The sequence below is a fragment of the Lolium rigidum genome, chromosome 3 (assembly GCF_022539505.1).
Source record: "Lolium rigidum isolate FL_2022 chromosome 3, APGP_CSIRO_Lrig_0.1, whole genome shotgun sequence".
Lineage (NCBI taxonomy): Eukaryota > Viridiplantae > Streptophyta > Magnoliopsida > Poales > Poaceae > Lolium > Lolium rigidum.
Window position 1 is genome coordinate 359,068,596 of NC_061510.1, and position 62,342 is coordinate 359,130,937.

Below are 62,342 nucleotides of genomic sequence, written 5' to 3' on the forward strand. Positions count from 1 at the left end.
CCTTGCAAAGACCCTAGTGAAAGGATATGGATGTCGTCTACGGAAGGTGAATAGGCGGTTAAATTTTTTTACCATAAAAACTTAAACAAATGCAGAATAAAATTAGCGTTTAATTTCTCATGCACAAAACCTATATACCTAGCGTTCACTTATGTGCACCAACAAGTTATGCTAAGAAAAGCAAAAAACTATGTACAAGATATATAATTTCAAGCATGAATGATATCACAAAGTAAATTGCATAAGTAAAGAGTTTGGGTATAAAAATAACCGAACCACATGGAGACGATGATGTATCCCTGTCAACAATGAAAGGTAAAACTTGCTAGAAAGGTTAGGGAACCATTAAAGAAGACGGCCCCCTTAATTAGGTGCCCCAAAGTTCAACCGTTGCAACCCAAAAACACGCATCCGGGTAGCACCGAACTTTTTTTCGGGTACTACCGGAGTTCCAGGGTGATCCTCGGCGCCCAAACGCATTCTTTTATGGTCTTTCCAGTACCAAATATGGTACCGGGTCTGGTACTACCGGGCGCAAACCCGGTACTACTTCTACTACATGACAGGCTGCATGACAACGGCAACAATTTTTGCATCTAGATTCCGATTTTGATGATCTTGAGCTTGTTTCGAAGCTAGCAACGAGCTCTACAAAATCGTGTAGAGAACTATCATAGTCCAGCAAGGTAGGATAAAATCAAACAACGAAAGGTTTGACCTCTCTATAAAACACTAGCCGATAAAATCTCCAACATAAAAAAACGCAACAAGATTTTCGTTCAAAATCCATTTTTGATGAACTAGAGCTTGTAATAAAAATAGGCACAAGCTCTAAATCCTCACATGGATAAGAAACAAGAAGATAAGAAACAAGAATCTCAGATGATGCTAAGTATGCAAATGTTTGAGCTTTCTCCAAACGATATGATTAAGTTACTCACTTGAGACTCTTGATAATACGTCTATCTATCATATAAATCGTTCTCCCAACTAGCACAACGAGACCGATAAGAAATAAACTCTATGAAGAACAAACATTATTCTTGTGCATTTCACTTGAGCTAGATGATGCTGATCTTGACCGTACCAATATGGAACCCTTTTCTTGATTGTGCTTGCTTGAAGAAGACATGTGAATTGATCTCACATACTCCATTATGGGAGAACAACACTTTACGCATGTCTTCACATATCCATGATCACCAATTAAGTAGCAAGCTTCAAGCATATGATCTATCGTAGATAGTTCATCTCGAACTTGCACTTCATTTCTTCTTTCTTTATTTTCTCTATATCCTGGAGATACACATGAGGACCCACTCAATCTTCTTCTTAAAGACATACTTGCCAGGGGTGCGTGAGGGTGACCCGCTCTCACCTATCCTATTTGACTTCATGGTGGATAGGCTGGTTGCGATGCTCGCCAAGACTAATGCGGCGGTCCATATTTTGGGGTGGTGTCGCATCTCATTCCAGTGGGTGTGACACACCTGCAGTATGCAAATAACACCATGTATCTGATCCAACTATGATATGGGAATCACTAACCTCAAGTTTCTCCTACTTTGCTTGAGAACATGTCGGGTTTGAAGATAAACTTTGACAAGAGTTAGGTTTTCGTCATAGGGGTCGACGCTGGGGAGCAACGCACAATAGCAACGATGCTTAATTTCAAATTGGGTAAGTTCTGATCCCCATTAAATACTTGGGACTTCAGGTTAGCAACAAGCCTCTACATGTCGCGCACGGGGACTTTCTCTCTAAAAAGCAATGTTCAAAAAATCGGTCGAGTAGCCGATTAATCCACCATTTAATCACTACTCGCGCTGGTGGCCGTGTAGATTAGGTTGAATCGGCTAAATTAATCGCTGAACCGTTTACTCGGCCCGACAAGGCGATTAAAAGGGTATTTCTGATTAAAAGGTCCAGCCCAAGTGAAATTTTGGCTCGCTGCCCCGACCCAGCCGCATCCCGCAGTTCTTCTCCGGCCTCAACGGTATGTCTGCTCCCACATTGTATCAGAATTTAGGGTTGGGGTTGGCGGTCTGAGTGTCTGCACACATGCTCGCATTCATCCGCAGGGACAGCTGTCGATTCAACTCGCTGCCACCCATATGCTCGCCTCCGGCGGTCGTATCTAGCACATTCGAAGGTTGCCCGGTGGTGTGTGGCTCTCCTCGTCGCTATTCCAAGTGCAAAGACTGAATAATCTTGCCATATCAATTCTATATGGTATTACTCATGTCCACACAATTTTAGGATTGAGAAGTATCCAAAGGACATTGCTCCACCAAAATGAAATAGTTAATTAATCTCTCAAACGAGCCAACTACAATATAAACAAGATGCAATATATGCTGAAACACTAACACACATACACGATGTGCAAACAAACATACAAAAACTTGTTTTTTGAAGATAAAGCAAGTAGGTATCACAACATACATAAACACATGTAATTTACAAAACAAACACATCTAAAGGGGTGAGTAACTTTCAATGTAAATAAGTTGATTAAATGTTACTACAAGGAGGAGCAATGGATATATGATAGAGACATTATAATCCCAAAGAATTGGCTTGAGAAAATATAAATGATGAGGATCCCTTAATTCTTTATGAGATAATCTAGTTTCCAATGCCATCCAACAACATCTATTGATCAAGTTAAGCTTGTTGGTCCCCCACGAAGTTGGTCCTAAGAAGTTAGACACAATAGTCTTGGCAACCCAAATGGTTCTTTTCATGACACCACTTTGAGAACCAACATATTTGCCAAACAAATTGCCAACCTCATCCTGACAAAAAGAATATAAATCATCAATTATGATAGGGATGTATGAGGTACCAATAGTGAAGTGGAGGATATGTGTCTCTTATCATGACATATGTAGCAAGTTCTTCCCTTCCCTTTTTCATCATTCGATTTCTCCAAATTTGGAGAATTTGCTTGATTCTTCTTTGGAAGTGATCTTTCTTCAACTTAACGTCGAGCATGAGCTTGAACTTGATGTTGTTTCCCTTTTTGTTTCTGTTATCACCAGAATTTGACCGAGTCAGAGGTGGGCCACGATCAAGATGGACTTGAAGAATATACATGGAAGAAATACGTGAATCGGCCTTTTATACCAAGTTGGGCTTAATTGCCCGTGTATACGTAACATATTAGATCGCATCTTAGTTTAGAAGTTAGAATCTTACTCGTGCACGGTTTGGTGCACGCCCACATTAGAAAGTCCGCCTGGACTATAAATATGTATCTAGGGTTTATGGAATAAACAACAACCAACGTTCAACCACAAATAAATCTCGGCGCATCGCCAACTCCTTCGTCTCGAGGGTTTCTCCGGTAAGCACCATGCTGCCTAGATCGCATCTTGCGATCTAGGCAGCACTAAGCCTACCCACGTTGTTCATGCGTTGCTCGTATCGAAGCCTTTTTGATGGCGAGCAACGTAGTTATCTTAGATGTGTTAGGGTTAGCATTGTTCTTCGAATTACATGCTTTCGTTATGCGACCCTTGCACATCTAGCCGCCCTTACACCTATCTTAGGTGTAGGGGCGGCACCCGCTTGATCATAATTTAGTAGATCTGATCCGTTACGGTTGCTCCTTGTTTCATCAAGGATTAGTTTAACATCCGCAATAGTTAGGTCTTACAAAGGGTTGGAGGATCCAGCGGCGTGTAGGGTGGCGTTTGCTAGCCCTAGAGAGGATGTTCCGGGGATCAACCTCGTGTTGGTTTTTAGGCCCTATCTCGGATCGGCTTACGGTCACCGTGCGCGAGCGCGAGGCCCAATCGTGAGTAGGATGATCCGATTATGCGGTGAAAACCCTAAATCGTCGTAGATCTAATCAGCTTTATCTTGATCAAGCAGGTCCACCATATATTCGGACACCTTGTCCGGATCATGGGTGGATCGGCTCTTTGAGCCGATTCACGGGATAACTCGAGAGCCGATCGAGGCTCGTATTTAATGTTTACGTGTATGCCATGCAGGAAACTAAGCGAGGCATCATCCACACCTTCCCGACCAGGTATAGGTCGGGTGGCACGCCCTTGCGATTGGCATCGGCGCGTGCGACCGGGAGGCTTTGCGGGCCGTCGCTCTGAGGGACTGGGGCCAGCCGCAGCCCTAGTTGTTCCCGGCTCTACCGTGTTGACCATCTCTGCCCGCCAGGGGGTTTCTGACGTCAACACATTCTGGCACGCCCGGTGGGACGACCTTCGACATCCACCACATCGCCGTCTGCATCCGAGATGGCGGAAGGCACTCCGGTCAAGTACGAGGATCTGCCTGATGAGCTCAAGAAGAAGCATGACGAAATCAAGGCCGTCCTCGAAGCCGAACTCATCGGCTCTTTCCACCGAACCCGCTCCCATGGCGTCGGGTGGAAGGGTTTCACACTGAAGGCGCACTCGATGGAGTGGATCTGTCCGCCCGTCGGAAGAACGCACCCGGTCGCTCGCGGCGGGAGATCAACTACATGGTGGCTCATTCGCTGCACCACCACTCGAGAGCCCGGTGAACACTTTGGAGCGTGTCACTCGCGCGTCGTCCGAGGAAATCATGAGCCACCGGTATTCTCCGTCGGGGCCAGCTGCGGGGACTTTCAAGGGAGAGATGCCACTCCGGCCCCGGCCGTTCGCATGGGCAGCACCGGAACTGCCGAACTCATCGGCATACGTCGTCTACAAGATTGGTGGTGATCCTGGTGACTACCAATTCCTACCCGAGGCACCCAAGGAGATCCCGCACGGATACGCGTGCGCATACGTACTCGGACCGCAACGCACGGGCACTCTCGAACCAGGCTGCAATATCAGCGGCCTCTGGAACGGCAGGAGGAACGTCAGGAGCCGATCCTGAGAAGAAACCGTGGCTAGCTAAGTACGCCACTCCGACAAACCTCCAAAGCCCAGCTCCTGCAGTTGGCTTAGAACCGGAAAAGCAAGCATGGCTGGTTAAGTATGCCACACCGGCGAATCTTCAGGGTTCGACACCTTCAGCCATCACAGCGGATCAGATTTGTGCAATTCGAAAGATCGGTTCGGCATGATGCCGAAAAGGAAGACGTTCGGCTACACCAAGCCGTACCCCAACGACTACGAACCGATCCCGCTACCACCCAAACATCGGCTCCCGGACTTCACGAAGTTTAGTGGATCGGATGGTTCCAGCTCCATCGAGCATGTGAGCCGGTATTTGGCACAGCTGGGCACGATCTCAGCATCGGACGAGTTGCGCGTGAGGTTCTTCGCACGGTCCCTCACGGGATCGGCTTTCGGGTGGTACACATCGCTACCACCGAACTCCATCCGGACTTGGAAGCGATTGGAAGAGCGGTTCCATGAGCGGTATCACTCGGAGGCTTCGATGTTGGTATTGCCGATCTAGCGCAAGTACGACGAAGCGCGGGGAAACGGTGTCCGAATACGTCCAACGCTTCGAGGACCATTAGGAACCGATGCTTTTCGGCTCATATAAGCGAAAAGAAGCGATCGAGTTGGCGGTGGTGGGTCTCTCATCATCAATCAAGGACGTGGCCTCCCAAGCGAGACTACCCTTCGTTGGCGCACATGGTGCGAAGGCTGTCGGCATATGAACGAGCGCCACCCGGATGTTTACCGAGGACAAATTCAAGCGTGCGGTGACCTTGGTTGAGGCGGACGAAGATGAAGGTGCTATGGGAGATCGGGGAGGTAGCGAGTGGCTGAATGGACTCGAGCGACGAGCCCCGTGACCTGCAAATGGGTGAAGCCACAAGGCCCTCCAAAAGGGTTCGACTTCGACGTGACCAAGACTGAACAGATTTTTGATCTCTTACTCACGGAGAAGCATATAAAGGTACCCGAAGGCCACAAGATCCCCACGGCGCAGGAGCTGAATGGAAAGCCATACTGCAAATGGCATAACACGTTCTCCCACACCACCAACGACTGGCAGGGTGTGGCGGCGACGATCCAAATGGCGATAGAAAATGGACGGTTGATTTTTAACCGAGTACGCCATGAAGGTCGACACACACCCTTTCCCCGCCGTTAACATGGTGGAGTATACTTACCACGAAGGTTGCCAGCCGGGGTCTTCGTTCAGTATCAACATGGTAGGATCTGGATACCACGGCGGCAAGGATGGAGATGAGGGCAGCTGCTCTCATAGCAAAGATGCAGAGGAAGCCGCTCCGTGCGATCGGCTCCGCCAAGACGGCAAGCGCTACGTCACAGAGGGAGAAGTGAAGAACATCGGATATCGGCGACCTCTCTCCGATCACCTCCTCAACAAGTATGTCAGTCAGTACGACCAACGCCGACGGTCCAGCGATGATGATGAAAGAGATCGTCTGACTAGAGAAGCCAGAAGACATCGTCGGCATAATCGCGATGAGGAGGAGCACGAGCGTTGTGCCAAGGAAAAGGCAAGGGAGCGAGACGACGAGGACGAGCACCGGGATTGTCCCTTCTTCGAGAGCACTTCGCTGGGATTCAGGAATGAGCCGATTGCCAACAATCGGCAATTGCCCCGAATGCAACCGGAAGAAGAAGGAGGCAGCCAACGTGTTCGTGTTCGAGCGCTTAGGACCTCTCCCGCCACAGCAAACGAGCTGAGTCCCCTCGGTTGAAAGATCTCGAAGATTCAGAAGACGAGGGAGAAGAAGAAGACAGGTATCACCGGCCAAGGTGGTGCCCTGATGGACTCAGCCGTTCCCAGAAACGCGGGGTTCAACGATTGCGCGGCCTGGAAGAAGCCGAGAGGTTATACTTGCATACATTGAGGAAGGCAAGGCCTGATGCGGCTGCGAAGGTTCAGCGAACCCTGGATGAAGAGGGTCGTCCACGGAAAATGGAGTGGCGCCCCAAGCAAGGAAAGCCGATGATGAAACATCGGCTGGCACAAACATGGTGTTCGTTCTTCCGACGAAGCTTAGTGCTCCACGATTACACGATGCACTCAAGGTGGGCGACGGCAAGCGCACCAACATGATGAAGTCGAGAGTTGGGCTGGTTTTATCTACCGGCCTGAACGAGTAGCAAGAGCACGTCAATGAGCAAACGTGGCGAGGCTGATCCTTGTGATCGGCCCCAAAAATTTATGAAGGGACATTACAAAACCTTCACCGAGCAAGCAACGTGCAGGCCGATTCCAGCAATCGGCCAAAAAATTATCCTCACCATCCATTTTGCCTGGGTTCAACATGTTATCCAACGGAGCCGATACCATCAATTCTCTTGACGGAATCGGCTCGGGGGGCACCCAGGTGGATAAAACACGAGGATATGCAATGGAAGCGTCTCATCCTTTGGTGATGGGTATTGGAGTATGGGGGCCGATGCACAAGTCGGCCGTAAAAAATTCTGAAAATTCGAAAAAAATTTAGCACAGCCGATGCAGCAGACATCGACTTAAGGATATAAAAGCCGATGCATGGCCATCGACTCGAGAGGAATAACTGTTACGATCAGAGGGTCAATGGAGCACGAAGGGAGATTTTAATGGAAGAACTCCTCAATGGAGTAGTTTAAGGGCTCGGATCCTCTCTTCAAGAACAATGCCAAGAGCAGCACTGGACGTGCGGATCAGGTCAAGGATGGATTGCATTAGATCCACCAAAGGAAGGGAGCCGATCTAGCCGGCAAGGTGCGGGAAGAAGCTGAAGAAGCTCGGGGGGCAGCTCACCTTGAAGGCTCTACTGCTTCGGGAAGCCGATTTATGTTCAAATCGGCTGGTTCTGCATAAGAAGCTCCCTCAGACATAATCAAGCCCAGGTCCATACAGCTAATTTGCGTATCCTCGTCTCTGTTTTGCCTTGGCTGAGACTCGGGGGGCAACAGGCCTGGTAGATGCTCTATTGAGGAACCGATTGGGGTACCATCGGCTGACCTTCGTCGCAACCTTCTTCACAAAATAATGAGCGCTCGCTAAAAAGGATCGCTGAAACCGGTGGAAGAAATTTAAAGGCTCTCTTGGAAATCCCACAGTATCTACCGGAAAGAGAATCATCAGTTGAAGAATGGAAGGGTAAATGTCGAGGGACCGATGCGTTGCTATCGGCTCGTTACGCATTGGCAAAGGGGACGAATCGGCAAGATCAGTATGAGAGGAAATCGGCTAAGATAAGCTAAAAGGAATCGGCAAAATTAGATTGGGGAAAGTTCTTCATTGATAGATTTCTTACATAAGGAGCTGATTTCTCTCAAAAGGAAGTACTAGGGGATACATGGCCCCATCTACTGCTACTGGTCCTATGCTAGATGTCCTATCTACGGGCCATCGCTGCCCTCGCCGTCGCCGTCGTCGCCGCTGTCGGCGCTACTCCCGGCAGGCTCGTCGTCGCTCCAATGGCCGCCGACCGGGCCCTCATTGTCCTCGTATTCTTCGTCAGCCTCGTCATCGTCACTGTCGAAGTCGCTGAGGTTTCCCGGCCAAGGGCAGAACCGCTTGGCCGGAGGCTCGTCGGAGGAGGTGTCGTCCTCCTCCTCCTCCTCTTCTTCCTCCTCCTCCTCCTCCTCCTCGGGAGAGGGGAAGTCACAGGAGAAGCAATCGTCGTCGCTCTCCTCCTCCGTTGTCCCATCGGTGAGGAAGCGGAGGTCGCTTTCTCCGTCGGTCAAGGACTTGTCGTCCTCTGACCAAAGGAAGAAGTCATGGCTAGACTCCTCCCCGGCCGCAATGGCGCGGCGGGTGTTGGCTGCGTGGACCTCCGCCGGGTTCGGCTCCGGCGTCGGCTCGCGAGACGAAGAGGACTGGGTGGAAAGATCCGATGAAGCAGAGGAGGAAGAGGACATGGTGGCGCAGGGAGGGCTTTTGGAGTGCTAATGCGAAGAAGATGCGGGAGTAAACTGTGCGGAGCGGTTAAATAAAAGGGGATATAGTGGAAGTTCAATGCCACGGCGGTTTCCGAGGAAGTGGTGCCTAAAAAAAGCTGCCGAGGTCACGCGGAGAAGTTGAGAAGGCAGGGCATCATGATGACGGATGCTGCAACGGTTCTGCCACGACATGGCCCGACGAAAGAAGAGCATAATGATTTTGGAAATGTCATTTCCAAAACCAGGGGAGCATGTGTTATCACCGAGAATTTGACCGAGTCGAGAGGTGGGCCGCGATCAAGATGGACTTGAAGAATATACATGGAAGAAATACGTGAATCGGCCTTTTATACCAAGTTGGGCTTAATTGCCCGTGTATACGTAACATATTAGATCGCATCTTAGTTTAGAAGTTAGAATCTTACTCGTGCACGGTTTGGTGCACGCCCACATTAGAAAGTCCGCTGGACTATAAATATGTATCTAGGGTTTATGAAATAAACAACAACCAACGTTCAACCACAAACAAATCTCGGCGCATCGCCAACTCCTTCGTCTCGAGGGTTTCTCCGGTAAGCACCATGCTGCCTAGATCGCATCTTGCGATCTAGGCAGCACAAGCCTACCCACGTTGTTCATGCGTTGCTCGTACTGAAGCCTTTTTGATGGCGAGCAACGTAGTTATCTTAGATGTGTTAGGGTTAGCATTGTTCTTCGAATTACATGCTTTCGTTATGCGACCCTTGCACATCTAGCCGCCCTTACACCTATCTTAGGTGTAGGGGCGGCACCCGCTTGATCATAATTTAGTAGATCTGATCCGTTACGGTTGCTCCTTGTTTCATCAAGGATTAGTTTAACATCCGCAATAGTTAGGCCTTACAAAGGGTTGGAGGATCCAGCGGCGTGTAGGGTGGCGTTTGCTAGCCCTAGAGAGGATGTTCCGGGGATCAACCTCGTGTTGGTTTTTAGGCCCTATCTAGGATCGGCTTACGGTCACCGTGCGCGAGCGCGAGGCCCAATCGTGAGTAGGATGATCCGATTATGCGGTGAAAACCCTAAATCGTCGTAGATCTAATCAGCTTTATCTTGATCAAGCAGGTCCACCATATATTCGGACACCTTGTCCGGATCATGGGTGGATCAGCTCTTTGAGCCGATTCACAGGATAACCTGAGAGCCGATCGAGGCTCGTATTTAATGTTTACGTGTATGCCATGCAGGAAACTAAGCGAGGCATCATCCACACCTTCCTGACCAGGTATAGGTCAGGTGGCACGCCCTTGCGATTGGCATCGGCGCGTGCGACCAGGAGGCTTTGCGGGCCGTCGCTCTGAGGGACTGGGGCCAGCCGCAGCCCTAGTTGTTCCCGGCTCTACCGTGTTGACCATCTCTGCCCGCCAGGGGGTTTCTGACGTCAACAGTTTCTCGCTAAGAGTCTTCTTCTTCAAAGGGCAATATCTAAATTGGTGCCCTTCAATTTTGCACATGAAGTAAAAAATCTTGGCCCTTGCTCTTTTTGTTGACCTTAGAGTTATTCTTGTTGTCGAAGATAAATCCAAGTCCACTCATGTCATTGGGGGATTGTTGCATACTCAACATATTATCAATTTTGGACTCCCTTCATGACTCTTGACCAAGTCTTTCTTCAATGAATTGACTTGGGCCTTGATATTTTTGATTTACTCTACATGGTTAGTAATAACACGAGAACTAGAGAAAGTAGAAACTTCATTGTTAGAGAAACAAGGCATATAAGTAATTCATCACAAGTTGTAGCACTTACATTACTGGATGAATTACTAGGACTAGCACATGGTAATATGGCATTTTGATAAGTGGTACTAATGCCCACATTAGCCTCACTAGATTTTGCCTTTGATAACATAGTCCAATGAGTTAACTCTAGACTATAATGGGAGATTAGAAGATCCTCATGGAAGCTAGAGATATTTCCATAACTTTCTTCCAAAATCCCATAATTGCTAATTAGCAAGTGAAGTTGAGCCCTTAGTTTCGGGGTTATGCCGAATAGAGTATACCATGGTAGGGTCTTGGATTAGCAAGCATGGGTGGTATATTAGGGTTGCTAAGACATAGGTCTAGGAGGGCGACCAAGTTGCAAAGAAAATGGAGGCCCAACCTACTAACGAGGCCCAATCCGGATTCCAGGAGACTCATGAAGACATAGACTTGAAGTACGTACAAGACACGACATACTTGCTGACATAGATTAGGATCTGTAGTTGGCTAGGTATTTACTCCATCAAACCCTAGGTTATGGCGTCTTTGTAAGCTGGCCAGGGAACAAACTTTAGGGCAACACAAAATACACCATTGTAACCTGTATTATGTCCATCATACTGAATTTCTAGCAGGGCGTAGCATTCCTCCATCGAGGGGATGTGACCTGGTAAATCGCTAACTCACAAAGACTTGTACATCCCCTCGTCTAGATCCACTACTAACCCTTGCCTTGAGGACCCCCTCATGGCACTATCGTTGACAAGGCAATGACAGTTGGTGCCTACCGTGGGGCTAGCAACATTTGGAGTCGAGATTCAGGTGGAAGATCTTGGAGGCATGGGTGATACCATGGCCGTCGACCAAATCGTCTAGTTCGGCAAAAATCTATTCGTCGTAGCGGAAACCTACGTGCTAGCTGCCGGCCACATTGTTTCCTACACGATCCTTCCGAGTGGTGGCATAAACATCTTTGGCAGCTTCACCTTGGTGTTGGCGGCACTTGAAGCTCTACGCCCCACCCAACCCACCCTAGATGCAGAAACCGCGGTGGAGTTTGTATCTCGATCGACGCTGTCAACTTATGCAAGTGAGTTCTAGATCGGATCGAATCCTAACCAGACGTTATACACCCTTGCGGATGAGATCATGTTCGAAAGTGGATCTACGACCGTCCTCCCAGCCGAGGGTCTTAACTACCATCAACACCACTTCGTGGATCACATCGACATCACCTCAGGATCGCCTGAAGACAACAGTGATAATGATTCCATGTTCCATGCCATAAACGAGGAATGCGAGGATAGTTATTCGGACGTAAGCATCGGTAGTGCCCCTATCCATCAAGAAAAAAGTGACCAAGAAGGCGAATCTCGAAATTCTGATGAAGATTATGATTATCCAGATTACTTTGAGCACAAGATCCAGCAACCCTTTTCAGGCAAGCCGGGCATTCCCTCGGAGACAATATCGGTCGTGTTCACGCAAACCGCCACAGGAACGGAGGAAATCCGCCTATGACTACCAAAACCTCCGGTGAAACACTCCGAGAACCTCCTATTCCTAGCACCCAAGAGATCACGGATAAGCGATATTGACCATCTTGAGTTTCTCTCTCATCCGATTATGTCTGATCCGACCAAGCTGGAGGCAATAAGGAAGTTCTTGGCGCAGCAAGCTAAATAACTTACTGAGAAGACCATCTGACCTGACAAAACGCTTGACTAGTTCTATTAGTTACTGAGTAGAAAGGGGGTCAGCAGGAAGAGGATTGTACCATGAGAGAAGCATGGAGGTCAACCCGCTTCAAATATCGAACATGGATTCTGGCAATGCAATGGAGTTGGGTCCTCGTATCGATCTGATCCGAATGAATCAATCTTTCTATAGAGGTGTGTCCTGCCGTTCTTCAAGCTGGTGAATTCAAAGGGGCCCATTGAGTGGACTCCCAAGGCGCAAAGATCTTTGCAGGATTTGAAGAAGTACTTGGCCTCACCTTCCGTGTTGGCCGCCCCCGAGCGAGGAAAACCACTCTTGCTATACGTCGCCAGCACCAATCAGATGGCATAATGACACGACCATTCACAAACACATATGGGTTCCAACATGATTAATAACATGTATACAAAGGTGTAGAGCAATATAAAAAGGAAACATACTTGAACAATAGCAGATAGATAGAGACAGTTATGTCTAGTTTCGAATCAACCAGATAGATATAATAGTGGTGTCACTTGAAGTATAAAAAGTGCAAACCAACATGTTCAGTAACTTTAAATTTTTCATGAACTAGATAATAGCAGGATGTTATTTTCGTAACGAAAGAATGAATCGATAGAAGTTATAATGACAACATCTTTAGCGGACTATACTGATTTCAAGTGACACCTGATTATGATTAATATGAAGACTATTAAATTCTAAATCTCAGTTTTGTTATCCAACAGGTGGTGGGTAAAGTATTAAATTCCAAATCTTAGTTTGGTTGTTTATCAGGTTCTATTCATACAAGTAGGTCTCACAAGTGTGTTTTATACAGATTTCTTCCTCTACTAATCACCTAATCGCATATTTTGAAAGACATGCATATTTCTCTAGAGAGAGAAAAAATCACTGACTTTTAGAAGCGATAGAGTATCACTAAATGAGCATATAATGTTTATAAATAATTAATTAAATTCTAGCATCTACAAATAATGTTGCCATTGCAACGGCACCGCCTTTGTGCTAGTATTGACTAAGAGATAACAACCCACAAAAAGGGGAAAAAAGACTAAGAGATAGCAACTTCTAAATCTACCGAGAAATGGTTACTCTCTACAAGATAATCATTTATCTCATATGATTTTACATATAAATAAATGATTTTTTCTAGGAGTAGCACAATCTAGAAGGATGCATGATTGAACCCACCTTTTTGTTTACGAAACAGGGCTGCACGGGTTAGTTACAAGAAGACAATAGCATGTTCGAACGGGTATCTGCTGGCCAGTGGCGAGCTAGCAATTGGAGTATGGTGTGCTTACGTCATCCCTTACGGCGACACGTACGGGCAGCAAACGAGACCTTCCGCGCACGCATCTGCTGGCCACTGAGAACTCGAAATCTGGCATGGCACCACCACCAGAATTGGTACGATATCGTCAGAGAGTAAGTAAGCAAGCCGTACTAGCCTTCTACCAGTAGTATTAAGCGAGCTTTCGGGCCCTGCCCATGCAATGAACCCGACGAAGCTCATGTGCTTCATCACCAAGTACATACTGTAGGAGTTCAGGATCAAGCAATGGGGCCAACACAGCAACACTTGACGACCCCAATCCTCAGCGTCCTCGAGACTACGCTCGTAGCACCCTCGCCGAGTGCCGGCGCCGCCCTGCCGGAGTCTTCCCTCCCGCTCACCTTCTTCGACATCTTGTGGCTCACCTCCCCACCCGTCGAGCGACGGCGTGTCTTCTTCTACCGCCTCACCGCCGACGCTGACGTCGCCACCATCCTCTCCAACCTCCAGGCCTCGCTCTCCCAGGCTCTCCACGCCTACTACCCGCTCGCCGGCCGCCTCCGCCTCAAGCCTGGGACGGCTGACCGCTACGAGCTCCACTACCGGCCGGGCGACGGCGTCACCTTCACCGTCGCCGAGTACTCCAACGATGGTGCTGACTTCGACGAGCTAGCCACCGACGAGCCAAAGAAGGTCGCGAAGATAGCCCCGCTCGCACCCACTCTGCCGGAAGGCGGCGCGCTGCTCGCGCTGCAGGCCACCGTGCTGCGCGGCGGCCTCGCCATCGGCGTGGCCGTGCACCACGCCGCCTGCGACGGCGCCAGCTCGACGCGCTTCCTGCACGCCTGGTCAGCAGCCGGCACCGGCGCCGCCAACGGTCCTCCACCCCCCATCACTGACAGAGCTGTTGTAAACGACCCAAACGGTCGTCTCTACGACTTCTTCGTCAAAGCCATGCCGACCGCCGACCAGATGGAGCGCGTCAAGTTGTCGGACGACCAACTCTTCGCCACCTTCACGCTGTCCAAGGAAGACATACAGCGCGTCAAGGAAGTGGTCGCCGCCGAGGCGGCGCGGCGTGGCGCGGCGCCGCCGCGATGCTCCTCGCTGGTCGCCACCTTCGGCTTCATCTGGTCGTGCTACCAGCGCGCCAAAGATGATGCGGGAAGCAACAACGGCGACCGGCCGACATACTTGTGCTTCCCCGTCGACCACCGCTCGCGGATGAAGCCCCCCGTCCCGAACGAGTACCTCGGCAACTGCGTCGGCGCCGCCTTGCACGCCGCGCCCGAGGACCAGCTCGCGGAGGCCGGCGCCGGTGGGATCTTCGTCGCGTGCACGGCGGTGGCTGCGGCGATCCAGGAGGCGGTGGGCGGCGTCAGGTCGCCCGAGACGATAGAGTCGTGGACTGAGCGCTTCAAGGAGGCTGCCGTGGCTGGGGCGGGGATGCTGACTGTGGCCGGGTCGCCCAGGTTCCGTGTGTACGAGGTGGACTTGGGGTTCGGCCGGCCGGCCAAGGTGGACATCGTGTCCGTTGCGAGAACCGGCGCGATGGCGGTGGCGGACGACCGGAGCAGCGGCGGCGGCATGGAGGTGGGCATCTCTCTGCGGGCTGCTGGCATGCAGAGGTTCCAGAAGTGCTTCGAGGACGCCATTCCGTTTCTTCACCATTGAACAATTGATACACTCATTACTAATGTTTTTCTTTTGGCAAAAACATTAATCAAGTGATATATGTCCTGTGGCGCGCTTCACCATACTTCGATGTCTCTCAGTCTATGCACGTATCATACATACGTGCATGTGCATGCCTAGTGATGCTGGCATTTGAATTTTGGAACAATTTTATATTTGTGATACAGAATCCAAGTTTCTCATGTGTGGACCAGTGAACGTTCTCCGCCAGCCAGTTCCGGTCATAGAATTTTGTTTCTTGTAGCTAGGTCGAAAGAATTTCATTTTTTGTATTCGTGGACAACAATGGAGAACGTCCTGTACAGAGCTCTCATGAAAGCTACAACTTACATCTACATGTGGAAGAGAACCGTCGCTGCATTTGCTACCCCGAAATTCTAGAAGGACGACTTCCGTTTGCTTGTTTTCTAACTTGCGTCGCTCCCCTTCCGTGCAAAAGAGCATTAGCCTTCTTTCTTCCCACAAGCCCACGCAAGAACATCCTATTTCGAAGCGTTTAATCAGGGTACATTTTAGATATGCACTAAAATACTTTAATGTCTTAGATAACCGTATAGATTAGCATTTTGACATAGGCATATTTCAGATATTCTAGATTAGCATTTTTCCCCAAGTTCGATTTGGCGCAGTTCCTTGAGAGGTTCGTCTTCTTCGGCTATGTTGGAGTGTCCCGTGTCTGCTCCTCTCATAGTAGGCTCGGCGTCTTCTCTCCGGCTTGGTTGGGAGGCAAGGTTGTCTTGGCGAGTGTGTCGTCCGCTTGTATCAGTGGTGGGTTAGAGTGAGCTTGTCCTCGTGGCGCGGTGAGTGTGGGCTTGGCCCGTGGTGTCTTGTATGGTTTTCGTCCGGTTTTCTCCTAAAAACTGTGCACTTTCTGCTTAATTAATGGATGAGGCAAAGCTTTTGCCTCCGTTTCAAAAAAAAGTGCTTTAATTTAAGGCACATTTATATGTATAAGTTGTTTTTTTTCTTTTTCGAAATGGGGAAAAAATCCCAGCTTCTGCATCCAAGGATGCACACGCCTTTTTTTTATTAGATTATTCGTAGCGTCTTACAAGAGCAATACAAAAGATCAAACTCGAAGCCACCTTGCTAAACCTATAGAGGGATGAAGGGGGTGATAATACACCAACTCACATCATCCAAACAACCAAATGCCCTCCAACAACACCTATCTCATAAATGTTACTACAAGGAGGAGCAATGGATATATGATAGAGACAATATAATCCCAAAGAATTGGCTTGAGAAAATATAAATGATGAGGATCCCTTAATTATTTATGAGATAATGTAGTTTCCAATGCCCCCCAACAACACCTATTGATCAAGTTGAGCTTGTTGGTCCCCCACCAAGTTGGTCCTAAGAAGTTAGATACAATAGTCTTGGCAACCCAAATGGTTCTTTTCATGACACCACTTTGAGAACCAACATATTTGCCAAACAAATTGCCAACCTCATCCTGACAAAGAGAATATAAATCATCAATTATGATAGGGATGTATGAGGTACCAATAGTGAAGTGGAGGATATGTGTCTCTTATCATGACATGTGTAGCAAGTTCTTCCCTTCCCTTTTTCATCATTCAATTTCTCCAAATTTGGAGAATTTGCTTGATTCTTCTTTGGAAGTGGTATTTCTTCAACTTAATGTCGAGCATGAGCTTGAACTTGATGTCGTTCCCCTTTTTGCTTCTTGCTAAGAGTATTCTTCTTCAAAGGGCAATATCTAAATTGGTGCCCTTCAATTTTGCACATGAAGTAACAATCTTGTCCCTTGTTCTTTTTGTTGACCTTGGAGTTATTCTTGTTGTCGGAGATAAACCAAGTCCACTCATGTCATTGGGGGATAGTTGCATACTCAACATATTATCAATTTTGGACTTCCCTTCATGACTCTTGACCAAGTCTTTCTTCAATGAATTGACTTGGGCCTTGAGATTTTTGATTTACTCTACATCGTTAGTAATAACATGAGAACTAGAGAAAGTAGAAGCTTCATTGCTAGAGAAACAAGGCATATAAGCAATTCATCACAAGTTGTAGCACTTACATTAGTGGATGAATTACTAGGACTAGCACATGGTAATATGGCATTTTGATAAGTGGTACTAATGCCCACATTAGCCTCACTATATCTTGCCTTTGATAACATAGTCCTATGAGTTAACTCTAGACTATAATGGGAGATTAGAAGATCCTCATGGAAGCTAGAGAGATTTCCATAACCTTCTTCCCAAATCCCATAATTGATAATTAGCAATTGAAGTTGAGCCCTTAGTGTCGGGGTTATACCGAATAGGGTATACCATGGTAGGGTCTTGGATTAGCAAGCATGGGTGGTACATTAGGGTTGCTAAGACATAGGTCTAGGAGGGCGACCAAGTTGCAAAGAAAATGGAGGCCCAACCTACTAACGATGCCCAATCCGGATTCCAGGAGACTCAGGGAGACATAGACTTGAAGTACAAGACACAACATACTTGCTGACATAGATTAGGATATGTAGTTGGCTAGGTATTTACTCCATCAAACCCTAGGTTATGGCGTCTTTGTAAGCCGGCCATGGAACAAACTTTAGGGCAACACAAAACACACCATTGTAACCTGTATTATGTCCATCATACTGAATTTCTAGCAGGACGTAGCATTCCTCCATCGAGGGGATGTGACCTGGTAAATCGCTAACTCACAAAGACTTGTACATCTCCTCGTCTAGATCCACTACTAACCCTTGCCTTGAGGACCCCCTCATGGCACTATCGTTGACAAGGCAATGACAGTTGGTGCCTACCGTGGGGCTAGCAAAATTTGGAGTCGAGATTCAGGCGTAATATCTTGGAGGCATGGGTGATACCGACCAAATCGTCTACTTCGGCAAAAATCAGTTCGTCGTAGCGGAAACCTACGTGCTAGCTGCCAGCCACATTGTTTCCTACACTATCCTTCCGAATGGTGGCATCAACATCTTTGGCGGCTTCACCGTGGTGTTGGCGGCACTTGAAGCTCTACGCCCCACCCAACCCACCCTAGATGTAGAAACTGCTGTGGAGTTCGTATCTCGATCTACGCTGTCAACTGATGCAAGTGAGTTCTAGATCGGATCGAATCCTAACCAGACATTCTCCACCCTTGCGGATGAGATCATGTTCGAAAGTGGATCTGCGCCCGTCCTCCCAGCCGAGGGTCTTAACTACCATCAACACCAATTCGTGGGTCACATCGACATCATCTCAGGATTGCCTGAAGGCAACAATGATAATGATTCCATGCTCCATGCCATAAACGAGGAATGCGAGGATAGTTATTCGGACGTAAGCATCGGTACTGCCCCTGTCCATCAAGAAAAAAAGTGACCAAGAAGGCCAATCTGGAAATCCTGATGAAGATTATGATTATCCAGATTACTTTGAGCACAAGATCCAGCAACCCTTTTCAGGCAAGCCGGGCGTTCCCTCGGAGACAATATCGGTCGTCTTCATGCAAACCGCCACAGGAACGGAGGAAATCCGCCTGTGACTACCAAAACCTCCGGTGAAACACTCCGAGCACCTCCTATTCCTAGCACCCAAGAGAAGCGATATTGACCATCTTGAGTTTCTCTCTCACCCGATTATGTATGATCCGACCAAGCTGGAGGCAATAAGGAAGTTCTTGGCGCAGAAAGCTAAATAACTTACTGAGAAGATCATCTGACCTGACAAAACGCTTGACTAGATCTATTAGTTACTGAGTAGAAAGGGGGGTCAGCAGGAAGAGGATTGTACCATGAGAGAAGCATGGAGGTCAACCCGCTTCAAATATCGAACATGGATTCTGGCAATGCAATGGAGTTGGGTCCTCGTATCGATCTGATCCGAATGAATCGGTCTTTCTATAGAGGTGTGTCCTGCCGTTCTTCAATATGTTGAATTCAAAGGGGCCCATTGAGTGGACTCCCAAGACGGAAAGATCTTTGTAGGATTTGAAGAAGTACTTAGCCTCACCTTCTGTGTTGGCCGCCCCCGAGCGAGGAGAACTACTCTTGCTATACGCCGCCACCACCAATCAGATGGCATAATGACACGACCATTCACAAACACATATGGGTTCCAACATGATTAATAACATGTTTACAAAGGTGTAGAGCAATATAAAAACGAAACATACTTGAACAATAGCAGATAGAGACAGTTATGTCTAGCATCGAATCAACCAGATAGATATAATAGTGGTTTCACTTGTAGTGTAGAAAATGCAAACCAACATGTTCGTTAACTTTAATTTTTTCATGAACTAGATAATAGCATGATGTTATTTTCGTAACGAAAGAATGAATCGATAGAAGTTATAATGACAACATCTTTAGCGGACTATACTGATTTCAAGTGACACCTGATTATGATTAACATGAAGACTATTAAATTCTAAATCTCACTTTTGTTATCCAACATGTGGTGGGTAAAGTATTAAATTTCAAATCTTAGTTTGGTTGTTCATCAGGTTCTATTCATACAAGTAGGTCTCACAATTGTGTTTTATACAGATTTCTTCCTCTGCTAATCACCTAATCACATATTTTAAAAGACATGCATATTTCTCTAGAAAGAGAAAAAATCACCGACTTTTAGAAGCGATACAGTATCACTAAATGAGCATATAATGTTTATAAATAATTAATTAAATTCTAGCATCTGCAAATAATGTTGCCGTTGCAACGGCACCGCCTTTGTGCTAGTATTGACTAAGAGATAACAACCCACAAAAATGAAAAAAAAAAAGACTAAGAGATAGCAACTTCTAAATCTACCGAGAAATGGTTACTTTCTACAAAATAATCATTTATCTTATATGATTTTACATATTAGTAAATGATTTTTCTAGGAGTTGCACAATCTAGAAGGATGCATGATTCTTTTGACCCACCTTTTTGTCTACAAAATAAACATGGCTGCACGAGTTAGTTACAAGAAGTCAATAGCATGTTCGAACGGGTATCTGCTGGCCAGTGGCTAGCTAGCAATTGGAGTATAGTTTGCTTACGTCACCCCTTACGGCGACACGTACGGGCAACAAACGAGACCTTCCGCGCACGCATCTGCTGGCCACTGAGAACTCGAAATCTGCCACCACCAGAGAGTAAGTAAGCAAGCCGTACTAGCCTTCTACCAGTAGTATTAAGCGAGCCCTGCCCATGCAATGAACCCGACGACGAAGCTGAGGTCCTTCATACTGTAGGAGTTCAGGATCAAGCAATGGCGCCAACACAGCAACACTTGCCGCCCACAATCCTCAGCGTTCCGCCCCCAATCCTCAATGTCCTCGAGACCACGCTCGTAGCACCCTCGCTGAGTGCCGGCGCCGCCCTGCCGGAGTCTTCCCTCCCGCTCACCTTCTTCGACGTCCTGTGGCTGACTACCCCACCCGTCGAGCGTGTCTTCTTCTACAGCCTCGCCGCCGACGCCGGCGTCGCCACCATCCTCTCCAACCTCAAGGCCTCGCTCTCCCAGGCTCTCCACGCCTACTACCCGCTCGCCGGCCGCCTCCGCCTCAAGCCTGGGACGGCTGACCGCTACGAGCTCCACTACCAGCCGGGCGACGGCGTCACCTTCACGGTCGCCGAGTACTCCAACGATGGTGCTGACTTCGACGAGCTAGCCACCGACGAGCCAAAGAAGGTCGCAAAGATAGCCCCGCTCGCACCCACTCTGCCGGAAGGCGGCGCGCTGCTCGCGCTGCAGGCCACCGTGCTGCGCGGCGGCCTCGCCATCGGCATGGCCGTGCACCACGCCGCCTGCGACGGCGCAAGCTCCACGCGATTCCTGCACGCCTGGTCGGCGGCCAGCACCGGCGCCGCCGACGGTCCTCCACCCCCCGTCACTGACAGAGCTCTTGTAAACGACCCAGGGAGCCGTCTCTACGACTTCTTCGTCAAAGCCATGCCGACCGCCGACCAGATGGAGCGCGTCAAGCTGTCGGACGACCAATTCTTCGCCACCTTCACGCTGTCCAAGGAAGACATACAGCGGGTCAAGGACGTGGTCGCCGCCGAGGCGGGGCGGCGTGGCGCGGCGCCGCCGCGGTGCTCCTCGCTGGTCGCCACCTTCGGCTTCATCTGGTCATGCTACCAGCGCGCCAAAGATGATGCGGGAAGCAACATCGGCGACCGGCCGACGTACCTGTGCTTCCCCATCGACCACCGATCGCGGATGAAGCCTCCCGTCCCGGACGAGTACCTCGGCAACTGCGTCGGCGCCGCCATGCACGCCGCGCCAGAGGACCAGCTCGCGGCAGCCGGCGCCGGCGGCCTCTTCATCGCGTGCACGGCGGTGGCTGCGGCGATCGAGGAGGGGGTGGGTGGCGTCAGATCGCCTGAGACGATAGAGTCCTGGATTGTGCGCTTCAAGGAGGCTGCCGTGGCTGGGACGGGGATGCTGACTGTGGCCGGGTCGCCCAGGTTCCGTGTGTACGAGGTGGACATGGGGTTCGGCCGGCCGGCCAAGGTGGACATCGTGTCCGTTGCGAGAACCGGCGCGATGGCGGTGGCGGACGACCGGAGCAGCTGCGGCGGCATGGAGGTGGGCATCTCTCTGCAGGCTGCTGGCATGCAGAGGTTTCAGAAGAGCTTCGAGGACGCCATTGCGTTTCTTCACCCACTGGTGGAAAAACAGGCTTTGGTCGCGGTTGGCAACTGCCATTAGTCGCGGTGGCCCAACCGCGACCAAAGTAGCGCGACTAAAGGCCCCCCCTTTAGTCGCGGTTCCTTACGAACCGCGACTAAAGGCCCATCCACGTGGGCCTCGAGCGAGCGCCAGGGGCGGAGGACCTTTAGTCGCGGTTCTTCCGGCCAACCGCGACTAAAGGCCTCCGCAGGGTTTAGGGTTTAGCCCCCCTCCCCCTAAATCTGGTTTCTTTTTAATTTGTATTATTTTATTTCTTTTGGGTTTTAATTTTGAAGGAGTTTCACATATTCTACGGTACTCGTATACATACATGCATATGAATGTACAATTTCAAACAAATTTGAAATTAGAATCAAAAAGAATTCAAGAGTAATATACAATATATATTCAATATCGGATGACCATATACAATATATATTCAATATCGGATGACCATATACAATTTTGAACAAGTTAGTTACAAATTCCGGTGCCTATAAAGATCTACGTCATCGTAATAGTGTTCTCCTCTAGGATCGATGACTTCCCTCGCCAACCATCCAGCTAGTTCCTCTTGAAGTGGTCGGAAGCGAGCTTCTAGACTAAGCGTCTTCCGGAGGTTATTCCTCAGGATGTTGTTCTCACACGTCTGGTCCCGCTCATTGCAGTATCTCCGGATCCTCTCACAAACATAGTATCCACATAGATTGGTCCCCGGTGGCTGAGTATCCCCAGTCGTCGGCAATCGCCATTTTAAAATGTAGCTCTTTTTTGAATTCACCGACCTTGGTATCTACGAACCGTCTCCAAACCCTACGAGGCAAAGAAAATTAAATAAACAAGAGAGTTATTAATTAGTTACTTGATATTAGGAAATGATGAACGAAATAGGCCGATCGATATAGAGCGCAAATGAATGAAAATAATTACTTTTGCATCATTTTTCTCATGTCGCCCCAAAGCGCCGGATCCATATTCGAGAGTCGTGGACGAGAACCGAGGAGGTCTGAACTTTAATTACCATAAGAATCCAGTGGAACCTCGCGGACACGATACATGCACAGATCATGCATAACTCATCGATTAGCCACATACCATGCATGGAGTAAACAAAAGAGAATGTGCTCAAGACAGAAACACTCACCCAAAATGGTAAGGAAATAGAATATCACTTTTCTGTTGCTGTTTTCTAATAAACCGCCACAGGTCTTCCTCCACGTCGGCGGGGTGGTGTTCTAACACATATGAATTAACGATGTGTGGGTCAATGAACCCAACATCATGGATGTTCCTTATTCGCATTTCCCGCTTCTTCATTCTGCATAATATATAGCGTATACAACAAGATAGTTAGGACAATATATATATATATATATATATATAGTGCAGGCAATGAACGAGATGGGGTAGAAATTAATAAATCACTTACAGAACGTAGCAACTGATGATAGATTTGTCGAGGTCGCGCAGATTGAACAGCTGGAACAATTCACTCGGAGGAATTTGTACCCGTAACGTTTGAAGTGATGCTCATATTTAACTTCCGCATAGATATAGTCTTTGGCGTTTTCATGTTTTATGTAAGCCTTGTACCAATTTAGCGGACCTTTCATTTGTCGAGGTAGATCCTCTTCCTGCGCAGGCTCGATGAGAGGGCCATTCTTCACATATGTAAATACTACGTCCTTCATTGGCGCCTCATCAAGGCCTAACACTGCACGAAGAGTGATACCTAAGTCGGCCGCTTGTTTTCTGGCACTTTCTACAGTCAATCCATGTGCTGCCGCAGCTGCTATGATATCGGGGGCCTCCCGACCGGCGGCTTGCACTATGAGCGGGGCGATCGATTGTTTACTTTGTTCCCCGAGCTGGGCAACTTCTTTCCCCCTTTCTAATTTTGTCTCGGCCTTGTCCTCCAAGGCTTTCTTCTCCGCGTACTCTTTGTTCCTCTTGAACGCGACCGCTTGCCTACGAAGTTCACGTAAATAGTCGTCAGTGCAGATTCTTCGCGGCTTGGGACGGTGTGTTCAAAAATGACTTAGCCCACTCGCTTTTCCTTGTCGAATATACTCGGCTTGGGCTCGCCCTCTATTTTCTTCTTGACGCTCGCCTTCCATTTCTCTAAATCAGCAGCCGCGCCCGCCTCGACTTCCTCGGCACTACTTTCCCAAGGCCTCGTGGGGAGAGGCTTCAGTGATACCTCCGGTACCTTTGTTTTCTTAGGTACGTAAGGGTCCGGGTTAATAACCCAGGACTGCTTCTGCTTCTTCGCCGGAGGTGGATTGGGGGGCGGTACCGGTGTCTGATCACCCGCCGGACGAGGACCGGGGGCGGCGTCCGCCGACGTGAATGAGGTGTATTAGGTGAAGCACCACCGCCACCGTCACCGCCACCGCCACCGTCACCGCCACCGCCACCGTCACCGCCACCGCCACCACCACCACCGTACGGGGGTGGACTTGTTGGCGCCTCGCCCGGAAACTTGATAAATTTCTTCTGCCATAGAATGAACCGGCGCTTGACATCTCCAAGTCTTTTCACCCCTTCAGGTGTAGCAATGTCAATGTCCAGGTCCTCAAACCCTTGGACTATCTCCTCCACCGTGACACGAGCATAGCCATCTTGAATGGGGTTGTTGTGGTGGAGTGTGATACGTCTCCAACGTATCGATAATTTCTTGTGTTCCATGCCACATTATTGATGTTATCTACATGTTTTATGCACACTTTATGTCATATTCGTGCATTTTCTGGAACTAACCTATTAACAAGATGCCGAAGTGCCAGTTCTCGTTTTCTACCGTTTTTGGTTTCAGAAATCCTAGTAACGAAATATTCTCGGAATCGGACGAAATCAACGCCAAAGTTCCTATTTTCATCGGAAGCATCCAGAACACCCGGGAAGGACCGGAGGGGGGCCACGAGGCCACCAAACCCTAGGCCGGCGCGCCAGTGGGGGGGCCGCGCCGCCCTATGGTGTGGCCCCCCTGTCAGCCCTCCTGCGCCGCCTCTTCGCCTATATAAAGCCCCTGGATCAGAAAACCCGATACCAATTGACGAAACTCCAGAAAAGTTACTGTGGCGCCGCCGCCATCGCGAAACTCCAATCCGGGGACGGAACTCTGTTCCGGCACCTCGCCGGAGCGGGGAAGTGCCCCCGGAAGGCTTCTCCATCGACACCGCTGCCATCTCCACCGCCATCTTCATCACCGCCGCTGCTCCCATGAGGAGGGAGTAGTTCTCCATCGAGGCTCGGGGCTGTACCGGTAGCTATGTGGTTCATCTCTCTCCTATGTGTTTCAATACAATAATCTCATGAGCTGCCCTACATGATTGAGATTCATATGATGATGCTTGTAATCTAGATGTCATTATGCTAGTCAAGTGAGTTTTACTTATGTGATCTCCGGAGACTCCTCGTCCCACGTGTGTAAAGGTGACAGTGTATGCACCGTGTGGGTCTCTTAGGCTAGATTTCACAGAATACTTACTCATTGAATGGCATAGTGAGGTGCTTATTTATATCTCTTTAAGATTGCAGCATGTTGTATCACAATTTATCCATGTGCTACTCTAGCAATGTGTTATTAAAGTAGTTTATTCCTCCTGCATGTGTGCAAAGGTGACAGTGCGTGCACCGTGTTAGTACTTGGTTTATGCTATGATCATGATCTCTTGTAGATTATGGAGTTAACTATTGCTATGATAATATTGATGTGATCTATTCCTCCTACATATGCATGAAGGTGACAGTGTGCATGCTATGCTAGAACTTGGTTTAGTAGCGTTGATCTATCTTACACTAAAGGTTACTTAAACATGAGCATTATTGTGGAGCTTGTTAACTCCGGCATTGAGGGTTCGTGTAATCCTACGCAATGTGTTCATCATCCAACAAAAGTGTAGAGTATGCATTTATCCGTTCTGTTATGTGATCGATGTTGAGAGTGTCCACTAGTGAAAGTGTAATCCCTAGGCCTTGTTCCTAAATACTGTCGAGTTACTACTGCTTGTTTCTTGTTTCTATCGCGTTACTACTGCTGCAATACCACCACCATCAACTACACGCCAAGCACTTTTTCTGGCACCGTTGCTACTGCTCATACTTATTTATACCACCTGTATTTCACTATCTCTTCGCCGAACTAGTGCACCTATTAGGTGTGTTGGGGACACAAGAGACTTCTTGCTTTGTGGTTGCAGGGTTGCATGAGAGGGATATCTTTGACCTCTTCCTCCCCGAGTTCGATAAACCTTGGGTATCCACTTAAGGGAAACTTGCTGCTGTTCTACAAACCTCTGCTCTTGGAGGCCCAACACCTGTCTACGTGAAAGGAGGGGAACGTAGACATCAAGCACTTTTCCGGCGCCGTTGCCGGGGAGGAAAGGTAAAAAGGCTCTCATACTACGGTCTCAGGTAAAGTATTTTTCTGGCGCCGTTGTGTGTGTGCTCAAAGCTATTTCCTTTAGATCCTGCAATTGCATCTTGTTGATTCTTGTTTACACTAGTTTGGCATAATGTACAAGAGTGAGCTTCTTATTCTATTTCCTGATTTAAAACATGGATTGTTTGATGCGAAAATTAAAAAACCTATGAAATCTTCTTTGCATGCCGGTAGTAATATTAGTATGAACGCTTTGAACACCATTGTTGACAATAATATAGAAAGTTCTAAGCTTGGGGAAGCTGGTTTTCATGATATTTTTAGTCCCCCAAGCATTGAGGAGAAAATTTTCTTTGATGATACTTTGCCTCCTATTTCGATGATGATAATGATAGTGGTCTTTTTGTGCCACCTACTGCTGAGAGTAAATTTTGTTGTGATTATACTATGCCTCCTACACTTGATGAGAATAATAATGATAGCTACTTTGTTGAATTTGCTCCCACTACAACTAATAAAATTGATTATGCTTATGTGGAGAGTAATAATTTTATGCATGAGACTCACGATAAGAATGCTTTATGTGATAGTTATATTGTTGAGTTTGCTCATGATGCTACTGAAAGTTATTATGAGAGAGGAAAATATGGTTGTAGAAATTTTCATGTTACTAAAATACCTCTCTATGTGCTGAAATTTTTCAAGCTACACTTGTTTTATCTTCCTATGCTTGTTACTTTGCTCTTCATGAACTTGTTTATTTACAAGATTCCTATGCATAGGAAGCATGTTAGACTTAAATGTGTTTTGAATTTGCCTCTTGATGCTCTCTTTTGCTTCACATACTATCTTTTGCGAGTGCATCATTAAAACTGCTGAGCCCATCTTAATGGCTAAAAAGAAAGAACTTCTTGGGAGATAACCCATGTGTTATTTTGCTACAGTACTTTGTTTTATATTTGTGTCTTGGAAGTTGTTTACTACTGTAGCAACCTCTCCTTATCTTAATTTTGTGTTTTGTTGTGCCAAGTAAAGTCTTTGATAGTAAAGTAAGTACTAGATTTGGATTACTGCGCAGTTCCAGATTTCTTTGCTGTCACGAATCTGAGCCCACTGCCCTGCAGGAAGCTCAGAAAATTATGCCAATTTACGTGCATGATCCTCAGATATGTACGCAACTTTCATTCAATTTGAGCATTTTCATTTGAGCAAGTCTGGTGGCCTAATAAAATCCATCTTTACGGACTGTTCTGTTTTGACAGATTCTGCCTTTTATTTCGCATTGCCTCTTTTGCTATGTTGGATGAATTTCTTTGATCCATTAATGTCCAGTAGCTTTATGCAATGTCCAGAAGTGTTAAGAATGATTGTGTCACCTCTGAACATGTTAATTTTTATTGTCCACTAACCCTCTAATGAGTTGTTTCGAGTTTGGTGTGGAGGAAGTTTTCAAGGGTCAAGAGAGGAGGATGATATACTATGATCAAGGAGAGTGAAAGCTCTAAGCTTGGGGATGCACCCGGTGGTTCACCCCTGCATATATCAAGAAGACTCAAGCGTCTAAGCTTGGGGATGCCCAAGGCATCCCCTTCTTCATCGACAACATTATCAGGTTCCTCCCCCGAAACTATATTTTTATTCCATCACATCTTATGTGCTTTTTCTTGGAGCGTCCGTTTGTTTGCTTTTGTTTTTGTTTTTGTTTGAATAAATTGGATTACATCATGCTTGTGTGGGAGAGAGACACGCTCCGCTGGTTCGTATGAACACATGTGTTCTTAGCTCATAATATTCATGGCGAAGTTTCCTCTTCGTTAAATTGTTATATGGTTGGAATTGGAAAATGATACATGTAGTAATTGCTATAATGTTTTGGGTAATGTGATACTTGGCAATTGTTGTGCTCATGTTTAAGCTCTTGCATCATATACTTTGCACCTATTAGTGAAGAATACATAGAGCATGCTAAAATTTGGTTTGCATAATTGGTCTCTCTAAGGTCTAGATAATTTCTAGTATTGAGTTTGAACAACAAGGAAGACGGTGTAGAGTCTTATAATGTTTTCAATATGTCTTTTATGTGAGTTTTGCTGCACCGGTTCATCCTTGTGTTTGTCTCAAATAACCTTGCTAGCCTAAACCTTGTATCGAGAGGGAATACTTCTCATGCATCCAAAATACTTGAGCCAACCACTATGCCATTTGTGTCCACCATACCTACCTACTACATGGTATTTTCCAGCCATTCCAAAGTAAATTGCTTGAGTGCTACCTTTAAAATTCCATCATTCACCTTTGCAATATATAGCTCATGGGACAAATAGCTTAAAAACTATTGTGGTATTGAATATGTAATTATGCACTTTATCTCTTATTAAGTTGCTTGTTGTGCGATAACCATGTTTACCTGGGAACGCCATCAACTTATTGTTGAATTTCATGTGAGTTGCTATGCATGTTCGTCTTGTCCGAAGTAAGGGCGATCTACACTCGAGTTGAATGGTTTGAGCATGCATATTGTGAGAGAAGAACATTGGGCCGCTAACTAAAGCCATGTTCCATGGTGGAAGTTTCAGTTTTGGACAAACATCCTCAAATCTCTAATGAGAAAAGGATTAATTGTTGTTGAATGCTTAAAGCATTAAAAGAGGAGTCCATTATCTGTTGTCTATGTTGTCCCGGTATGGATGTCTAAGTTGAGAATAATCAAAAGCGAGAAATCCAAATGCGAGCTTTCTCCTTAGACCTTTGTACAGAGCGGCATAGAGGTACCCCTTTGTGATACTTGGTTAAAGCATATGTATTGCGGTGATAATCCAGTAGTCCAAGCTAATTAGGACAAGGTGCGGGCACTATTAGTACACTATGCATGAGGCTTGCAACTTATAAGATATAATTTACATGATGCATATGCTTTATTACTACCGTTGACAAAATTGTTTTATGTTTTCAAAATCAAAGCTCTAGCACAAATATAGCAATCGATGCTTTCCTCTTTGAAGGACCATTCTTTTACTTTTATTGTTGAGTCAGTTCACCTATTTCTCTCCACCTCAAGAAGCAAACACTTGTGTGAACTGTGCATTGATTCTTACATATTTGCATATTGCATTTGTTATATTGCTTTGCATTGACAACTATCCATGAGATATACATGTTACAAGTTGAAAGCAACCGCTGAAACTTAATCTTCTTTTGTGTTGCTTCAATGCTTTTACTTTGAATTATTGCTTTATGAGTTAACTCTTATGCAAGACCTTTTTGATGCTTGTCTTGAAGTGCTATTCATGAAAAGTCTTTGCTATATGGTTCACTTGTTTACTCATGTCATTACCATTGTTATGATCGCTGCATTCACTACATATGCTTTACAAATAGTATGATCAAGTTTATGATGGCATGTCACTCCAGAAATTATCTTTGTTATCGTTTTACCTGCTCGGGACGAGCGAACTAAGCTTGGGGATGCTGATACGTCTCCAACGTATCGATAATTTCTTGTGTTCCATGCCACATTATTGATGTTATCTACATGTTTTATGCACACTTTATGTCATATTCGTGCATTTTCTGGAACTAACCTATTAACAAGATGCCGAAGTGCCGGCTCTCGTTTTCTACTGTTTTTGGTTTAGAAATCCTAGTAACGAAATATTCTCGGAATCGGACGAAATCAACGCCAAAGTTCCTATTTTCATCGGAAGCATCCAGAACACCCGGGAAGGACCAGAGGGGGGCCACAGGGCCACCAAACCCTAGGCTGGCGCGGCCAGAGGGGGGGCCGCGCCGCCCTATGGTGTGGCCCCCCTGTCAGCCCTCCGGCGCCGCCTCTTCGCCTATATAAAGCCCCTGGATCAGAAAACCCGATACCAATTGACGAAACTCCAGTAAACACTCGTGGCGCCGCCGCCATCGCGAAACTCCAATTCGGGGACAGAACTCTGTTCCGGCACCTCGCCGGAGCGGGGAAGTGCCCCCGGAAGGCTTCTCCATCGACACCGCTGCCATCTCCACCGCCATCTTCATCACCGCCGCTGCTCCCATGAGGAGGGAGTAGTTCTCCATCGAGGCTCGGGGCTGTACCGGTAGCTATGTGGTTCATCTCTCTCCTATGTGTTTCAATACAATAATCTCATGAGCTGCCCTACATGATTGAGATTCATATGATGATGCTTGTAATCTAGATGTCATTATGCTAGTCAAGTGAGTTTTACTTATGTGATCTCCGGAGACTCCTCGTCCCACGTGTGTAAAGGTGACAGGTGTATGCACCGTGTGGGTCTCTTAGGCTAGATTTCATCGAATACTTACTCATTGAATGGCATAGTGAGGTGCTTATTTATATCTCTTTAAGATTGCAGCATGTTGTATCACAATTTATCCATGTGCTACTCTAGCAATGTGTTATTAAAGTAGTTTATTCCTCCCGCATGTGTGCAAAGGTGACAAGTGCGTGCACCGTGTTAGTACTTGGTTTATGCTATGATCATGATCTCTTGTAGATTATGGAGTTAACTATTGCTATGATAATATTGATGTGATCTATTCCTCCTACATATGCATGAAGGTGACAGTGTGCATGCTATGCTAGAACTTGGTTTAGTAGCGTTGATCTATCTTACACTAAAGGTTACTTAAACATGAGCATTATTGTGGAGCTTGTTAACTCCGGCATTGAGGGTTCGTGTAATCCTACGCAATGTGTTCATCATCCAACAAAAGTGTAGAGTATGCATTTATCCGTTCGTTATGTGATCGATGTTGAGAGTGTCCACTAGTGAAAGTGTAATCCCTAGGCCTTGTTCCTAAATACTCGCTGAGTTACTACCGCTTGTTTACTCGTTTTCTGTTGCGTTACTACCGCTCGCAATACCACCACCATCAACTACACGCCAAGCACTTTTCTCGGCACCGTTGCTACCTGCTCATACTTATTTATACCACCTCGTATTTCACTATCTCTTCGCCGAACTAGTGCACCTATTTGGTGTGTTGGGGACACAAGAGACTTCTTGCTTTGTGGTTGCAGTGGTTGCATGAGAGGGATATCTTTGACCTCTTCCTCCCCGAGTTCGATAAACCTTGGGTATCCACTTAAGGGAAACTTGCCGCTGTTCTACAAACCTCTGCTCTTGGAGGCCCAACACTGTCTACGAGAAAGGAGGGGGAACGTAGACATCGAGTGCTCCGGGTGGTAAAGCACTCGCCGATGGCTACCTTCATGGACATGTTCCCGATAGGATAATACGGATGACATGCTTTCATCTCCTTTATATCGTCCACGGGGTAGCGAGGAGGCTCCGGTGCAGTAACTTCGACCACCAGCCGAGGCTCCGGTGCAGTAATTTCGATCGTCGGTGCACCAGCCGGTGAGGCCTCCGTGGAAGCCACGCCGCTTCTTCTCCGCTGCCGGCTTCCGAGATCCATTGGATGATCTTCATGCTGCGCCCGAGCTGCATCTCTTTCGGCGACTAGTACACTCACGGTTTTCTTCATCACATCCATTTCCGTTACCAACTTCGCCACAACATCCGCATCCCGATCCATCTTTCTCTTACGGCTTCGTAACCGTACGGGTCATCTTTCTCGGGGAACCCTAGTTTCCACGAAATGTCCCCGGGCATGCCTCGTACACGTCCTCCGTGTTCAGGATTCCCGAGGGCTTTTGTCGTGGCGTCGTTCTCTCCGTTGAACCTGATCCTCCCCTCTTGAGCATCCCTCATTGCCTCAATAAGGTTTTGGGTGGGTGTAATTATTTTGCCCCGGTAAACACACTCCCCCGTCTCCGGGTTCGCCGATCCCCCATGCCCGTACCACCAGCTTTTGGCCCTTGGGTCCCATCCCTCCGTACCTGGACGGATTCCTCGCGCCCTCAGCTCGTTCTCCATCTTCTCCCACTTAGGCTGCCAAAAGCGATACCCTCCCGGCCCCATTTTATGATTGTACTCCTTCTTGGCCGCATTTTCCTTATTTTTTTTCGATAGTTCAAGGAACCGCTCCGATTTCTTTTGCTTCACAAATTCTGGCCAATCATGTTGCAGTTTCTCATATTGTCCTTTGAAATCCGGAGTCTTGCCCCGGTTGACAAAGTCATGGGCTAGATTTTGCTTGTATTTCCGGAATGCGTTGGCCATCCTAGAAAGAGCGAATCGTTTGACTAGCTTGCGCCTCTTCTTGTTTTCCGCAATCTTGTTACCCTCCTCATCGTATTTGCGGTATTCCGGAGGTAGAACGAAATGTTCCATAAGCTTTTTGAAGCAATCTTTTTTTTCTCTCTCGTTCGACAAAAGTGAAACCAACACGTGCCTTCTTTGGCTCATTCCACTCCTCGGCGGGTGATCGAGACGTTGTCTCTAACAACGGCTCCGCATTGGCCGACAAACTTGGTGGCGTTCTTGCCGGGCTCCAGCGGCCTGCCGGTTTCTTCGTCGACAACATCGATGGTGCATGTTTCTCCTGGTTTCATCGTCTTGGTTGCGCCACGCTTTGACGACGACGTACTCGATTTTTCGACGATCCGTACCGAGGGCTAAAATAAGAAAGAGAGTCGCGCGCGTTAGTACACACACATTAATTTATTCAAATCAGTTAGTTGTATCACCGGACGCTCAATATGTATATATATATACCTCGGCGCCGGAGGTGGTTGCTACTTCCAACCGAAGATCGTCGTTTATCGACGTTTCTTCGGCATCATCTTGTCGACGGCGCCCTTCATCTTCACCCTCAAGGTTCGGATAAGAAGAGATATCATCTTCTTCTTCTCCGGTCGGCACATATATAACATCGCCTTTTATGATGCCGAAGATATGTTCTTCGGCGTCCGGATCATAGTTGTCCAGAATCGGGTCACCTCTATCGTCCGCCATATGTCGGTCCCGAAAACATGTAGTCAAAACAAATTAATTAAGTGAACAAGGGCGGTGGCGGTGGCGAAAGGGCGGTGGCAAAAGGAGAGGGCGAGGAAGGGGTGGGAGAGGGTGTCGCGCGCGGCGGATTCATCGGACAAGTGCCGTGGCGAGGGGGAAAGGGCGACGTGAACCGGTTGGGCAAACGAGACGGCGCGGTCTCGTGCGTCAAAATTTTATTAAGTCAAAACTTAGAATTTTATTAAGTCAAAATTTTAAGTCATATTAAGTCAAAATTTAAGTCATATTAAGTCAAAATTTTATTAAGTCATAATAATATGTTAAGTTTTAAGTTTATTAAGTCAAAATTTTAGTTAAGTTAATTTTATGTTAAGTTAAAAAAGAGAGAGATTTTTTATTAAGTTAATTTTATTAAGTCAATTTTCGGTTAACATTCCAAAAAAAAAAACCGGCGGGCGTATGTGGCGGGCGGCCGGCCAGCCGCGCGCCTCCGGCCGGCGGCGCGTGCGCGGCGGCGGCGGCGCGTGCGCGGCGGCGGCGTGCGCGGCGGTCGCTTTCTCTCCCTCCCTCTCTCCGGACCGGCGTACGGCCGGCGGCGGCGGCGGCGCGCATATGCGCGGGAGAGATACACACGCGCGCGGGCACACGTACGTACGGCGGCGGCGTCGAAGCGGGGCGGCGGCGCGTCAAAGGGCGGGGCTGCGGCGTCGCAGGCGGGGCGGCGGTCGACGGCGTTGGCGTCCGCAGGGCGGGCGGCGGTCGACGGCGGCGTCGCGAGGACGGGCCGGAGGTCGACGGTCGCGCGGCAGCAGATCCGGCGGAGAAGAAGAGTCCGGCGCGGCGGTTCGCGCCGCGCCTTTATATAGGAAGCGCCTTTGGTCGCGGTTGGTGTGGCCAACCGCGACTAAAGGTGACTTTAGTCGCGGTTGGCCACACCAACCGCGACCAAAGGCATTTTTTCGCCCGAATTTCCTTTCCCGCGGAAAAATCCTTTAGTCGCGGTTGGTGTGGCCAACCGCGACTAAAGGCGTTTTTCAAAATTCTTTTCTTTATCAAAATGTTAAAAATACATATAATATATCAAAAAATTCAGAAAAAATAAACTAATTCATTTAAAAATCTTAAAAATACAAATAATATATCAATAAATTCAGAAAAATTAAACTAATACATTTCAAATTTTTTAAAATACAAATAATATATCAAAAAAACAGAAAAATAAAACTAATTCAATTCAAAATCTTAAAAATACAAATATTATATCAAAAAAATTAGGAAAATAAAACTAATTCAATTCAAAATCTTAAAAATACAAATAATATATCAAAAAATTCAGAAAAATAAAACTAATTCATTTCAAAATCTTAAAATACAAATAATACATCAATAAATTCAGAAAAATAAAACTAATTCAATTCAAAATCTTAAAAATACAAATAATATATCAAAAAATTCAGAAAAATAAAACTAATTCAATTCAAAATTTTAAAAATACAAATAATATACCAAAAAATTCAGAAAAATAAAACTAATTCAATTCAAAATTTTAAAAATACAAATTATCAAAAAATTCATAAAAATAAAACTAATTCAATTCAAAATCTTAAAAATACAAATAATACATCAATAAATTCAGAAAAATAGCCCCTCTCTTCCCGCCTCTCGTCTTTCCGCCTCTGTCTTCTCGTTGGCCCCCTCTTCTCCCGCCTCTCGTCTTTCCGCCGACCCCCTCTTCCCGCCTCGTCTTCCCGCCATTTCTTCCCTCGTCTTCCCGCCTCTTTCTTCCCGCCTGCTTTTTTCCCGCCAATTTCTTCCCGCCTCTTTCTTCCCCGCCTCTTTCTTCCCGCCTCTTTCTTCCCGCCACTTTCTTCCCGCTCCCATTTTTCCCGCCATTTGTCACTCCATATATGTAGCCCGGCTTGGCCAGCATTATCACATACAATCTCTCATCACTCTCTCATGGCTTCCACCGCACCCACTCTAACCTACCAGCAGGTGGAGGAGCTTTGCGCCTCGAACTACCCTTGCCCACCGGGCTACCGCGTCCTCGCCGGCTGGAGCCTAAGCGTCGGCGGCGTGCCGGTCCCTCCCGTCCCTCGTGGTACTGCGCGCCGGGCGGCCATCACGAACCACTACTACCTCGACCTCACGCCGGAGCAGCGGATGAATCCCCGCCGGCATCCCGATAACCAGCATACTTGGGACGCCTTCTTCATCAATCGGCGTGAGAGGGCGCTCGCCGTGTATGAGGAGGACGGTCCGCCTCCCGGAAACTTCCACGAGGCCGGCCGTCGGCTATGGTGGTACGGCCGGACTCCGCAGAGCGTCATGGACTACATCACGGCCGGCGATATCCCCCGCCTGCGCTACCCTCGCTTCGAGCCACGAGCGCCGCCCGACGACAGCCGACGACAGCTAGCGACGACGCACGCCGGCAACTTAGAAGGCGACGACTACCAAGTACAACGGCGGCGGCTATGAAGACTACGAGTATGCATATTATACGCCTAGGCGGGAGTATGACTAAATCGTCACTCCAAATTTCATGTATGCGGGAGTATGACTTAGTCACTCCAAATTTCATGTATGCGGGAGTATGACTTAGTCACTCCAAATTTCATGTATGCAGGAGTATGACTTAGTCACTCCAAATTTCATGTATCATCGGTGCTATCTCGAGTCAATTGAATCATTCGAAAATGGACACCAATTAAACACATCACGGGTAATATAATTCACATGATTCATTCAACAAAGTTTGGTACAATAATAAATTATTACACATCATTTCTTCCCTTGTGTCCACGCTTGCTTACGATTGTGCCGTATCCATGGAGCATCCTCATCATTTAACTTAATGCTTGGGTCGGTGTTCACTTTGAAGGGCGGAATTTCAGCAAACATATTATAATCTTCCGACATGTCCGTCTTGTCCTCCACTCCCACGATGTTTCTTTTCCCTGAAAGAACAATGTGGCGCTTTGGATCATCGCATGATGTACTGATCGTTTTCTTATCTTTCCGTTTCCTCGGTTTGCTACTCATGTCCTTCACATAGAAAACACTGAGCGACATCTTTCGCTAGGACGAATGGTTCGTCAAGGTAACCAAGATTGTTGAAATCCACCATTGTCATTCCGTATTGCTTGGTCCACCTTTACCCCACCTCCTGTTAGCTTGAACCATTTGCACCGGAACAAAGGGACCCTAAAGGAGGGTCCATAGTCAAGTTCCCATATCTCCTCTATGTAACCATAATATGTGACCTTTTGCCCATTCTCGGTTGCTTGCATCAAAGCGGACACCACTGTTTTGGTTGGTGCTCTTTTTATCTTGGGCGATCGTGTAAAATGTATTCCCATTTATCTCGTACCCTTGGAAAGTCGTTATAGTCGAAGATGGTGTCTTGGCCAACATGTACAGCTGATCTACAACCTTATTGTCACTCATTAAATGTTTTCTCAACCAAGCTGCCGAAAGTCTCCATGTGGGCCTTCCTAATCCAGGATTCGAGCTTCCCGGGGTTGTCCGAGCGTAAAATATTCTTGTGTTTCTCAAAGTACGGAGCCACCAAGCCGGAATTGGTCGAACCGTGTGGTGTGCTTCGATCGGAGAATGGCCGTCCATACATATCATTGATTTCCTTCCGATCGTGCCTTTTCCACTTAGTCTCCCCTCGTGCCGCGATTGAGGAAGACCAATCGGCTTAAGGTCGGGAACAAAGTCAACACAAAACTCAATTACCTCCTCATTTCCATAGCCCTTGGCGATGCTTCCTTCTGGCCTAGCACGGTTACGAACATATTTCTTTAATACTCCCATGAACCTCTCGAAGGGGAACATATTGTGTAGAAATACGGGACCGAGAATGGAAATCTCGTCGACTAGGTGAACCAGGAGGTGCGTCATAATATTGAAGAAGGATGGCGGGAACACCAACTCGAAACCGACAAGACATTGGATCACATCGTTCTGTAACCGTGGTAGAACTTCGGATTGATTACCTTCGAGAGATTGCATTGAGGAATGCACATAGCTTCACAATGGCTACTCGAACATTTTCCGGCAGAGAGCCCCTCAAAGCAATCGGAAGCAATTGCGTCATAATCACGTGGCGGTCGTGAGACTTCGGGTTTTGGAACTTTTTCTCCGCCATGTTTATTATTCCCTTTATATTGGACGAGAATCCGACGGGACCTTCATACCGCTCGGGCATTCAAAAAGATGACCTTCTCTTCTTTGGTCGAGCGTAGGCTGGCACGACCTTGAAACCGTTCCGGATGCTTGTCATCGGGGTCTTTCAAACTTTGCTGAGTCCTGCCGTGATTCCTTTGTATCATTTGACTTCCCATACACGCCCAAGAAGCTTAGGATGTTCACGCAAATATTCTTCGTAACGTGCATCACGTCGATTGCGGAGCGGACTTCTAGGACTTTCCAATATTCTAGCTCCCGAATATAGATTTCTTCTTCCACATGGCTACGTGCCCGTCGGCTCCCTTCGGAACCGATTGTCCGCGGGACCCTTTCCAAAGATGACTTTCAAACCCTTGACCATATCAAATACCTCAGCACCGAGTGTGTTCCGCGAGCTTCGGCTCGGTGATCCGCCTTGCCGTTGTAATGCTTGCCTTTCTTTCTTACTCGGATGACCTTTCGGAAGAAATCGACGATGCCCAAGGTACACGTTCTTCTTACAATTTGGCAAATGTACACTTTCGGTCTCATGTAAGCGGTGCGTGCATGCATTGTATCCCTTATTTGACGAGTCCCGAAAGGTTACTAAGAGCGAGGCCAATCGTTGATGGTTACGAAAAGCAACGCTCGTAGGTCAAATTCCTCTTCTTTGTGCTCATCCCACACACGGACACCGGGTCTGCCCCACAGCTGTAAAAGCTCATCAACTAATGGCCTTAGGTACACATCGATGTCGTTGCCGGGTTGCTTCGGACCTTGGATGAGCAACGGCATCATAATGAACTTCCGCTTCATGCACAACCAAGGAGGAAGGTTGTAGATGCATAGAGTCACGGGCCAGGTGCTATGGGCTGGAGCTCGCTCGCCAAAAGGATTCATGCCATCCGTACTTAGACCAAATCTTATGTTCCTTGCGTCGACTACAAAATCTTTGAACTCTCTGTCGATCTTTCTCCATTGCGTTCCATCTGCGGGGTGTCTCAACTCCCCGTCCGACTTACGGTCCTCTTTGTGCCATCGCAACAACTTGGCATGCTCTTTGTTCCCGAACGGACGTTTCAACCGTGGTATTATAGGAGCATACCACATCACCTTGGCGGGAACCCTCTTCCCGGGTTTCGGCCCTCAACATCGTCACCGGGGTCATCGCCTCTGATCTTATAACGCAATGCGAGTGCATACCGGGCATTCATTCAAATTCTCGTATTCACCGCGGTAGAGGATGCGATCGTTGATGCATGCATGTATCTTCAGAACCTCTAAACCTAGAGGGCGGACAACCTTCTTTGCTTCGTACGTAGTGGCGGGCAACTCGTTATTCTTTGGAAACATATTCTTCAACATTTTCAGCAAGTTTTCAAATGCCGAGTCGGCTACACCTGCTCGTGCCTTCCATCTCAACAAATCCAGTGTGCAGCCCAGCCTTTTCGGACCATCGTCGCATCCGAGGTACGAGCGCCTTCTCCGTGATCCTCTAACATGCGATCCAAATTCTCCCTCTCTTTTTCAGTTTCGCAGCGTCTCCGTGCATCAGCAATGGTCCGACCAAGATCATCAACGGGATCATCACGTGCCTCTTCTTCACCTTCCCCTTCACCTTCAGCATCCTCCATGAAAGTATCACCGAAATGAGAAAGATAGCTTTCATCATTGAAATCATCCCCTTCTTCATCTTCTTCCATTATAACCCCTCTTTCTCCATGCTTGGTCCAACAATTATAGCTTGGCATGAAACCGTGCCGAAGCAGGTGCATGTGAACATCTCTTGAGGAAGAGTAACCCTTCCGATTCTTACACTTAACACATGGACAGATAACAAAACCCCCCGCTTGTTCGCATTAGCCACTACGAGGAAATCTTTCAAACCCGTACTGAACTCGCCGGAGAGTCGGTTACCGTACATCCATTGCCGATTCATCTGCATTATTATAATATAAAATATATAATTAACCATCATGCATTTGTTAAACTAACTAGCTACAAACAATATAAATTAAACAATGAACTACACACACATGCATATTTTATCAATGACACATCAAAGGTTCAAGTTGCTAACCGCGATCGAGGAGGAAAAAATAAATGAGAAAGCTCAAGTGTGACTCCAACACTTCATATCATGTTTGTTTCATGCTCTTGGGGCATTTCATCAAACACCTTATGTGCATAAGAGGAACCAAAAGCAAACCTAACACTCACTTGTGAAGTTTGTGAAGAGAATGGCTCCAAATGGCTAAGTGTTGGCTGCTGGATGGGTATATATAGGGGAGGGGCTTTAGTCCCGGTTGGGCTGGCCAACCGCGACTAAAGGCCTTCGGGCACCTTTAGTCGCGGTTGGGCTGGCCAACCGCGACTAAAGCCCCCACGTGCACCAGCTGGCCACCGTGCGCCCTGGGCCCAGGCCTTTGGTCGCGGTTCGCCACACGAACCGCGACTAAAGACCCCATTAGTCGCGGTTCCTTTACCTTCGCGACTTATGGGGCTTCCCGGAAGCCTGTTTTTCCACCAGTGACCATTGAACAAGTGATATGCTAATGTTTTTCTTTTGGCAAAAACATTAATCAAGGAGCATGTCCTGTCATCCTGTGGCACGCTTCACCATACTTCGATGTCTATGCCCGTATCATACGTTACGTACGTGCATGTGCTGATGTGAAGAGCCCTGCTATACGTACGACAATACCTGTACGAACCTTGTACGATCAGCCTGACAGCAAGCTCCCTTCACGCGGGCGAACAAGACCATGTGCCTTCCTTTGCTATTTGCCTACTCCTACTCAGAATTAAAGCCGGCCAAGCTACACCACCAAGTCTAAGATCAAAGTGTGTATATATGCAAAAGTTTGTTCATTTGTTCCATGAGAATTCGGTAGCTCCTTAATCATCAGCTTCGCAAGGGCATTTTCAGTGGAGCGACCCATAATGTTCTGGGTTTTTCGAATCGGTTCACGCGGACAAACAGACCGGTCACCCATACCCGTTCGGCGTGACCCATCAGTTCACCAAATTTAGAAAGCCGATGTGTCTACACGGACAGGTCGTGGACAACGCGTGTGTCCTCCTACGAGTGACGTGGGCCCACATGGAAGCGACCCATCAACAGAAAGCTGACTGGCGGTAGCAGGCACGGCCATCAAAGGCGTCGTTTACCACTGCCGACGGTTCATCGACCTCGTCTCTAATGACGAAGAAGACGTCGGAAATTTGAGTTAGGTTTTTTAGGATTTGTCAAAATTATTTTCTAACTAAATTTTGTTAGAATGAATGAAATATTTATGAATTTTTCACGGGATTTTGAACTTCATTTGAATCCAGTCTTCTTTTTATTTCTGGGTCAGAAATGGTCAGCATGGACCGAATAGGTCGCGCCGCCGCTATGCAGGCATGTCTGGCAGACCGGACAACCATCGAAAATCTATCCGTGAAGCGACCCAAACATATAGAATCGGACTATTTGGATCGCCGGTTTGTGTCGACCCGCTGAACATACCCTAAAAACCACCAAGATATTCAGTGCTCATAACGATTGATCAGACTTGTCGGGCTGGAGCTGGATACAACGATGCTGAGATCATCTCCAGCCGCGTCCCCTAAAGCGTCCCCAAACGGCGCCGGACACCGTATTGTACCGCGTCGGACGAAAAGGGGCTTTGAGACGGGTGGGAACGAAACTTTGTCTGGCGCGCAGGGGCAGGAGATGCTGTGAAGAAGCCAAGACAGGAAGTATTACGAGTGTTTCTTTGTATCGGGCTGGGACTTGGCGTAGGGTAGCGGGGCTGATGTTGATTAGCTTGGTTTGCCAGAGGAAAATTAGTACTGTGGAGAAACATCGTACGTGGTTCGTATGTGTATTGTCGTGTGTGGAGCAATTCCGTGATGTGAATGCCCAGTGATGCTGGCATTTTAATTTTGAAAACAATTTAACTTTTTGTGATACAGAATCCAAGTTTCTCATGTGCTGATGTCAAAGTTGTGACCGTTTGTGAACGTTCTCGATCCACGACGTAAAGTATATAACAAAAATATCAATCTCAAGGAATTTTGTTAGCCAGGGTCGAAAGAATTTCCTTTTCTTTATTCGTGGTCAACAATTGAGGACGCCCTGTACAGATCTCTCATGAAAGCTACACCTTACATCTACATGTGGAAGAGAACAGTCGCTGCATTTGCTGCCCCCGATATTCTAGAAAGACGACTTGCGTTTGCTTAGTTATGCTACATAAAGCATCATGTTGCCGTCATGTTGGCACACACCACTACTACGGTAAACCGTAAACATATAAGAGCATCTCCAGCCGCGTCCCCCCAAACCGTCCCCCAAAGGGATTTGGGGCGCGCCGGACAAAAAAAGAGTTCCAGCCGCGTCCCCCAAAGCTCATTTTTGTCCGGCGCGGCCCGATACGGTGTCCGGCGACCCGAGCCCGTCCCCGTCCCACAGGGGACGCTCCGGGGACGCCGGACACAACGAAAAGCGAGGCCAACCGACGCGGGCCCGACCCGTCAGCGGCACGGAAGGCTAAAACCCCGTCGCCTACCTTTGGTCAAGCGGCGTTAATGGCGTCCCTGTTTTCCCAGGCGACGCGAGGACGCGTCTCGTCGTGCATGGCCGCGTGGCCGTCCGCGCCGGAGTTGTTGCGTGCAACCACCGCTGCCGCCGCTGTGTTTAAGACGCCATGCGGTTATCGCCGCTCACCATAATCCTTCTCGTCGCCGCCGCCTCCCCCTCCCGGATCCTCTCCTCGCCGCTCAAAAAATGTCGAGCTCGTCCTCCCGCAAGATCGCCGCGGCGAGCGGCCGGACGCGGCAGCCTCACCGTGGCGGAGGCGTGGGCGCCGTACCACGCCCGGTATCCGATCCCGCCGGACATGCGGCTGCCAAGCGGCGGCGGGCTGGAAGATGGCCGTGAACGGCATTGGCGTTCCGCCGCCGCCGAGCCGAAGACGGACCAATGGAGGGACGCCATCAAGGCCCGTCGGGCTCAACTCACCGCCGAGGAGCGGTTGGATCCGACGTGGGCGGTCAACGACAACGACGCCTGGTGGACGACGTACTTCCAGGCGAAGTACGACGTCGAGATGCACAGCACCGACAACCTCGTCGGCGGCCCCAACAGCTGGAACAGGGAAGGCCGCGCCCTGTTCTGGGGCGTTCGGGCGCACCTCGAGAACGTCATCCGCGGCCTCCGCAACGGCGCTCCAAGGCTGGAGATGCCGTCGTCGCCGCCGCCGTCTCCTCAATGGCAGCCGAGGAGGACGACGTACTCGTCCTCCTCGCACTCTTCTTCCTCGGGACCGGCGCGATCGACGCCGTCCTCGTCGTACCGGTCGGCGCCCTACACCGTCCCCAAACGGGAGGTTAAGGAGGAGCCGGCGACGCCCGTCAACACGAGGCGTGGCGGTAGCGGCAGCGGGCGGCAGCAAGGGAGGCGCGGCGGCGCCCTCCTCATCCCGAAGTCGGAGGTGAAGGAGGAGCCGGAGGAAGCGTCGCGGCGCGGCGCTGCCGGCGGAGTACGAGCGGCAGCGAGCCGCTCATCGCCAGCGGCGACGACCCCGAGGACTGCCCGGGGCTGCGGGCGGCGTTCTTGGCGTCCATGGACGACAAGGACGCCTGGAGGGCGACCTGGACACGGCGATCGCCATGTCCATCCGCGACTCCGGCAAGCCGCTGGTGGACCTCACCGACGACGGCGAGGCGAGGACCAAGCGGCTTGGTGAAGGACGAGCCCGTGGACGAGCCCGTCGACGAGCGCGTCAAGCAGGAGGTCGTCACCGACGAGATGTACAACTTCCAGCAGTACTACGACGCCTTCGGCCGCCGCAAGTGGTTCTAGATTAGGTTTAAGTTTAAAGTTAGTCAAATTTCGTTCGAATCTATGTAAGTTTGGACGAATCTAATCGAATCTAGTTAAGTTTAAAATTTGCGAAATTTTGTTTGGGGGACGCGACTGGGGAGCGACGTCCCCAAACGCGGCACGAACGAAACACGTCCCCCAAACGCTTAATCCGGCGCGGTTTGGGGGACGGTTTGGGGGACGCGACTGGAGATGCTCTAACACTTCGATATGGTTTGCAGCGAGAAAACCACTCTTCTCTCTTCCGTTTGGCACTGACTGCTGGCGCAACATCACCATTTTGATCAGGCACCTCCAATGGCGGAGGAGAGACAAGCATTATTGGTCACCGAGGAGGAGCAGTCCCTCCCGCTGACTGACCACGAAGCTAGCTCCCCCCCCCCCCCCTTCCCCCTTGTACTCCGGATGGTCCTCTGCTGATGACAAATGCGAAAGGAATTTAGAGAATGATAAAGAGCGCACACACTTTCTTAAATGAAAACCGTATGTGATGATAATTAAGTATCGCACGCGGTTTCAGATATGTATCACAAACATTGAATTTATGAAAAAAATGTTCTATGAATATTTTATTTGTAAAATATTCCTACAAGTTCACCGTTCTCGTTCGAAAAGCAAAACCAAAAGCTTCACACCCATTACATTCTCTCTCCTACAAATTTCTTCGCTCACCCTTCCCCCCTGGTGGCCTTCCCACATCTCTACCATGCCTCCCCGCGAATCTACTCTAAGTTGCATCGATCACGCGCTATCAGATTGGGAGGAGGACCATTCCTCACAGCACAACAACGTTGTGGGAAGCATCATCAACATTACGGGGTCTCACTCGAAGGAGGAACACGCTCCAAAGCAGGAGTACCACACTCCGGAGGAGGAGGAGCTGGCCGGGATGCAGGAGGAGCACTTGGAGGAGCATATGGTGGAGGAGGAGTTCATCGCGTTGGTGTGGCGTGAGAAAGAAGCTGAACATCGATCGCGTGGTGGAGGACTTCTTCGAGACTCTCCGCGATTAACAGTTGCGTGCATGGCTACGCGCTAAGAATAAATGTAAGAAGGCCATCTGCGAAGCGGGTGTTCCACGGTTTTCCACCAACAAACTTGCGGATCTGTGGATGACCGCACTCGGAAGGCGCGGGCCGCCTAGGAAGCAGAGGCATTAGGCTCTAGTGGACCGCCGATGAGGATGCAACATGCTCCAAAGAGGCCGTAGCCATCGACGATACAAAGGCATTAGACATTGGCAATGGCGTCGACGTCATCAACGTCTGCTCTGGTGACGAGGACTTTTAGTGTAGTTATTTATAGTTTTATGGGGCCCTATATATATGTATGTCGTAGTTAAAGACGGTATTTTTTTGTAATAGGAAGTGCAACCATTTTTTATTGGTGCCCTTTTGACCGATGTCCAAATATTATACACTGTCTTTTGTAAAAGGAAGAAAAACCATGTTTGATTAATTGGTTCCATTCTGGTATAAGCCCAAATATACTACGAACTCTTCTTAAGATGAAATATGTGTGACGTGCAAATAATTTGCTCTCTTTGATGCTCAAATACTTGCGGACGATTGAAGATAAAGATTGCACGTGTAACACATACGGGAGTTGTGCTTTATTCTTATGAGCCAGCAGACTACCATGTCAACAAATTTCAAATTAGCCATGCAAATGCCACGCGATTTATTATGTATCAGCATATGCGATGTTCTGCATCGAAATGATTGGATTCAATGAGCCATCTGTGATATTGGTAATCAAAAAATGACTGCTTGTGTTTGCATGGTGTGCAATTATGTCCGGCCAAATCGCGTCAAACATTGAACCGCCTTACTGTTAAATTCGACGAAAGGCGCCGATCAAAAATCTCGGTGGAACCGTTTGTATAGCTCCACCAATAACGCAAACGGCTCAGGTTGGATACATCATGTGCAAAATATAGACCCATCAGCCCAACTGACCCAACTCTTACAACTTTCTTGTATATAAATAAGAACTAATATATATAAAAGGAGGTCAATTTAACGCTCTCTAATTGATTCAGGGCACTGTAGATGAAGAATTTTTCATCGGTTAAGTTTCTTCCTTCAGCGACACGTGCACCGTAATTTTTTCCTTAAGCCTTCCGTGTTTTCTTTCCTTCTTTTTTTTCAAGGGGTTGGGCAACCGGCTACCGGCAACAACCGATTTGTAGCATTTACGACAGTTTCCCAATCTACCAATTAATTCCTTTTTTTAACCGGTTCCTGCGGCTTTACCATACTCTGCACGCGATCAAAGCGGTGAGTCTTTGCCCCACTACGGTGAAAGCGGTGCTCCAGTTTATGTCCCGAATCATCTTCTGATATCTTCCTTTCTCTTCCACTAGCCTCCACGTGTGTGTCCATGCCTGATGCCTGCCCAATCTCCATACCTGAAGTGGAGCTGCTCTAAAATCTCCTCCAGTTCTCCGTGGAAGTCGGCCTCTCGCCTGCCCCGGCGGCCACCCCTTCCCACGCCGGCGTCCACCTTCTCTTCCTCTTCCTATTTCTCTGTCGCTGTGGCCTCCCCATCTGATGACGCGGGCTCCTCTTCCCGGCTGATGTGCTGGTCAAACTGCGAGGTCGTGAGGGGCGTCTTTCCCCGGAGGTGGCGGTGGTAGCGCCTTCCCCGTCGTCCCGGCCGGCGACTATGTCGTCTCGCCTCCATCGTGGCGGCCCAGCCCCAGCAACGGCGGCTTCTCAGGATCTCGGCGTCTCTTCTCCAGCAGCCTCATCCCGATGGCGCCGGCCATGGCATGCTCGCACTCCAGGGCGATGCGGACAAGGCCCGATGGCCCGTGGCCATCTCGCACACAAGCATCTCGGTGGCCATCATGAGTTTGAGGAGAAATAACGGGCACGCGCGCTGGTCCGTCTAAAATGTCTGCTGCAAGTTGTCGCCCTGGTGGCCATACGGCGTGACGGTGAGCCACCGCCGAGGCGCATCTGCCAGTGCCGACCGCAGACATGCCGCTGCGTCTGGACCTTCCTCCCCTACTGCGGCGCCGGGGGGAGACGAAGTCCTCCATCCACCGTGACCAAATCCGCGTGCATGTCAGTTTTCTCTTGCCATCACATTGCCGGTGCATCCCGACCCCATTCGCCATGTTTCCTCTTTACGGTGTACTTCGCAAAGGATTGGATGAAAGGTTTCACATATGCAGCTGTTGTGTTTCTCTAATTTTATTTACTGAAACCATGTTGCTGCTTATTTTTTTTGCAGGTTCTGTTTTTTTCCTCAAATTGATGTGGTGCTAGGTTATTTGGCTGATGGAAGGAAGTAAATGAGATTTCACTTGGTGTAATTGCTGGAGAAGCAATGTCAGTATCCAATCTAGGGATGGATGCAGGAAATCATTCTTTCAGTTATGCAATTTATCTACAGTCCTGTGTGAATCAAGTAATTCCCGTGTGGCACCGTAATTATTGTCAAGTGGATATAGTACATGTTATTTTTTAGTTACCTCCGGAAAACATCCTCTACATTTTGCTCACTTATCATGCCATGCGCTATGTTTCCATTTTCCAGGAACATGACTTGACAAAATGACCAGAGTGCCTTCAAACTTATCTGATTTCCATTAAATAGTCAAAATCTTCTTGCTTCATTTTTTCAAAGGAAGCTGGATAGAAAGCTCCACCTATTATTTATCTTCTGCTGTATTTATTCTCCGACAAGAGAAAAGCATACCTGCTCAATCAGACAATCACATGCAGCAGTACAATAATATTTCAGTGTATTAGTTTTTCCTTGCAAGTGATACATACTATTTGAGTCCCAACCTTGATCCATTTAATACTGAACCTGTAAAGCAATTTTCACTTGCCTTCTGAAGCAATAAAAGGGGTTGGTGAAAATATTTGATAGTGTTGGTTCATTACTATGAGTACGGAAATTTGACAGTGTACAGTTAAGGATTACCCGGTGGTGCATAACATTGTTCTTTGATTAACGTGTTAAACCACCAGTCATGTCTGTTTGTAAAATATGTTAACTGTAGACACATCTGTATCTCCTCACTTTAATTTCAGGAGTCAGTTTTTGTACATTTATGTGATTTGAACTTATGCTACTTAAAAATTAAGCTATAGTTTCTCTTCGCTATTGTGTTCGCCATAGTGTAGGGTAATTAAAAGTGCAACTTATTAGCTTTGTTTAACATAAACTGCACATATGTAGCTACTTCTACATTTCCTCATGTACTTTCGATATAAGTTTCAGCATATTATATATGTTTTTGTAGTGTAATGTTTTACTTCTCCATTTGAATCTCTTTTAAAGTTGTGAGGCCATTTCAACTTGCAGGTTTTAGCTCATTTAGAAACTGATCTTCTCTCTGTCTCATTTGGAAATGATTATCATCAAGGTAAGACTATAATCCATAGCTTTAGTAAGTTTTTTTCAGAAGCTAGCTTCAGTAAGTTCCACACCAGTAATTAAGTCCTACTACTAATGAATGGCGAACTAGGTTCCTGGATTTTGATATGTGCCTGCCTGCCTTCCTGCCACGGCTTTCCTTCCTATTGTGCGAATTGTTGATGACCTAATTGGCATCCTATAAAAAAATATTTCATATGTACATATAATTGTATGGAGATGGAGAACTCAAGTAATATTACTGTTTCATGTATTATTTCCTTTCTGAATAGATAGCTACCTTTTTATGCCCAACTCATGATTGAATTGTGTTTGCCGATGCTAGATGGCCACCTCTCACCGCGTGCGTCCGGCAGCAGCCAGTATTTGTTCAGGCATGTCACCTCCTGGAGCCCTGGACTCAACATGGATCGATCTGGGCAGTAGTCTTTTTCAGATCAGGTTCGGGAGCTTCTCCAAGACTTCCGATTCCTATATACCAGAGTAGGAAGTATGGTTTCTTTATTATGGACTGCTGCAACACATAATAATGTTTTGTGGAGACTGCTGTTGTTACCTGTTATGAAATGGTTGTACAAAAATCGTTTCACTCGCAGCATACTTCTCTCTGAGGTGATGTTCTAAGGCCAGGACGGAATCGTCAGAGAAATAGTTAGTGCTGGCTTTAAGAAAATTAAAGAGATGTTCTTCCGAATTAATTGCCCTCTAGGTATGTTGTGAACCCCTTAGTATTCTATTTGTTATTCTCTCACTTTCTTCACTCAGCGAATCGCCATACAAGATACATAACTTTGTTAGGAATTGTTAGAAAAACAGACATTTATTTTGTTCCCATTACTTGATGATCTCAACTAGGGAGTTGTGTTTCATGGCACTGTAATATACCATTTTTTTTATTATACCTGTATACTCTCCGCAATAAATTCCAAGTTGGTAGTTAAGAATAATTTTATGTTTTGGTCTGACAAGTGACAAGTAACCAGCGAAACAATGGCTTGATAACATTTTCTCAAAAATCTAGGAGCGTAGAGATTAAATTTAGAAGTTATGATCTCAGGTAAGGTGAGTCAAAACTCACCCGTGCTGTGCGGCCTGCTGACTTTATTGGTTTCCCTGTAAGGTTCAGGTTTTTACTCTCATCTGGCTGAACAAATTGAAGATGGAGCCTTAATCAAGCCTCGATACAGTTTTCCAACAGTGACCACTTTTGAGCCACTGCAATGAACTACCAGCCAAATACCTATCCCGTTGGGTATCTCATTACAGAACAACGAGGCAGCAGCACAAGGCAGAGACGGAGACGTCGCCAGCTGACAGAGCCTCGGGTCCCTGCCGACAACCTTGAAGCAGCTGAAAGCGCAGATGGAGACAGCGATACCGACTTCTTCGACGAGCAGCTGGAGCCTCAGGTCCTCTCCGACGATCCTGCAGCAGCGGAAGGCAGGGACACTACAGTAATTTCTTCGTCGTCGAGAAGCACCAGACCACCTGCGACGAGCCTGCAGATGGCGAAACGACTTCTTCGACGAGCAGCCAAAGTCTCAAATCCCCTCCCACCATCTTGGGGCAGCAGAAGACAGAGACAGTAACCATGGCGCTGATTTCTTCGTTCTCATCGGCAAGAGGCCGAAGCACCAGGTTCCTACGCTGAGCCCGCAAGTTCGATCTCAACTTCCACGCGGAGGCCCCTGCACCAAGCAAGAACACCATCTTCGACAGCAAGCTGAGTCTCCAGCTCCCCTCCACTCCACCGACCCTGCATAGCCTGCCTCGCCTTTCTGCTTATTAAACCAGTGAAAATCGTCTGGCTCTGCCAGTAAAAAGATGAATCGGTGGGGCCTAGCCTTCCCCAGGAAGAACATGTACCGGCCCTGCCAAACCAGTAGAAAGATGTATATGGCGAGAGAACTAACCTACTTTGCCACACTTCTCAAAGCAAACGATCATATGTACATTCCAAAAGTAATTCGCACTAACTATGTATATGCATGGCAACAGATGAACACCACGGGCGCGGCGTGTCGCCGCGCCTATGCATCCTAGTCAGAACTAATAACCTTATGCAGTCTCCCTCTACTCCTCTCCACTCCACAAATTCCCCTCATTAGACTACGACTCGTCGGCTAGGCAGAAGCTAGCTTTTGCCCAGAGATCTTATTCACTGGAATGACGATGAACACCCGTGTGCGACATGTTGGCCATGGAGTCAAGCCGATCCACGCGTTCGTAGGCTCGACCTACCAGGCGCTAATACCTTTGGCTAAACTAGCTCGTCCTTGACCTCCACCATGCCCACGACAACGCAAGACTGCGTCCACACCCTTCCGCAAGTATATGTTGTTAGCTTTTCATGTTTACCTTTTATTATAGCTCAGATCTATCGTAAGAATCGATGTTTTTGTTGGCCCGATTGGATTATAGAGTGAGTTTGTAACATCCCAATTTTTAAAATTTCCAAACATCATGCATTGCATTCATAAGAATCATGACATCATTGCATTTTAGTGAAAATTTAAATTCATTTCGAAACCCAAACCCTAAAATGACACTATTAGCCACTTGGGCATGTATGCCAAATATTTGATTTTATAAAAGTTTTATTTTGTTTTAAAAGTGGTTCTAAAATGAAGGCTTTTTCACAAGGAATCCACAGTTTTTTTTTTCTGATTTGTTTTGGTGCCAAAAAGAGCTTTGCAAATAAAGAAAGCAGAAAATAAAAAGGAATAAGGAAAAGGAATAAAAAAATGAATCGACCCAACTGGGCCGACCCAGTCGGCCACCGGCCCAGCATGGCCTGCGCGCGCCCCCACTCCCTCTCCTCTCTCTCTCCCTCCCCTGACAGCGGGCCCCGGCCATTAGGCGCCGACAGGTGGGACCCACCTGTCGGGCGCGTCTTCTCTAATCGCCGCACGCTCGGCCACCTCCTGAACGACGCACCCACATCACCCTCACCCCGGCCACGCTCCCCTCTCCACCTCGCATGCCCCCTCTCGGCCCCGAGCCGCCCCCTTTAAAGCCACACCCCTCCTCCTCCATTCCCCCTCGCCCCCACTCCCAAGACGCCGCCAGGTCGCCGGAATCTCTCGCCGGAGCCGCCGGAGCCGCCGCAGCTGCACCGCTTCCATCCGCCGCTCGCCATCGGTAGGTGTCACGACCCCGGGGGTCGTAGGCTAGACAAACCCAGATCTCCATCTGTCATAAGCCTAACCTAGATCTCTAGGGCCTACAGGGTGAGAATCGGTAACACAATAGTGACTCTACGACTCAAAGAGTAATACAAGCTCATAACCGAGCAAAAGAACCAAAATATTACAAGCAGAGTGTCACATCCCGAAATTTTGTAAATTTAGTAATGTAAACTAAAAATAAATTTAATGCTTGATTGTTCGAACTTGATTGAAATTTCACAAGGAATTAATTTTTTTTTTGAAGTTATTTAAAAGTAATTTCCAAAATGATGTTTCAAAGACTTTTGGTTTCAAGATATTTTCAAATCAAACATATTTTTATTTTTAAGATTTTTAAATCCTTGATGGATTTTATTTATGAAAACAAAATCCCTAAACCTTATTTCGGAATATTAATGCCCAAGTAGCCATTTAGGCCAAAGTGCATGAAATTACTATTTTATTTTAACTACGGAAAATAAATAGGTTCCTTGATGTCCTAAAACACTATTTTGAGTTTTAAAATATTTTAGAAATTTATTTGGATCCATTTGAAGGCCTAAAACAAAAGTTATGAAAGAAATCAGAAAATAAAAATGAAGCGGACTAACTGGGCCGACCGGCCTAGACAGCCCATCAACCAGCCCCTGGCCTCCCTCCCTCTCTATTTTTTTTCCTTCTCTTGTTTTCCCATGGGCCGAATTCGGTGGCCCATCTTACCCAAGCGGACCAGCCTACACAATCATCTTCTTCGTCCTCCTTTGTTCACGTAACGGAGAAGTGGGGCCTAATGTTCCATGGCAGTTACTTCTTCCTCCTCCTCTATCCATTGAAGACTACGAAACGGCTCGACATAAACACGAAAGTTACTCCCAATGAAGTGAGGCATCCGTTCAGGGATTTAATTTGCCATTTGGTCGACTTAATCTCCCAGACCGAAAAGGTGCACCGAATGCCGATGGTTGGCATACGTCTCCCGATCTCCCTCCTCAGTCCATATCACTGCGAACCCAGATGTCTAACGTGTGTTCCTAGTCTCTCTCCCTCATTTTTGTTCTCACACTTTCTCCAGATGAGCTCTGTACAACCGATATCGACCATGCCATTCTTAGCCACAACATTCGAGTTCATCGTTAGATGCCGTCGTCCTCGGTGATCATAGCGATGATTCCTCACATTGGCAGACTCCTCTCGTCAAGATCTACCTCCAGGACATGATGATGTATCTTTTCGTCGCCAAAGATCCGCATGTCCGTCACAGATTTTGTCGATTTCGGTAAAACCCCAGGTTGCCCCGCCACTTGTTTTTTTCGTCTCCGTATACTGACCTTGATCGTGCGAATCTTCCTGACCCTTTTTCCGTACCCAAGGAGCACCTAAGCGATCAAATCAAGTTGCCGGGACTTAGCTGGAGCTGCGCCGACCTCAGGAACCACGGCCACCACGACGCCGATTGCCGAAGACGTTCCGAGCACAGCGCCGGCAACCACCACGAGTCCACACCATGCGTCCCCTCTGTAAGTTTAGAATCCTTTCCTAAGTTGAACAAGTCCCTGTAGTCTATTAGATCTCAATCAAACGGTTGCTATTAGATCACTTGAACCGGTAGCGTATCATATACTGCCACGTGATCTGTTTTCTTTTTCTCCTACGTGAACAGCAACAGATCGGTCAGTCCGTGGATTGTGCTAGCTCCAAATTTTGAAATTCCACCACAATAGATCTAGAGCCCTGTTTTAGATGATTGCTTTTGCGTTGAGTTTGTAATTAAATTATCTACAACTTTTGTATAGAAAGTTATTCCATCCGAGAAACTTTTTCTGGCAACTTTTCGTACAACATCAAAATTTAAGCGCGAGATGTTTAATATTGTAGAAATTATAGAAAAATAATTACACATCCAAAATTGACAAATAATATACCGCTGGACTCATAAAAATGTTTAGAACACCAATGTGAATTTAAATCTGACTTTCGAGTAATGTTAAAATATTCAAATTTGAATATGTGAATTTGAGTATTTTGACATAACTCAAATTCTATAAACCCAAATCAAGTGATTTTTTTTGCCAATGGATCATTTTTATGCCCCTGTCCACTTGCACAAACATCAAATTTAGTTCAACCCTTTGCGACTATTTAAATTCAAACATGAGGATTTGAGTATTTCCATTGTAGATGCCTTTCTTTAATTATTCTAAACAAGATTCATCCTTACAAAGGTGAATCCCTTAGTCAAACCCATGATCACATCTAGACACATTCATCCTGTTCTATGTTCACATCTCTCCAAATAATATTATCCTAGTTCATAATATTCAAATAACAACTGAGTTATTTGAGTAAAGTGTGACATGTTCTATTTTAGACTTTCACCTTGCTCCGGGGAGGTCAAGAAACCCTACTACATATCCCATGTGTTAAACCCTTGTTATCCATTAGGAACCGCGAACCCAATCCCGACACCTATCATCCGTATTCAACCTCATGCCCACTTAATCTTATTGCCTTATATTGAACTATTCAATTTACAAATGAGTTAATTGAGCAATTCAATATACCACAAAATCCATACCTAAGCCTATATGTAATTTATACTATTTTGAGTAATTGTTGTCACACTTATTCAATAGTATTATTGTTGCACAATTTTTCATTTATGTGATTCAATTCTCATGAGCCATTCCAAATTCTTTTCATGCTTTTCTAAAGCATAAAGATTCTTCAATTTTATCTTGGATGGTACATTACTTCCTAATCATATGAATTGCCATCCAAACTCTCACCACCATATCTTGCAAGCCAAACCTCGTGCCACACCTTAGTACCATAGAGCGATTTCCGATTGCTGTCTTGTTTGATTTTGTTGTTGTTGTTGAATGGTGTGTTTATGTTGTGCTATATTTTATCTTATAGTTCGTATGAAGAGCGACGTGTTTGGTTGAGAGAAGTGAACGATATTCAATTACCAAAAAGGCAAGTGACATTCAATCCTACTTGTTTTTATATTATGCATTAGAGTTTTTCAACTAGTATGCATGATAGGTTTTTGTTTTCAAAAGTGAAGCGTATATGCTATGCTTAGTAAACCTAGTAGTGTGTAGCCGCTCTCAATATCCTTGCTAGGATGATATATTTCGCTTTGCAATATCAAATGCCAATGCTATTTCATTTCTTGGTTGTGTGTGTTTAAAAATTTGAAAATTAACAACCTTAATGAAACACCTGGGTGGAATTGGAGTGGCTTGGATTATGTTGAGTGGCTACTCGGGGCTACATACCTGGCGGATTTAACCATGGTATGTGGTGGTGACCTGAGGGTTAGTACACTTGTGGTTTGCCACCCAGTAATAAGGAGATTGCTATGTCTTCCGTGTTTAGTGTGCTTCCAGTGCAGCCTTATGATATTATGGGCTCTGTCTTGATTGAGTAAGGTGTGAGGATTCAACTTGTTGCAAGACATTGGCTGGTAGCAGAATTATAGGTGGGAACGAGTCTTACGTGTATGGTTGCTCTCTCCTTCTGAAAGGTCTCGTCTCATTCTTCTCTCTGGGTAGAATGGGTCGTAAGGTGAAAGTGCACAACCTCTGCAGAGTTAAAAACTAAGATCTTAGCCGTGTCCCCGGTTATGGACAACTTGAGTCTCTAGACAAGGGTGTACGGAATAATCTCATCACCTTTTCTGAATGATTAAAACTTGTTTAGAAACAATCTCAGGACTGGATTTTTCCAGGGCTACATACATGGTGGATTTAACCATAGTATGTTGTGGTGACAGGAGGATTATGCCGGTCGAGTGACCCCAGGGCTATGTACATGGTGGATTTAACCATAGTATGTGGTGGTGACTTGGGAGTCATATCGACTTGGTGTGCATGGTGGATTTAACCATGTGCCCATTTTGGTGTAAAACCTTTTCGAGAATTAAAAATTGTTTTGTTTTAAAATAAATGTAGGATAAAATTGGCTTTATGCAAATAAATTCCACTAGCCAAATATCATGTAGATAGTCATGTCTAAAACTGCCACCAAATAAGTGTCATTTGCCAGTACATCATTGTACATCATTGTACTGACCTCCATTCGTGGGGCTGCATATTCAAACGTGCAGGTTCTTCGGAAGAGGAGTACTATTAGGATCTCGAGTCTACATTCCAACATGTCTGCCTGTGGCGCATGAAGATGATGGAGGCTCATTGAAGTTTATATTTCCGCTGTGTTTGCTCGAACTCTATTATGTGAGCTAGTCCAAGTGACTATGCAGTTTGTAAGACTTTGTTTATCTCCTGAGGATCTACGTTGTAATAATTTGATACTATTGCGATGTTTACTATATTTTGTAATGTGTGTGCTATCAGTGATCCCGGGAATAACACTATACACAGGTATCTTATCTTTATTAAAAGGTAGGGTGCTACGTAGAGGTCACTGACCTTTCATTTCATCAACCAACGGAAGCAAAGTTATGCTATTCTAAATAGCAAGATAGCAAAAGGCCTAAGAGGCCAGGAGCATAACGACGACGTCCCAGCCCATAGATTCCACGCTGCCACCTGGGAATCCCAAGCTACTCGTCGATGTCGACCTAGAAACCACCATTTGTTGGAGAGTCTTTGTTTGAAACAAAGCATGCAAAGCTGAGTACAGGGACTCAGCAAGACTTAGTACAACCTGTTAGCAAAGCTGGTATGCGAGGCTTTATGTGGAGCTCATTTTGCGGAAATCCAGTTTTCCTTTGTAAACAAGAGGGAGCAGAAGCTCGTCTATCCAGATTATTTTAAAAAGGGATAAGAGAGCGATATCACTAGCTCTACTGATCATCATATTGAATCCATCGAATCTTCATCATATGCTGAACCTATCAACTAGGAGCACCCCCTCGATACCCTGAGGAGGGATCCTTATCACACATTGATTCCAAGTTTTACGATTAGGTTCATGTTGTCTATGATCACAGAATCCATCACCAAGTCGTCCGTAACCGTGGACATGGCTTTTCGAAAAGATTTAACCCTGCAGGGGTGTACAACTTTACCCACACGCGCCGACCGACTCTTAATGCTAGTACATTAGCACACTTCATTGGTGTGCCGGCAGAGGGTGGTCGATCAAAACATTTCCCTTGCTTCGCCTATTCCATGAGTCAATCTAACTGGGGAGCTCCGTCATCGTAATCCATTTTCCGAGGTGGTCCCGGTCATTGTGTGCAGGGGATCCAGTTCAATGCCTCCAGCATCCTTCACCTTAGCCACGCCCTGTATGATGCACTTTGAAAACCTTTTCCACCTTTTCCCCATGCGTATGGCAAATGGAACTCGCAAACTAATTGACTCATGGGTAAGCTAGGCAAGTTCGGGCCAAGGGGTTCCCATGGGCCCCGTGTGGTTGTACACTCAGTCTTGGTTCCGAAGGCGAGAACTCAGGTCCTAGTATCGGCGAGAACGAGTCAAATCACCACATCCCCATGTGGCGGCCCATCCAATCCTTTAAACATGTTTATTATCATCACTGATCTTACCACGTCATCCTTCCATACTAGGTTCAATCGCAGCTCTGATTCGTCAACCGGATGGATCAGAATTCGTTAACTAAGCATGGCTAAGCATATTGGATATAACGGCTCTAGCGATGCACACGAGTCTTGCTGGGAGTAGTGGATCAGAGTATTTAGGCTACAAGGATGGTAAATGTAACACACATAGGATAACTATTCCTGCCGATAAAACATATTGGAAATGAATGCGATATGTAGGAACCAGAAGTAAAAGCATTTTGAAATCATAATGTGAACCAGGCTAGGGTTTGCCTTTGTCCCTGACAAACCAATCTGGATCTTCGATGATCCCATGATTAACTTGTTCGTCGGTGGACAATTATTGAGTTGCGTCGTTGGTGATCTTCATCATCTCGGGCAGTTGATCTATCGATCGCGAAGAAGCAAATACCGAAAAGGTAGAACAACAATCAACACATGGCATAATGCAATGCTCATACAAGAATGATGATATGACATGTTAATTAGGTACTGAAACTAACCCTAGGACATGATCACCATTTTAACTGGGGTTCGACGGGACTACGGTTAACAGTTCCGGAACCTCAGAGGGGTACAATTAGTTCTTCTAAAACAACTAGGGTTTAAAGTTGTTTAAGAATGCATGATTTTGCTACCAAATTGTAGATCTCATTTTTCTGAAAATTTTGATATATTATACATATTTTCTGATTTAAAATGAATAAGTTATGAATTTCACAAGTTTTATTCATTTTAAATCATTTGTGAAAATTCCTGGAAAATAATAAAAGCCTGACAGACTGGACCCACATGTCATAGTTTTAACCATTTCCTAAATATTTATGAAAATAATAAAATCCTGACAAGAGGCCCCACCTGTCAATATATTTTCATTTACAGAAAAATAAAAGAAAACAAAAGAAAAACGAGGGGTAGGCCCCACCGTGGTCAACCACGGTGGTCAATCGCGGCGGCCGGCGCCGGTGGCGAGCAGCGGCGACACTGCGGGGCTCGCCTGGATGCGCGGAGGGGCGCAATAGAAGCACATGGACGAGGGTGACTACCTGGTGGCGGCGCCACACCGAAAGGGTCGCCGGAGCGATGCCGGCGGTGATGGCAGGAGGCGGCGCGGCCAGGTGCACGTCGCGGGGACGGTACAGGGGAGAGGGTGAGGGCCGAGAGCACCGGTAGAAGCAGAAGCTCACCGCAGAGCTTTTGGAGGAGACGGCGAGACCGGAGGAGGGCTGTAGCGCCGGCGTTGAGCCATTGGCCGGCGGCCGGACGCGGGGAAGAATGGCGTGGCGGCGGCGATTCACGGCCGATTCCTTCATCCAGGAGGGCTAGGGAGGCGAGGCGGAGCTCGAGGGAGGGTCGCCGAAGCTCGGGGAGGTGAGGAACGGTGGGGCACGGCGACTGCCGTGAGCTCAGGTTAGGGTTTCGAACGCGGGGCACGATAGAGCGAGGAGGAGAAGGAAATGGGGCGGCCTAGGGTTCACTGGTGGCGGCAGGGCGCTTTATAGCCGTCGGCGGGCGGCGGCGTGCATATTGGCGACGAGGAGGATCGGACGACGGCGGCCACGACACCGAGCAGCTTGGAGCTGCAAGGAAGGAAGCGAACTTTGCAGAAAACCCCCTAGGTTTCCTGCTGGGCTGTGTTGGGCTGTGTTGGGCTGAGCCCAAGTGGAGAAAGGGGAAGGGGAGATGGGTTGCTGGCCGGGGGAAGAGAGGGAGAGAGCTCTTCTCTCTTTTTTCCAAAATTTGTTTTCTATTTTGTTTTCAAATTCCTTTTGCTATTTGAAATTGCTTTGAAGATTTAAACTTTCTAAACTTTCAAAAATAGCCAGGGAACATCATAGAATAGAATAGAGGTTCCACTAGTTTTATTTGGTAAACATTTGAGTATTTGAACTCAGAGAGAGAAAGATTCAAACCAACATTAGGGTTTTTCCAAAACAATTAATTGCTGCAATTTTCTTGGGAAAAAATATCATGATGCTCATGATGCACAAACCACTCATAATCTACGTTTAGAGAAACAGGGATGTTACAGCAGGGACCTCCCTAGGCCACGCCGCCAACGCTCCCAGCACCGCCGCCACGCGCCGCACGCCGTCCGCTCCTCGGACAAGCCCGAGGACGCCGGGAACGCCGACGCCGTGCTCAGCCGAGCCCCTGCCGTCGTCCTCACCATCACCGGCTCCACCTCGTCGTCCATGTCATCGCCACGTCGACACCACCTCAGCGCCACATAGGTTTCCCTTTTTCTTTTATTTTCCCCATTTATGTCAACAGATCTCGACCGTCCCTTTTAAGTAGATCCAACGACCCTGAGTAGTGATCCGCGTATCAGACGTACTAGCCAATAGTATTGAGCCACATGTCCAGTGTCAACCCTAGTTTTCGTTTTAACAGAAATTCAATAGTCCGTGCTTTGTAAAATTCATATCAGGAGCTCTGCTTGTCCAAAAATTACAAATTTTATATCATTGAAATCCTAAAAACATAAGGAACATTGTGGATCCATAAATGTGAACTTATAGAAGTTGAAAATTCATTCAAATTTAAATCCCAATTTGAGTACCCTGACTATAAAATAAAATCCATAATCTCAATTTGAGTAGTTCCTTTTGCATTAGTTCAATAGAATCATCTAGCTTGCAGAGATGTCTCTGGAAAAATATTTATTGTTTGTAAAATATTATTTGTGCTTATTTATCAAATGCCTCTATTTTAATCATATAGAATACTATGCGTGCCTTATTTTAATCTCATAGACATCAAATATTTTATATTTTGAATCTCAACCAGGGAAGACAACTTGATTTTATAATAATTACAGAATACAAAACTTCTTTGCATCCAAAGCATCATGCATGTAGAATACAACTAGAGAGCAATTAAGTAGTGTGATCATGATTAAGATACATACTGCATTCATGTTTTCTGTTTGCGCATGTCAATATATGGCACCATGCTTATGGTGCATTGTTATATGTTTGTAGATTGTGATTGTGCTGACTGCAACATGTGTGGTTGTGAAGATTGTACCAACTCTCCACCTTATCCAGGCAAGTGACACACCCTCACAACTTTCCCAGTTTTTATCTATGCACCGTAGCAATTTTTATAGTAAGTCTAGGGTATATGCTTTGCTTTTGTAATCCCAGTAGATAGCTACTTCCACCTGACTACATTATGTCGCCATTGAATCTAGTTGTTGCTCAGCTATGCTATGAATTGATTTTGTTAGTGAGTTATGGAAAAAACAACTAAGTTTAATGAAGTACCTGGGTGGAAAGTGGCATTGCATGGGTTATGTTGAGTGGTTCTCTGGGGTCATGTCGTCGAACCTCTGAACCTCCAGGTGTATCGCACTTGTGGACAGCCACCCAGGAACAAAGAGTGTTAAAACTAAGTACTTAGCCGTGTCCCTGGTTACGGACAATTTGAGCGAACTGACAAGGATCATGTTCGAAAGTCTCCTCATCCCAATTTCTTAAATAAAACTTGAAGGGTGAATAGGGAATATGACAATTGGTGCAAGTGACTATCGGCTAGCAAGTCCCGTGCCATGTCTGTGGTCTGAGTCTGCAGGGGTAGGTCGCCCCAACCAAGTTGATCATAAGAAATCGGAAGGCTCACTGATGTCTATCGGTGGTGTCTAGGTTCATTGATATCTATCAATGGTACCTCTTAATTAGTATGAAAGAAAATGATTTGTCAAATGATAGGATAAAATTGGCTTTATGCAAATATGCTTGAGCTCTACCGGCCAAATGATCACGTATGTGTTAGGTTGCCACTTGTGTCCACCATAGTGTCATCTTGCCAATACAATTCCAAATGTATTGACCTTCGGGCTGTAATATTTTATGTTGCAGGTTACTTCTCTAGCTGAAGATTTATAGTTAGGTTCACGAGCCTTTGCCCAACATGTCTGCTTGTGGCTTCATGAAGGAAGAGGGCTCCATGCTTGAAGATTTCCTTGCTGCTTTAAACTCTGAATTTGTGCTAGCCTGAGAGCTATGCAACTTGTATCGAACCATTTTATTTCCGCTGGATCCTACGTTGTAATGAAGACTATTGTTACTTGGTATTTCATCTTAAACTGTGTGTGCTAGCAGTTCGATCCAGAACTAGCACTATTGCACGGGGACTCTCACTTTTTTAGGTGAGGTCACTACAGAGTTAGATCCATGTTTTGTTCATAAGTTAGATCTATTATCTGGTTAGTGCAATACTAATGTGTTAGTTAGATATACATTATTGGGTTGTATTGACATAATCTGTGGGGCCACGATGGCAGCGTCTCTGGGCGTAGTTTTTTTCTAGTCGCGTCCTATGTTTCGACCTGGTTGATATTTCTCAATGAAGCCGTTTAGGGTTCTAGCTGATGGGTCTCCGGTGTCAGCCTCTATCAACACGAAAGGTTTTCTCTCCTGGGTTATTATTACCTATTATGTATAGCTAGCTCACTTTTTTTCTCGATCCCTGCTGCATTATTAACGCCGTGGGATGTTGTTGGTTGATGGTTCCGCAATGTCAGCCTCTTTGTACAAGAAATGCGTGCAATTTTCAATTATTTTTTACCCATGATATTGTGGGCTACTTGCCTTATTTTCGATCCCTTCAGTTTAATTTTACATTGTTAACCTTGATAGACATTGTTGGCTCATGGGTCCCTGTTATCAGCCTCCCTATACAAGAAATGTGTGATATCTTGATTATTTTTCACACGTGATATTGTGAGCTACTCGATTTATATTTCTTTAACCTGATTGTTACATTTTACTTTGCTAACATTGATGGACGTGTGCTTAAAAAAAATTGAGGGACTCTTCAGGCCGATGGCTCCACAATGTCATCCTCCCTGTACAAGAAATGTTTTGTCTTCAATTACTTTTACTAGTCATATTGCAGGCCATTTCCCATTTTTTATTCCTTCTATTAAACTTTACCAAGGGACATTGCCGACTATTTTGATCCCTTCCGTTAAACTTTACTAAGGGATGCACATAACCATTAAAATAACCAACCAACGTAGCAAGAGTACCAACACAAGTATTTTAGGAAAAAAAACAACCAAACTTCCTGGTTGATGTCCCAGAAGCCGAGAATACGAATCACCATTATGAAGGATGTATCATTGGGGACAAATATGGCAGGCACGACCCTCCTCGCTGCAACCACGAGAAAAGGCCCAAAATCAATCATGAGAAGCAAGATTTAAAGGACCATACCAAGAGAAATTTAACCTTCCACCACCACCAGTTGCGTCGCAAAGAAGAGCTGGTTGAAGGAAGGGTCCAATATCACTTCTTGTAAATAACGCCATCTCGATTGACATGGAGGCAAAAAAAAAACAGCAACCAAAAACCCTAAATTAATCTATTGAAAACTCTACTTTCAATGAAACTCCACTCATAGACCTATTTTTCACCCTCCCTACACCGGTGAGGCCTGCCGGAGGAGGGCAAAACGACTGAAGATGGAGATTGAGGTGGAGGCGGTGGCTAGAGATGAGACAAGGATACAAAAGCCATTTGGCACATTTTATTGGTCAACAAACATAGTTACATCATTCATGAGCCCATAATAAATCTAGGGTGTTCATCGACCCAAAAACAATTTAAACCAGATTGAAAAGCATTCCTATGAAGCTCATGTGCCACTTAATTAGCTTCCCTATAACAATAGTCATTATTAGCTTGATCAAACCCACTCCATAAATTGCAACAATCATCGTAATCGCAGCTGGAGATGTCGCCAAGAAACCACCTTATAAAATTGTCTCTACAACTTGCATACAATCTGATTGAACAATAAACTTATTGCACCCAATATGTTAGAAACACTAGGGACTTTGGGAGCAATTTTCGGCCCGTTTGGATGCCTGGGCCGAGCCGCGTTGTTGCATCACACGGTTCTCAAAGCATCGCTGGGACATGCCCTAGAGGAACGTTCGGAATGGCAGTTTCTCCGGAGCCAGGCCTGTTCCGGCCAGAAGGCTGCACGAGTGGGGAAGGGAGGCGGAAACGCCGCGTCCCTTCGGGAACACGCGCCATAATTAGCCTCACCGCTCC

At 46.8% G+C, this 62,342-nt stretch overlaps 2 protein-coding genes and 1 long non-coding RNA gene across 3 annotated transcripts; all 3 read left to right on the forward strand.

Annotated features, from left to right (window-relative positions):
* Nucleotides 1-13,692: 13,692 nt before the first annotated feature.
* LOC124697291 (malonyl-CoA:anthocyanidin 5-O-glucoside-6''-O-malonyltransferase-like) lies at nt 13,693-41,339 on the forward strand. The gene is made up of 3 exons (XM_047229904.1): nt 13,693-13,806; nt 20,448-21,878; nt 41,271-41,339. The coding sequence occupies exons 2-3, from the start codon at nt 20,475-20,477 to the stop codon at nt 41,337-41,339; spliced, it is 1,473 nt and encodes a 490-aa protein (XP_047085860.1). The 5' UTR covers nt 13,693-13,806; nt 20,448-20,474.
* Nucleotides 13,796-15,436, forward strand: LOC124704144 (malonyl-CoA:anthocyanidin 5-O-glucoside-6''-O-malonyltransferase-like). Its single transcript, XM_047236378.1, has one exon. The coding sequence runs from the start codon at nt 13,834-13,836 to the stop codon at nt 15,220-15,222; it is 1,389 nt and encodes a 462-aa protein (XP_047092334.1). The 5' UTR covers nt 13,796-13,833; the 3' UTR covers nt 15,223-15,436.
* A 5,882-nt stretch (nt 41,340-47,221) lies between the features above and the next one.
* Nucleotides 47,222-48,275, forward strand: LOC124700398. Its single transcript, XR_007001731.1, has 2 exons — nt 47,222-47,566; nt 47,903-48,275. It is a non-coding gene; the product is annotated as an uncharacterized LOC124700398 (long non-coding RNA).
* Nucleotides 48,276-62,342: the final 14,067 nt, after the last annotated feature.

Coding starts and splice junctions, on each gene's coding strand:
- LOC124697291 (XM_047229904.1), top strand. CDS start 20,475: ATGGCGCCAACACAGCAACACTTGCCGCCCACAATCCTCAGCGTTCCG. Junction 21,879..41,270: donor TTGCGTTTCTTCACCCACTG/GTGGAAAAACAG, acceptor TTTGTGATACAG/AATCCAAGTTTCTCATGTGC.
- LOC124704144 (XM_047236378.1), top strand. CDS start 13,834: ATGGGGCCAACACAGCAACACTTGACGACCCCAATCCTCAGCGTCCTC.